Source organism: Haliotis cracherodii, unplaced genomic scaffold (genome assembly GCF_022045235.1).
Source record: "Haliotis cracherodii isolate W230 unplaced genomic scaffold, xgHalCrac1.p SCAF_3, whole genome shotgun sequence".
In the NCBI taxonomy this organism is placed as follows: domain Eukaryota; kingdom Metazoa; phylum Mollusca; class Gastropoda; order Lepetellida; family Haliotidae; genus Haliotis; species Haliotis cracherodii.
Genome location: NW_027266286.1, coordinates 799084 through 871172, shown reverse-complemented (window position 1 = coordinate 871172; position 72089 = coordinate 799084). Strand labels below are relative to the sequence as shown.

Below are 72089 nucleotides of genomic sequence, written 5' to 3'. Positions count from 1 at the left end.
AATATCTGTGTTCCTGGGTTTTACATGGGTAACATCTATGACCTGTGTGACTCTGTGCTGAATCCCACAATATAAGATAGCTACGCGATAAATCACAAAGAACAATGAAGAACGAAGAACGTGCTTTATTTCACTATAAAATATTTTTTTCTGCCATGACGTCATTTCTGGAGAATGGAACATGCGCTTGCAACTTGATGACGTCACATATTGGACGGCGATATTTTCTGAAGTGTCCAGTGAGTTGTTCCCCATAGATGTTGCTGGGCAACGTAGAAAAACGCAAGTGATTATTGTGAGAATATGCTGGAAAAACCCACCTGTGCATAGATAAACTTGTCCGACATTGCCCAGGTAGCATTCTATTGAGGAAGTCAACATTATTAAAATAGAGGTAAATAATTTTAAAGCTTGTATATTTCATCAGCATCATCCTGTCCATAATGTTGACATAATGTTGAAATAAACGTCTCGTGTTCCTCGTTTATTGTACAATAAAACAACGAGCCCCTCATGGTTTGTTCTCCCTGCAGTGGTTTATTCTATTTATTATCCACTCGTCGTCTACATTCTTATTTCGCTCAATCTTGTACAAGGGGAATAGGCTTGGCTAAGTTGGATTCAAACAATTCAAACAGTGGCTGCTATTCTTTTTATTATCGATGTAGTATTCTCGCGTGTGTGCCGCATTTCCACGCTTAGGTCATACACCAACAGCTGTGGCGTCGTGACGCCATGAGTTCTGTGATGTGTTTAGTTCTATGACGTGATGAGTTCTGTGACGTGATGAGTTCTGTGACGTGATGAGTTCTGTGACGTGATGGGTTTTGTGACGTGATGAGTTTTGTGACGTGATGAGTTCTGTGACGGGATGAGTTCTATGACGTGATGGGTTTTGTGGCGTGATAAGTTCCAGCCGGTAAAGATGTCTGGCTTGACGTATGTTTTGAAGGGTTCTTTAGCTTCAGAGTACATGACAATGTGATTGTTATAGTTAAGGACTACTCTCATTAACACAGATATGACAATGTCAATAATAATATCAATTCTAGAAACGGCACTAAATACAACGTCTAAACCTGGACATAGACACGTGACAGTGGAGAGCTATCAGTGGCGATTAATTCAGATGCATGTGTTGACAAGACTGCATTTCAACACAATGCAATAGACATGTGCTTCGAAGTAACAGCAACGAAAAGTTACAACTCAAAAGAGGTTGGATGGTAAAGAATAGAAGAAGCTAAAAAAATATTTCAAACACTCTCCTAATGATTCTGCCAAAGGCACATCTTAATTCTAAATAGAATATTCTTTTATACAAAGATAACCTCAAAAAACAAAACAATTTCCTGAACAATTTTGCAGGTACGGATGTTTCACGACCACGCAACAAAAATCAGTTCTTTTTTATTATCTCAATTTTTATATTCAATTTTGAAGAAAAAAAAGAATTGCCGCAGGGCACGAAGCATTAATATTTCCTTTGCTTTGTGAAATAGCATCTCGGCCACTGGTTCCATGTGATTCCTGTCACAGTCTGCAGTAGAATGTCTCGTGCAGCTGGCTTTAATTAGCTGCCATCGGCGCTGTCGCAATCTGGTGCCATGATCAAACGGTAGCGTCCAGTGTTTAAGTACAGGCCGACAAATTAGTTCTTTAGAATGAGCCACAATTCATGAAAAGGAGGAATCATTTGAGGTTAAATCTTTCAAAGATCAAAATTCTTTGGCATGGCTTTATGTGTCTATCTGATCATTTCAATGGCACTTGTGTGTCTACTCGCAGGAGGATCATTTCAATGGCACTTGTGCCTACTCGCAGGAGGATCATTTCAATGGCACTTGTGTGCCTACTCGCAGGAGGATCATTTCAATGGCACTTGTGTGCCTACTCGCAGGAGGATCATTTCAATGGCACGTGTGTGTCTACTCGCAGGAGGATCATTTCAATGGCACTTGTGTGTCTACTCGCAGGAGGATCATTTCAATGGCACTTGTGCCTACTCGCAGGAGGATCATTTCAATGGCACTTGTGTGTCTACTCGCAGGAGGATATTTTCAATGGCACTTGTGTGCCTACTCGCAGGAGGATCATTTCAATGGCACTTGTGTGCCTACTCGCAGGAGGATCATTTCAATAGCACTTGTGCCTACTCGCAGGAGGATCATTTCAATGGCACTTGTGTGTCTACTCGCAGGAGGATCATTTCAATGGCACTTGTGTGCCTACTCGCAGGAGGATCATTTCAATGGCACTTGCGCCTACTCGCAGGATGATCATTTCAATGGCACTTGTGTGCCTACTCGCAGGAGGATCATTTCAATGGCACTTGTGTGTCTACTCGCAGGAGGATCTTTTCAATGGCACTTGTGCCTACTCGCAGGAGGATCATTTCAATGGCACTTGTGTGTCTACTCGCAGGAGGATCATTTCAATGGCACTTGTGTGCCTACTCGCAGGAGGATCATTTCAATGGCACTTGTGCCTACTCGCAGGAGGATCATTTCAATGGCACTTGTGTGTCTACTCGCAGGAGGATCATTTCAATGGCACTTGTGTGCCTACTCGCAGGAGGATCTTTTCAATGGCACTTGTGCCTACTCGCAGGAGGATCATTTCAATGGCACTTGTGTGTCTACTCGCAGGAGGATCATTTCAATGGCACTTGTGTGCCTACTCGCAGGAGGATCATTTCAATGGCACTTGTGCCTACTCGCAGGAGGATCATTTCAATGGCACTTGTGTGCCTACTCGCAGGAGGATCATTTCAATGGCACTTGTGTGCCTACTCGCAGGAGGATCATTTCAATGGCACTTGTGTGCCTACTCGCAGGAGGATCATTTCAATGGCACTTGTGCCTACTCGCAGGATGATCATTTCAATGGCACTTGTGTGCCTACTCGCAGGAGGATCATTTCAATGGCACTTGTGTGTCTACTCGCAGGAGGATCATTTCAATGGCACTTGTGTGTCTACTCGCAGGAGGATCATTTCAATGGCACTTGTGTGCCTACTCGCAGGAGGATCATTTCAATGGCACTTGTGTGCCTACTCGCAGGAGGATCATTTCAATAGCACTTGTGTGCCTACTCGCAGGAGGATCATTTCAATGGCACTTGTGTGCCTACTCGCAGGAGGATCATTTCAATGGCACTTGTGTGCCTACTCGCAGGAGGATCATTTCAATGGCACTTGTGTGCCTACTCGCAGGAGGATCATTTCAATGGCACTTGTGTGTCTACTCGCAGGATGATCATGTCTTTGTTAGATCCAATTAAGCTCTAAAATTCTCGTTCCTGCAGCACGACGTCTAGTTCAGATCTCGTTGCCATCACCATTAGGCCATACCTCAAGACAGGGGACAGCAGCCAGCTGATGATGATTAGACATCCTTCCCCTTGACCTCTAAATGTGTCCTTGCAGCTGCGTCCACTTCACACTGCTGTGACACAAAGACATAAACAGACACAGGACAGGGCCCTTTGGCATACAACATCACTCATTTAACCATATTAACATTCATGTTAGTATTCAAACACTATAAGAAATATAAGAAAAAGCTTTCCAATATAGTGAATTCATATCAACCTTGAAACTGTCATACACAATCAATTATACTTCCATACTGGCATACAAAATCCACAACACCTTCATGCTGACATACATAATCCATTACACCTCCATTGTGTCATATATAATCCATTACACCTCCACACTGTCGTATAATCCATTACACCTCCATTGTGTCATATATAATCCATTACACCTCCATACTGTCGTATAATCCATTACACCTCCATTGTGTTATATATAATCCATTACACCTCCACACTGTCGTATAATCCATTACACCTCCATTGTGTCATATATAATCCATTACACCTCCATACTGTCGTATAATCCATTACACCTCCATTGTGTCATATATAATCCATTACACCTCCACACTGTCGTATAATCCATTACACCTCCATTGTGTCATATATAATCCATTACACCTCCATACTGTCGTATAATCCATTACACCTCCATTGTGTCATATATAATCCATTACACCTCCACACTGTCGTACATAATCCATTACACCCCCATACTGTCGTACATAATCCATTACACCTCCATACTGTCGTACATAATCCATTACACCTCCATACTGTCGTACATAATCCATTACACCTCCATACTGTCGTACATAATCCATTACACCCCCATACTGTCGTACATAATCCATTACACCCCCATACTGTCGTACATAATCCATTACACCTCCATACTGTCGTACATAATCCATTACACCTCCATACTGTCGTACATAATCCATTACACCTCCATACTATCGTACATAATTCATACACCTCCATACTGTCGTACACAATCCATTACACCTCCATACTGTCGTACACAATCCATTACAGCTCCATACTGTCGTACACAATCCATTACACCTCCATACTGTCGTACATAATCGATTACACCTCCATACTGTCGTACATAATCCATTACACATCCATACTGTCGTACATAATCCGTTACACTTCTATACTGTCATATTATTCCTGCTGACCTTGAATCAATCAATATGTATTGAGTAACCTTGAATCATGACATAGCTGTGCTGTATGTAAGTCATAATTGCCTTGCTTCAGTGGTGTGTCTGGTATATATTAGCATCACATTAAACATGCCTGGTTTGACAAGTTTCTTTCGGACAGTCTCCACTGTGTGCCAGCTGATAGTTCTGAGCGACACATTCATATATATATATATATATATATATATATATATATATATATATCTGTGTGTGTGTGTGTGTGTGTGTGTGTGTGTGTGTGTGTGTGTGTGTGTGTGTGTGTGTGTGTGTATGAACCATTTCAGAGCAATGGCTTTTGTTGCAAATGTTGGCTCAACTATTCATATTCTAGCATTGGCAGCATGGAAGACCCGTCCTTTTACGGATGTCCAAACACTGGGCTAGAAACGGGATCTGCGTGGTTAAAGAATGGCTGGTTGACGGGTCTGGTGTTTACTTTCCGTCCATGTCTAGACTCAGTAATAAGCAGCCTGTGTGGTTGTGAGTCTGTGTCCTCGTGTAATGGGAGCAGCCAGTCATTGTGAGAGAGTCGACTAAATCATTAGTACAGAGTGTGCAGACAATTTAAGTGTTGTTTGACTTTAAACACTTGCCGAGATCGAAATTGAGAGCAATAAACATATATACTTTCAAGCAACCTTGTTGATCATTGTCCACAATTTGAAGCACTTGTATTCTAAGTAATGCCGGACTGAGCGTTATTGAAGGACTGATACAAACTTACTACCACGTTCTACCTTTCCTATATTATAGAGGCAGTACATTAGGAGTGGTTATTGTGATTTGAAACCCCTTAATGTTGCTTCAACATTAATTCAGCTTTTATCTCACTACAGCTTATAACAACCACATCCAACTGAAATGAAAACATGTATGTGAAGACCTTGGGGAAAAGTGTGTGTGGGTGTGCGTGTGAGTGTGTGAGTGCGCGTGTGTGTGTGAGTGCGTGTGTGTGTGAGTACTTGCGTGCATGAGTGTGTGTGTTTGTGCGTGAGTGTCAGACATCACTGACAGTCATCATAAAACAATTGGGCTTGTCGTAAATAATACATCATTGACAAAATATACAAAACAAAAATGTTAGCAGGATCAGATAATTTTTTCAGCTTTCAAATCAACCAAATGACATGTGATTACAGGATTGGAGATACACAGACACAAACACTTAGCTCTGTGCATAATGAAACACTCCGTACATTGTCATCAGAAGTGTGGAGCTTGTACTGATATTGATTTCCCTTTAGAGAAAGTACATAATGGCACAAAGGTCACCAGTTCCTCAGAGAAAACAACCTTTCACACAGGAAACACCTTCTTCCCTGCAGCAGCAACATTCACACGCGTTACTAAGCGACTCAGCTTGATGTCCCGCCGCATCGGCCCGTGGTACAGTCTCATCAGGACGTGTCAGCTTCAAGTGGGAGGGAAGCCTGAAGTAATGGAAGTCTTAGACGTTTACCACTTTGGTGAAACCCACGGCCACGGGTATCGTGCTGACAAATCCAGAAACATAATCAGCATGAAACCCTGTTCGCAGATGAATGTGAAGAACAAGTCAGTTAATGTTGGTAAATAAGTCTGGAGCAGGCACATCAGTGACAGAGAGCATGATGCACTCAAATAAGGTACGACAGCCATTACACCAAACATCAGGAACAGGGGGCGTAATCTCACCCATGACCCCACAGGGCCCGTGAAGATCCGGGATAGAATAGGTCTTCATAAATCCATGCTTGCCGTAAAAGGCGACTATGCTTGTCAGGCTTGCTGACTAGGTTGATGTATGTCATCGTATCCCAATTGCGTGGATCGATGCGCATGATATAAATCACTGGATTGTCTGGTCCAGACTCGATTATTTACAGACCGCCGCCATATTGCTGGAATATTGCTGAGTGCGGCGTAAAACAACAATCAAACAAACAAACATTACAAGACAGCTGATCTGGGATTGGTTGGGTCGTACAATTAATGGCATCAATAACTAACTCAAAAGTATTGCCATTGTAAAATTACCCATTGTAACATTACACTAGAAATAAAACAGAAATCTTAAAAACAAGAAACAGTTCGTAACTCCTGTTCAAAGTCCCCAAATCAACCAATCCCACCCCCACCCCTACCCTCACTCCCCCTCTTTAAATTGAGCAGCTGTGTCAGGCTTCTCCGGTAGAAGTGTGGCTCAGGTGCCTGGCAGAAATATGGATTGATTTTAGTTTCTCTGCTGTAATCTTGTATTACCAGCTGATGAAGTTTCACTTCAAAGTTCTTTACAGTTCCAACCTTCTTATCGCCATCAAACACATGCAACGAAACATCATTCAATAAGAAACTAACAAACAAGATAAGAGGCTTAGAGGGTTGTTGAGTGAGCAAATCCTTTAAAGACACACACTAACAAGATAAATTTGTCATTTAGGACAAAAATACCAGCTAAGCTATGTGTAAACATGGGACTAAGAAAAATCTTGGCGAGGACCACGCCGTGAGATGATGTCAGGGCTGTGGAGCCTGTAAGCTACAGATTGGATTCTATTTCCAAGTGGAATGTCTCCTGACAATAGCAGTGACTCCTTGCTCATCACAGAACATCAGTTCCACATTTTGATGACTAAGTAGGGTGTATGGACAAGGTAGGCCTGGTGAATAGTTATTTGCACGTGGCATTTCCGAGATATTCCATTTGATTGATGTCTGTGTGCATTTCGCCTAAGGAAGTCAGACATTAAATACACATACTCAACCTTTTACCAAAATATATATTGATTTTTGCTGACTTTACAGCATGAAATGAAAGTCATTTTTGTCTTTTCACAATAACGCGTTTTTCGCAGAAAGCCCCGAGGCTACTGTTGCCCTGATATGGCTCCATAAAGTACATCCCATTCTGAAATTAATCTCAAATTCTTCCTTGCTGATAACTTCAATATAGTGTCAATATAAGCAACGATACAAGGCCTTATTCTTTTTTCGATTAGACAAGTTTTAGCCTAAAATATATAAAAAATCAGCTTCCAGATTAGTACTGCTACTAATACGAAGGTGCCACCATCACGGGAGTACGAATCCGATACCATACTGAAAGAATATTGATGGTTTACTTGCTAGATTACAGATGTTTATACGGTGAGTGAGTGAGTGAGTGAGTGAGTTAAGATTTAACGTCACATCGGCAGTATTTCAGCCATATCGTGACGAGAGATGTTTATACGGATTCTTCACCTTTTCTAATGAACATCGGAAGTAAAATCCAATGTGTTTCGTTTACAAAGATTTGAATTGAAAAAGAGATGAACAAAAATCTTAAGTCAAAAATAATTTCATTTTTCGTAAAGCAACTGACAATAAAAGGCCAAATATGTCTCCGTAATAATATCACAAAATATCACAGAATCGTTAATCTCTGTTGTATATAATTCATTCAAAGCTCAAACCTAAGTTTCAAATTACAAAAGTGTACAGTACATTGAGTCTATTATGATCTAAAATAATGTAGGCTATTACATAACTGAACGAGAATGTCTCCTTGACCTTCACAGGGTCGATATTAGCAGGTGGTCAGTCGACATGCGCTTTCCTGAACTGTTATCTCCACAATATCCCCCGACTGCGTTCAAGCCATGTATAAGATTGCAGACTCTAGTATGGAGATTGTTTTGGGTGATTTCTTGGGTGTAAAATAATCCCGAGAATATTCCTCTACTTTGTGACTGGCGGTGTCCCCAGGACATTGATACCACGTTAACTGGTAATTGAAGCAGTAACGTCTTGGATAATATGGTTATGGTCCATCACAACACTGGCAGGCACCTCCTGTCGACAGGAGGGACGGCATATTTATCTACTAGGTATTATAACACTTACAGACATCTGCTGAGAACACAAGGGACAGGATATACACTTAACAACAAGTAGGGGATCATGAAATATAAATGTTAATACCAAGTATTAGAACAAAGATAAGTGTTCACAACAAACATCCAAAGAAGGACGTTTATGTCTGTAAAACTTACCACCAAAACACATCCTATAGTTTGCAGGTACCGCAGGCAGAAGCGCCACACACGTGCGTTGGGTGTTATTCCTGAGTTTGACACTTCCAAGGAAGGTTGATTTCTCTCTGTGGACTCTTATTTCTGTCAGTCGTATTAATTCTGATTATACAGTTGTGATTTACTTGATTTTATTCATTGTTTGTGTATGACGTAGCGATGCGGCGTCTGTAATGAAAGTAGCGTCTATGGACTATTGTCATGCTTGTAGTGGGCAGAAGTCAGCGTGCAGTGGCCGTTACATTCAATGTTTCACAGAGTGTGATTAGCAGACTATGGTACAGGTACAAAAAAACCCCCAAAATATTGAGGAGAGACCCCGTTCAGGGCGTCTCAGGTCAACGACAAGAATACAGGATTGATCCGTAATCAGGCTCAACGGAATCGAGCTCAAACGTGGTGAATCAAATTGCTGCAAACTTTCATCAGGCTCATGGAGTACGAGTTACGGGTTAGACGATTAGAAATCGTCTCACGTGGAGCTCATATCTATGCTCGACGGCCACGTGTTTTGCCGCCACTTACAAGTCGTCGTATTGCAGACAGACGTCAATGATGCAGACAGACGTCAATGATGCAGACAGACGTCAATGATGCACACAACATCGAACCTGGGGTAATCGTCGCTAGTCACGTGTCATGTTTTCAGATGACTCCCGATTCGCTTTGCGTGGTCGTGTCTGGCGACGACGAAATGAACGTCATATTAATGTAAACCTCATGACATATATGATGGTGGATCAGTTATGGTGTGGGGTGGCATCACTATGACTGACCGAGCCCCACTCCATGTTGAGCATGGACGAGGCACTGGACTGTACTATCGGGACAACGCACGCACACCTTTGATGTCCCGTTTGCGAGGCGTGTGGGTCCATGTCGACCGCCAGCACCATATCAATACATTGCTATAGGCAGTAATGACTCCAGGCCTTATCTTCATTGAACACGTCTTGGGTTGGTTGGTTGGTTGGTTTGTTGTTTAACGCCGCACTCACCAATATTCCAGCTATATGACTGCGGTCTGTAAATAATCGAGTCTGGACCAGACAATGCAGTGATTTATATCATGAGCATCGATCCACGCAATTGGGGTCGATGACATGCATCAACCAAGTCAGCGAGCCTGACCAACCGATCCCGTTAGTCGCCTTTCACGACAAGCATAGTCACCTTTTACGGCAAGCAGGGGTTGCTGAAGACCTATTCTACCCCCGAATCTTCACGGGTAAACACGTCTTGGGCATGGTAGTGAGACGTGTGCATCAACGTCGTAGGCAGCAGACTACGTTGGCCTAACTTGCCCAGGAACTTCATGAGGAGTGGGACATACACAGTATACCTCGTCGAGTGAATGAATGTTTGACAAATCGTGTACTACTGCCAGCTCGCCAACTCTGAAATTTTTCATCCCACCACTATAGTCCTTCAAGATCGTTGGCGGTCACATAATCTACAGTCATATATATAGCACTGACGACATATATATTTACTAGTTCCATAGCACTGACGACATATATATTTACTAGTTCCCATAGCACTGACGACATATATATATATATATATATATATATATATATATATATATATATATATATATATATATATATATATATATATATATATATATACCAGTTCCCATAGCACTGACGACATATATATTTACTAGTTCCATAGCACTGACGACATATATATTTACTAGTTCCCATAGCACTGACGACATATATATATATATATATATATATATATATATATATATATATATATATATATATATATATATATATATATACCAGTTCCCATAGCACTGACGACATATATATTTACTAGTTCCCATAGCACTGACGACATATATATTTACTAGTTCCATAGCACTGACGACATATCTATTTACTAGTTCTCATAGCACTGACGACCACTGACTGACGACATATATATATATGCCAGTTCCCATAGCACTGACGACATATATATTTACTAGTTCCCATAGCACTGACGACATATATATATATATATATATATATATATATATATATATATATATATATATATATATATATATATATATATATATATATATATATATATATATATATACCTGTTCCCATAGCACTGACGACATATATATTTACTAGTTCTCATAGCACTGACGACCACTGACTGACGACATATATATTTACTTGTTCCCATAGCACTGACTGACGACATATATATTTACCAGTTCTCATATCACCGACGACATCTTTATTTACTAGTTCCCACTAGCTGACGACCACTGACTGAAGACATATATATGTACTAGTTCCCACTAGCTGACGACCACTGACTGAAGACATATACATTTACAAACTAATACTTCTCAGCTGTTTTTGCCAGCCATATCACAATGGGGGACACAGCTTACCCTTGTGGAGAACTCCTGCCACTACGAGCCAATCACCACTCCTGTTCCAAGGGGAGCAATGACTAAAGGCGGAATGTTTTGCCCGCCGATGAGCAGACACACAACTTAACTCTGGCCACACAACCCCTGACTGTTTGTGTAATGTTAAGGGTGTCCCCGGGCTTGTGGGGCCTCCAGCGTCTTGTCGGTGCTGGCAGTCAGAGTGAGCTTCAATTAAGAAATCGGGGATGATAGGGCAGCCTGATAGTTAAGTCTTTCGCTGGTCACGCTAAGGACCCATGTCCGATTCTCTGGAATACGCAAAGACTAAATGTTGTGCTCTCTGTGGTGACATTGCTGGATTGTGTCCAAAAGCTACGTAAACTAAACTCACTCAAATCAATTCAGATTTCCATCAACTGGTAGTTTATAATATTTATAATATAAAATATCCAATATGAAACCCAAATTAAAAAACAACTTATTATATATAAAAAACACAGACATGGATCCTTAATCCTTGGTGAGAGTTTCTGGTGCTATTCTACTGATGACTGTCATGCTGAGACAGAATACCTGAAACGTCAGACTCCTGCTGTAATGATATACTTACATAAACACACAGTGGATGACATAGTTGTATTCTAACTAATAATCAACATCGGTCACTTACAGAGCAAGAAGACACGCTTAACTGTCAATAATCACGCTGTATGAGGAGCAGTCTGAATCTGGACCAGATAAACCAGTGATTGATATTGTGAGCAACGATCCACGCCGTCGGGGAATGACAAAAAGCAATAAACCTGGTCACCTCGCCTGGTCACCTCGTCTGGTCACCTCGCCTGGTCACCCCGCCTGGTCACCTCGCCTGGTCACCCAACCTGACAACCCGCTCTACTTAGCCGCTACTTATGACCAGCACAGGTCGCTGAGGGCAGATTGCAATCCAGGAATCTCTACCGGTGTTTTGTTCACTGCACCATGAACGTATAGTACTGCTTCAATCCACATACCACAGTGAGCGACGTCTATACACAGAACGATTAATATTCATAAGCTAACGGTTCAGGGGTTGAATAGAAAACAGACACACAGCAGAATAAGGCAAAGCTTTAATCATCGCTGATGTCGCTGGTCCATTCATATAACTTTCACAGCTATCGTGTCCTTTACGCCAAATGGAATCTGTTTCGCCGGATAATCTAGACAATTTTACATCACAATATTTTTAATAATAATACAATAACAACGGTTTGCCAGGCCAGCACATGAAGGTGGTGGTGGTGGTGGTGGTGCCCTAGAGCTCCTTGCCCGACCTCAGCTAGCCTCAGTGTCAGAAAGGTCGCCTGTGTCTAAATCAACCTGGACCAACACATATACGGCCAAGGTCACATATACACATGCACAAACGTTAAGCGCCACCATATTTATAGTCTCTTGATTTCACGTGTGGGAATCAGAAATACGAAATATGATGATATATGACTGAATTAGGCTTCCATAGTTTCATGAACCCAAATTTGTCCAGATACCACAAGGAAAGCGTGCTTTACGTGTTGCTGCAGTTCCCCTACCCTATAAAAAGTAAAATTCAAATTTCAGACACGTGGTTGCATTTTGCTCCTGTGTGAGATTCCCCTTCCAATAAAGGTTGAAAATCAGCCATGTTGAGAAGAAAGTTAACGAACGCTGAAAGATGGCAAGTGATAGACATGAAAAATGCTGGCATGTCATGCAGGGCCATTGCAAGAATGGGTCGTCATCACAGTGTTATCACTCGTTTGATTGTCAAACATGGTCAAACCAATGATGTCAATGACAGGCATAGGTCGTGTAGGCCAAGAAAGACCTCTAACAGAGAGGATAGACGTCTTTTCAGGATAGTCAGACGAAATCCATTTGCCACTTCAACAGATTTAAGACTGCAGTGGATTACCCATCAGAGACTCTCGACGATGACCGTAAGGCGTCGCCTCAGAGCGGCTGGTTATAACGCCAGAAGACCAGTGAAACGTCCTCAACTGACTGAGAGGCACATGCGGAATCGTCTGATATGGTTTCGTGCCCGTAGTCGATGGAACTTGGCCTACTGGAGAAGGATCCATTGGTCTGACGAGTGTCGAATGCTGCTACGAACTGTTGATGGTCGAATACGTCTTTCGAGGCAACGTAACACTCGTTTTGCACCAAGGAACATCCAGAAGACCTTAGCATGTGGCGGGGGGGGGTCTGTCATGATATGGGGTCGTGTTTCCTTCGGCTGCAAACTTCCGCTGGTGACAATTCGTGGAAACCTGAATGGCCAACATTACCAAGATGCCTCCCAGTGGTAGTCCCTCATTTTGACAACCATCCTCTTCAGACAAGACCTGTTTACATGGACGACAATGCTAGACCACACGGATCTCGGGCAGTTTTGGCTTATTTGCCTCAAGAAGCTATTGCCACTCTTCCTTGGCCGGCCTGTAGTCCGGACCTTAATCCAATTGAGCATCTCTGGGACATTCTTGGCCGGAAAATCAGACATCGTGATCCCCCAGTTCAAAATCTCGCTGGACCTGAAGCCGCACTTCATGAAGAATGGATCCGTTTGCCTCAGAGAAGCATCCAACGACTTGTAATGGGTATAAGGCGAAGTGTTGAAGCTGTGGTCAATGTCCGTGGATCATACACACGTTACTGACGTTTCTGTCTTGCAATAGACTCTGCACTCCCTAAGGTGTCTATGTGACACCTGATATGGTCTGCTGATATCATGAAAGTTACATGACAAAAAAAGTTTTTCAATGTTTTCTAATCCTTCAATTTCTGGTCTTCGGAAAATTCCTTTCTGCTCATATTCTTTTTGAACACAGGATAAACTTGCTTTGGGACAACTTTTGCATCACATGAGGTTTACATATACGGCTTATAACAATCGTACATCTCGTTATAATAGTCATCATTAAGTGCCAAAAGTAACAGCTCACAAATATGGTGGGTGGCACTTGTGTGCATGTATAAAACCTTCACAAACATGTAATGCCAGTGTTGCCAAACGTCTGAAGGAAGGCTGACCGTAATAAATAACAAAGTAAGGTCATTAATTACAAGTAAGTGATTGATGAGTAACCGTCGCGTGGTAGGAGTATTGCTGTGTGGCATCAGCCAACATTCTGCAATGGTGCGGGTGGTGCAATGGTATCGGAGGTGCAATGGTGCGGGTGGTGCAATGGTGCGGGTGGTGCAATGGTTTTGGGGGTACAATGGTGCGGGTGGTGCAATGGTGTGGAGGTGCAATGGTGCGAATGGTGCGGGTGGTGCAATGGTGTGAGGGTACAGTGGTGCGGGTGGTGCAATGGTGTGAGGGTACAATGGTGCGGGTGGTGCGGGTGGTGCAATGGTGTGGGGGTACAATGGTGCGAATGGTGCGGGTGGTGCCATGGTGTGAGGGTACAATGGTGTGGGGGTACAATGGTGCGAATGGTGCGGGTGGTGCAATGGTGTGGGTGGTGCAATGGTGTGGGGGTACAATGGTGCGAATGGTGCGGGTGGTGCAATGGTGTGGGTGGTGCAATGGTGTGGGGGTGCTATGGTGCGGGTGGTGCAATGGTGTGGGGTGCAATGGTGTGGGGTACAATGGTGCGGGTGGTGCAATGGGGTGGGTTGCAATGGTGCGGGTGGTGCAATGGTGTGGGTTGTTCAATGGTGTGGGGGTGCAATGGTGCGGATGGTGCAATGGTGTCGGAGGTGCAATGGTGCGGGTGGTGCAATGGTGCGGGTGGTGCAATGGTGCGGGTGGTGCAATGGTGCGGGTGGTGCAATGGTTTTGGGGGTACAATGGTGCGGGTGGTGCAATGGTGCGGGTTGTGCAATGGTGTGGAGGTGCAATGGTGCGAATGGTGCGGGTGGTGCAATGGTGTGGGGGTACAATGGTGCGGGGGGTACAATGGTGCGGGTGGTGCAGTGGTGCGGGTGGTGCAATGGTGTGAGGGTACAATGGTGTGGGGGTACAATGGTGCGAATGGTGCGGGTGGTGCAATGGTGTGGGTGGTGCAATGTTGTGGGGGTGCTATGGTGCGGGTGGTGAAATGGTGTGGGGTGCAATGGTGTGGGGGTACAATGGTGCGGGTGGTGCAATGCGGTGGGTTCCAATGGTGCGGGTGGTGCAATGGTGTGGGTTGTTCAATGGTGTGGGGGTGCAATGGTGCGGATGGTGCAATGGTGTGGGGGTACAAAGGTGTGGGTGGTGCAATGGTGTGGGTGGTGCAATGGTGTGGGTGGTGCAATGGTGTGGGTTGTACAATGGTGTGGGGGTACAATGGTGCGGGTGGTGCAATGGTGCGGGTGGTGCAATGGTGCGGGTGGTGCAATGGTGTGGGGGTGCAATGGTGCAAGGGTGCAATGGTGTGGGGGTGCAATGGTGCGGGTGGTGCAATCGTGCAATGGTGTGGGGGTGCAATGGTGCGGGTGGTGCAATGGTGCGGGCGGTGCAATGTGCAATGGTGTGGGGGTGCAATGGTGCGGGTGGTGCAATGGTTGCGGGTGGTGCAATGGTGTGGGGGTGCAATGGTGCGGGTGGTGCAATGGTGCGGGCGGTGCAATGTGCAATGGTGTGGGGGTGCAATGGTGCGGGTGGTGCAATGGTTGCAGGTGGTGCAATGGTGCGGGGGTGCAATGGTGTGGGTGGTGCAATGGTTGCAGGTGGTGCAATGGTGCGGGTGGTGCAATGGTGTGGGTGGTGCAATGGTTGCGGGTGGTGCAATGGTGTGGGTGGTGCAATGGTGTGGGTGGCGGTCGCTGTCGGTAGGGCAGGACATGATGGCCCTTTACATCTCGTATCATCACTGATTTTCTGTGATCCATTCATATACTTTTCACCGCGAATAATCAAGACTGGTTGTTCTGTGGCGTTGACATTATATATTACATTGTTGACATTAAGAGTGAGTCAGTTACTTTCTCGGACTGTTTTTAACAGTATTCCAGTCATGTCACACCGTGTCACCGTTATTGTGGGAGGAAAGCCCGAGATGCGGGTCTCAGACGTTTACCACTTCGGTGAAAACCACGAGCACGGATATGGTGCTGACAAACCAAGAAATATAATAGGGGCGAATCGGGTTTCGAACCCACAATCAGAGGTTTTTGGCGTGCCAAGGGACGCAGCTCTGCACAGCGAATCGCGGTGCCTTAGACGACTGGGCCACCCGTGCACCCTGCCATTAAGATGAGCAATTGAGTTAATCAACTGTTTGAAGTTACGAGTTACAGATTTCAAATCGATATCATGATACAAATATCAACAACATATTACACTGTGTGATAAACACACCTACAGATACAATAATATTCATCATAATTATAACTAACATAGTTCCAGACAGCTGACTGAAGCCAGTGCGTATAAATATTAAAGTAGCCACCACGTTTCAAAAGTGATCAAAACCTAAAAAGGCAGCTACTCTATCTCTGTTAACTTTCACTGACATCCCAATGAAGATGTAGCATCTGATACTGATGGAAAGATAACACTTTACAACCAAAATTCTCCGTCTGACAGGGCCATGTTGTCATGTGGGCTGCCATCTTCTGATGACATACGCGAAGCAATATATGGCGATTACAATTACCAAATGTTGATGCTCTCGTTTTGAAAATGCAATTTCCTGTTGGAATATCTCAATCAATCAAAGGGGTACAGAACGAATGTACAAAGTCAAAATCGGTTTGGAGTAATTGAACGCTGACCTGAAGTTGACAAGACCACAGATTAATCACGATGTCGACCTCGAAGTTATGAGGGCCAAACAAAGTGGCGGTGAAAAGAGAGAGTGAGTGAGTATGGTTTTACGCCGCATTTAGCAATATTCCAGCAATATCACGACGGGGGACACTAGAAATGGGCTTCACACATTGAACCCATGTCGGGAGTTGCGTCCCTTAGTAACCCGCGATTTTGGGTTCGATCCCCGGTTCACCCGATTATAATTCAAGGTTTGTCAGCACAATACCCGTGTTCGTGGGTTTCACCATATTAACCTTAGGTTCCATGTCAACCTTCTAAGATTCAATGTCAACTGTTGAAACCCATTTAACAGAACAAAGCTACTGGCTGACAGAATGAGCACGTCGTATAGGGTGGACAACGTCTAACAGTAATGATGGGGAAGCTGTACAACAGCATACCGCGAACAGGACATATATCAACACCATGCAAACTTGGTGTCATCATACAGATTTACAAGGGTGGAAACAAACCCCCAAAATGACCCCGAAAATCACAGGGCTATAACCCTTCTTCCTGTGATACGTAAGCTATTTGAAAAGCTGGTTCATAAGAAGTATATCAAATGGATCCATATGGACAACATCAGTCTACAAAATTCTCAGCAGCAAGGTTCCAACATGGAACAGGATTCAATCTCACAGAGTCCGAAAATCACAACCGTGTGTGTAGTGCATTCCAGGACAGCAGACGAGCATTTGAAGCTGTTGGGCTTCTTGTATTGTTCTTTATGCAAAATACCATTGGAATCTGTGAACTTACGTGGCGACTACTTGTCAATGCAAACAGTAATCTTACTGGTGTTACCGCAGTAAATGGCGTACAATCCAAAGTCATACACTGGTGGCAGACAAGGGGGCGTCCTCTCCGTTTTCTACACCTAGTGTACATAGCTGAAACTTCTAAACCTCTTAGACTCGTCAAACCTTGGAATCGACATTACAAATATCAACACTGGAAAACTCAGCTGATGATGTCACTCTGCTAGCATAGTCTTCCAAATCTTTTGACATTGTGACAATGTATACAGAGAATGGAGAAAATTAATAATAAACCCTTCCAAGTGTAAAATTACATATATTGACCAGTATCCGCTCACTCGCCAGATGTGTCATGGTGTATAACAGGTGAGGCGACATAACCTGGTGTATCACAGGTGAGACGACATAACCTGGTGTATAACAGGTGAGACGACAAAACCTGGTGTACAACAGGCGGGACGACATAACATGGTGTATCACAGGTGAGACGACATAACCTGGTGTATTACAGGTGAGACGGCATAACCTTGTGTATAACAGGTGAGACGACATAACCTGGTGTATGACAGGTGAGACGACATAACCTGGTGTATGACAGGTGAGACGACATAACATGGTGTATCACAGTGAGACGACATAACCTGGTGTATAACAGGTGAGACGACATAACCTGGTGTATAACAGGTGAGACGACATAACATGGTGTATAACTGATACATCAAGCACTACCTACTTGGGCATCAAGGTCAACAGGAATCTAACAGCGGCAGATTCAGTAGCACCGATGGGTATAGGTATGAAACCATAGGGAGTTAACAACCCTCTTATCTCAGCGAGGACAGTGTTACCTTGTTTGCCATTAGGTTGCAAGCTGTGGACACAAATAACACAAACCGATATTCAAATACTCTCCAGTGGCGGTCGGGTAGCCTAGTGGTTAAAGCGTTCGCTCTTCATGCCGAAGACCCGCTTTCGATTCCCGACAAGGGTACAATGTGTGAAGCTCATGTCTGGTGTCACCTGCCGTGCTATTGCTAAACGCAGCGTAAAATCCAAGTCACTCACTCACTCTTATGAACACAAACCACTCACTCACTCTTAGGAACACTTAAATCAGTTTGGGACAACGTTATGTCATCTCCCGCTGGTGATCCACTGGACTTTCCACAGAGTTGGAGCTCTTGTGCAATATATGCTTGGCAGATCCATCAACACTGAACAACCATTTTATGAAACGTGTGTGACTTCCATACTATATGTGCAAGTTTTGAGATATAATTTCAGCTTCATAATGACGGGTCTTTCAAAGGAGATGTTGAATACGTATAAACTTGAGCAATGTTTTGTTTGTTTGTAGTTAAACGCCGCACTCACCAATATTCCAGCTATATGACTGCAATCTGTGAATAATCGAGTCTGGACCAGACAATCCAGTGATTGACATCATGAACATCGTTCCGGGCAATTTGGATACAATGACATGCATCCACCAAGTCAGCGAGCCTGACCACCCGATCCCGTTAGTCGCCTTTTACGACAAGCATGGGTTGCTGAAGATCAATTCTATCCCGGATCTTCTCGGGTTAAAGTAGCAGCTTCCATATGGTTGCAATGATGGTTGTGTTGGAGACTAGACAGACATTCAGACATCACCTCATAACGGATGGAATCATCCCCCAAAAGCTTCATGTCTCAAGGCGCCGAGGTTTTAGAGATGGGGAGAAGGACCTTCAGATATGACAAACATGTCACAGGTGGAATCATCCATGTAGATTCAGAGTCAGAGATGAGGAAACATTTATTGAGGACGATGCACAACAAAATAAGCTTCATACTTGAGTGTCAATCAGGTGAGCTAAACTTTCCTTGTGACATCATGAGACTTCCATGCACTGGGAGACGGGAGTCTTACTTAGAATTACCAACATTCCAACACTAAACAACTTTCAGCTTCACATCTAACGAAGTACAAGAAATAATTTGCATCAAACTTTATTTCAGTAAAGTACAAAAAAACAATAAACAATCGAAATGAGAACCCCACTTGAAGGGTATAAAATAATCAATATTTTAAAACAGGGATAAAATATATTATCCTAAAAAGGGGACAAATTGATCAGAAAACATTGTTCAACAACTCAAGCTACAATCTACTTTTTCAAAGCCAGAATGAAATTTAATGGGAAAATGAAATGCTCGCTAAACCTAAAGGAATTATTTATAAAATTTGCATTTAAAATCCGTATTCAGAAATATAATCTGTTTAAAAGAGCCTATCAAAGACTTCTTTAAAAGAAACACAAATTCATGAAACCTCCATCAATACCTCTCCTATATCTCCTCCAGTGTTTTCACTGCGACTCAGCACTGGAACTGTGTTGATGTCAGCGCGTGTCCTGCAGAGGGCGAGCAAAGACACTTTCTACACGGGAAAGGCAGAATCAATATTTTAAATACATGGGCACTCTTGTTACACGACTGTGTCTCCCTGCCTTTCTAACTCCAATTAACTCTCTGCTCCATGAACAATTCCAAGACTTGGTCAGGTGCCTCTCTCAATCTTGTAGATCTAAGAGATTCCACTCTATGAATAATGATATTGTCTGACGGTCACGACCATCAGGGGCAACTGTTTTTGAATCTTGAAACCAATTTAGGTATTTATGCACTGTTGTGTGCGTACCTAGAGCTGATCACGAAAGTGTGTTTGGGGATGGTAAATATCCTGTATTAGGAATAAACATTGTATTTGGGGAGATTTGGCGATCTAAATACATATCCCGTTTATTCCTAATACGGAATATTTGATCATCTCCAAACACACTTGCTTGATAACCTCTTTATCATATGTCATTCTTCAATTCTGTGCTCGACAAATCTCTTCTCATCTCTCGAAACCATTACCTGGAATGTGAGCATTATTATATATTACGTCAGTAGTAAAGTGATGTGTCAGTCGGACAGCCGATATAGTTCCAACAGAACCCTGTTTCCTGGGCCCGCTTGCACACCGCGTGCTGAGATTGCTTTTTGTAAGTAGGCCCCTGGACAGTTGCATAACTACATATGCACAAATTGTTTCTACTTTCACAGCAATCCATCGGTCTGTCCGTGAGAGTAACTTCTCCTTTTCAAACGGAATCTACTCTAATCCTTTTGTCTTTGAGACATCTGTCTGCCTGTCCTGTGATAGCGTTACGAAGTGCAATCAGATGTACATACAGCGACAAAGTAAAACAAGGTAACAATTCGGAAATATGTAGACCAAATCCAACTGGTTTAATGGGGTGAAAAGGTTCCAAGCTGCAGATGTCTACAAGCACAGATATGTATCCTGCCAGGCTAATGTCGTCGCTAAATTGTTTCGCAATTTATATCTAAACTTGTCTAAACTTGTATAATGTCTTATCTACGTCACAGTTAGACACTGATTTTCAGTAGCGTAGACTATTTCTTTTATAATGATAGCAATTATCCCCGATTCCCGATTATAATTCTGACTCGGTCGCTGAATGACAAGGACGACGCCTTGTTAGTTTGGAAACAGTGAAAATAGTCCCTATATGACCTTTGATATTTGCATATCTATCCCCATATAACTCCAACTGATATCGTATTTATCTTTTGGCTTTATCCTGCCGAGACACCGACCTATTATATGATAAAAGGTTTTGCTGGCTTGTTCTAAAAGAAATATATACTCAGTACTGATTCACCTCCTGCCATTGGCATCTGTGAAGAATAGGTCCTCGGTATCCCATGCTTGTCTCCCGGTGGGGATTCCAGGGCAGAATAGGTCCACGGTATCCCATGCTTGTCTCCCTGTGGGGATTCCAGGGCAGAATAGGTCCTCGGTATCCCATGCTTGTCTCCCTGTGGGGATTCCAGGGCAGAATAGGTCCTCGGTTTCCCATGCTTGTCTCCCTGTGGGGATTCCAGGGAACAATTATTTAGGTCCCCATGCCATATACTATACTTGTCTCTCTGTGGGGATTCCAGGGAACAATTATTTAGGTCCCCATGCCATATACTATACTTGTCTCTCTGTGGGGATTCCAGGGAACAATTATTTAGGTCCCCATGCCATATACTATACTTGTCTCTCTGTGGGGATTCCAGGGAACAATTATTTAGGTCCCTATGCAGTATCCCATACTTGTCTCCCTGTGGGAATTCCAGAGCAGAATAGGTCCCCGGTATCCCATACTTGTCTCTCTGTGGGGATTCCATGCTTGTCTCCCTGTGGGGATTCCAGGGAACAATTATTTAGGTCCCCATGCTTGTCTTTTGTTATAGTATTGGATTCTTAGCGCTTCTCACTGGGCCTGGGATGAGTCCAAATTAACAACCCGGGTATCCCCCAACACCCACCCCGTCTCAAGAGATAGGTCCAAATGTCTGATTGGGAATAGTTTGACCTGGCAAAATATATTTAGATACTCAGAATCAGAGGGAATGTGTGGACAGTCAGAATCAGAAAGAAATGTGAATATTAGTGGCTTGTAGTGTAACCATGGAGTTCTACATAATTTTGCCACTGAATGATATATCACGTGATTAACCACAGGTCCGGGTAGTCCTGTGTGTACCTGGGTACAACTCAGTACCCAACCGACCTGAGTACCCGAGTTACCCGTCCCAGCCCTACTTTTCACATATATATGTATGCATGCAACTCATTATTTATTGAGTAATGGTATAAACTGGGTCAATGTGATATATTTTGAAGATGTTCCACAACTACTCAACTACCATGAAGCTAAGTACAATGTTAGTTTAGATTGTAGGTGTTCTGTGATTCAGGTGGTTTATAAATCTCAGGGACAATTACCAGCTGTCCCAGTTCCTGGATAACAAAACGTATTTGTTTTATATTCAATTTTTTCAATTTCTTTATTCAACGTACTGAGGAGGCCACATGCCTATAGTACAATCATGATTACAGAAGCAATTGGTACAATCATATAATTTCCAAACTTGATTTTCTTTGTATAAAAGCATGATATATGTACATAGAAAGATTTCTTATGGTTTCAATGTTGCTAGTGGTCAGTAATAGTTTAAACTTAAATGTACAATGGTTTATATGAAAATATTGTTTATATTGAATAGTTCAAGGTCACCAGGATCGAACACTACAAATCCTGGTCCAGGTAAGCTACATGAACAGTAGATGACAAAGCAATTACTTGTAACTGTCCTACAAAAGAAATTCAAACTTAACTCTGGGTGCACTACATGCGGCACCATGGTCTTGTCAGTGATTAATGGTTAGCTCTTGAAAAAACAAACTTTGTTGCACCAAAAAAAAACGTGGAAAAAAATGTTAGACAATACTGTTGCTTCTAATTTGTGATGGATGACAGGATTCTGTCCTGGGGGCATCCAAAAAAAATACCATGAATTTTTCACTCAAATGTAATGGGGAGTAAGTGGCTCTGACATACAATGTTTTTTATACCCTGAGCCAGCTGATGGTTTCTTGGCGGTCATTGCAGAGAGTATTTATTAGAGGGTATTCATTACAGAGGGTATTCATTACAGAGGGTATTCATTACAGCGGGTATTCATTACAGAGGGTATACATGACAGCGGGTATACATTACAGCGGGTATTCATTACAGAGGGTATTCATTACAGCGGGTATTCATTACAGAGGGTATTCATTACAGAGGGTATTCATTAAATAGGGTATACATTACAGCGGGTATTCATTACAGAGGGTATACATTACAGAGGGTATTCATTACAGCGGGTATTCATTACAGAGGGTATTCATTACAGCGGGTATTCATTACATAGGGTATTCATTACAGCGGGTATTCATTACATAGGGTATTCATTACAGCGGGTATTCATTCGGAGGGTATTCATTACAGCGGGTATTCATTACAGCGGGTATTCATTCGGAGGGTATTCATTACAGCGGGTATTCATTACAGAGGGTATTCATTACAGCGGGTATTCATTACAGAGGGTATTCATTACAGCGGGTATTCATTACAGCGGGTATTCATTACAGCGGGTATTCATTACAGAGGGTATTCATTACAGCGGGTATTCATTACAGAGGGTATTCATTACAGCGGGTATTCATTACAGAGGGTATTCATTGGAGCGGCTATTCATTCAGAGGGTATTCATTACAGAGACAAATCATTACAAATATTATTTAGTTTTTGAGGTGGTTGTACATGATCCTGTGCGCAGTGCACAGGTCACAGGTCACAAATCAGGTGAAGTTGAGCAACATTGGTCCCGGAGAGTCCTTGGATGGGTGATTCTAGAGCTTTGGTCCTGCCCCACACTGAAGCCCTGATAGGACGTGATGTCTCCTTAGCCCTGCCCCACACTGAAGCCCTGATAGGACGTGGTGTCTCCTTAGCCCTGCCCAACACTGAAGCCCTGATAGGACGTGATGTCTCCTTAGCCCTGCCCCACACTGAAGCCCTGATAGGACGTGGTGTCTCCTTAGCCCTGCCCAACACTGAAGCCCTGATAGGACGTGATGTCTTCTTAGCCCTGCCCCACACTGAAGCCCTGATAGGACGTGATGTCTTCTTAGCCCTGCCCAACACTGAAGCCCTGATATGACGTGATGTCTCCTTAGCCCTGCCCCACACTGAAGCCCTGATATGACGTGATGTCTCCTTAGCCCTGCCCAACACTGAAGCCCTGATAGGACGTGATGTCTCCTTAGCCCTGCCCCACACTGAAGCCCTGATAGGACGTGGTGTCTCCTTAGCCCTGCCCCACACTGAAGCCCTGATAGGACGCGGTGTCTCCTTAGCCCTGCCCAACACTGAAACCCTGATAGGATGTGGTGTCTCCATAGCCTAGCAGTGCTTGGGTTGTATACTCCCTAAGGAGTTGAGAAAGAAAATTGAGTTCACACTGATCCATTAACTGGGTTGATAATGGTGATACAGCTTTGAACATGCATCAACGGGTGATCTATAGCATTGTAAATATACATTTATATTTATTACAGAAGTTATTCATTACAAAGGTTATTCAGAACCATGTTGACCCGTGAAGACCCGGGGAAGAATAGGTCTTCAGTAACCCATGCTTACCGTGAAAAGTGACTGTTTGTCATAAGAGGCGACTTACTGGACAGTGTTCTAAATAGGGTCCAAGTTTAATTTCTGAAATAAATTTTCCATATGTTCTAAGTTTGTTTCTTGAACTTAACGACCCGTCAAGATCCGTGTAGAATATGTCTTCAACATCCCCTGCTTGTCGTAAAAGGCGACTATGCTTGTCGTAAGAGGTGACTCGGGATTGGATGGTCAGGTTCGCTGACTTGGTTGATGCATGTCATCGATCCCAATTGTGTGGATAGATGCTCATGATGTCAGTCACTGGATTTTCAGGTCCAGACTAGATTATTCATAGACCGCTGTCATAAAGCTGGAATATTGCTGAGTGCGGCGTTAAACAACAAACAAACCAAATTAATAACAGAAGTAGCCATATGTCTAGAGTCATTTCAAATCCTATCTCTTGTAACTTGTGCCCCTAGAGCAACGGTCCTACAGATACATCCCAGTCCTTCAGTATGTGGAGCATCAATGTTTGGATTTCATTGGGTGCAGCCTGCTGTGCTCAAGTGTTTAGTGTTTATGTATCAATATGTCAGGGCTGAAAGTAGGAAATTAAACATATTATCTCTGTAGTCTCATACAAATGTCATTTCCTTCCCTTTCCCTGAGGTCATATCTCCTGTAGCTTGACCAGTATAGTGCAGTCTGGTTCAGTGTGTGTGTACGTGGAATTACCACTGATCACGTTCCCCCAGGTCCTGACACAAGGACCCACACTTCTACACGTTCGAGGCTTAATTAATGAACGCAATCCCCCTGGACCTGAGGGGTGACAGTGATTAAACTGAGGCTCTCAATGTAGTGAGTGAGTGAGTGAGTGAGTGAGTGAGTTGGGTTTAACGCCGCTTTTAACAGTATTCCAGTTATATCACGGCGTGTCAGCGTAATGTGGCAGGAAAGCCCGAAGTGATGCAGGTTTCCGACATTAACAACTTCGATGAAACCAACAAGCATGGGTATGGTGCTGACAAACCTAGAAACATAATCTGGGCAAACCAGGATTTGAAACCACAATCATAACTCTTGAAGGAAACCCTTTCTTCACAAATTGAAGCAGGATGATGTTTGAAAACACATCGTAAATCCCGACAGTCCTGTAGGAACATGGGTGCATGTGGCTCCCATAAGGCCTGTAGGAACGGGAGCCACATGCACCCATGTTCCTACAGACCTGAAGGGAGCCACATGCACCCATGTTCCTACAGGCCTGACGGGAGCCACATACACCCATGTTCCTACAGGCCTGACGGGAGCCACATGCACCCATGTTCCTACAGGCCTGACGAGAGCCACATGCACCCATGTTCCTTCAGGCCTGACAGGAGCCACATACACCCATGTTCCTTCAGGCCTGATGGGAGCCACATGCACCCATGTTCCTACAGGCCTGACGGGAGCCACATACACCCATGTTCCTTCAGGCCTGATGGGAGCCACATGCACCCATGTTCCTTCAGGCCTGACGGGAGCCACATGCACCCATGTTCCTTCAGGCCTGACGGGAGCCACATGCACCCATGTTCCTTCAGGCCTGACGGGAGCCACATGCAACCATGTTCCTTCAGGCCTGACGGGAGCCACATGCACCCATGTTCCTTCAGGCCTGACAGGAGCCACATGCACCCATGTTCCTTCAGGCCCAACTGGAGCCACATGCACCCATGTTCCTACAGGCCTATCTGGAGCCACATGCACCCATGTTCCTTCAGGCCTGACGGGAGCCACATGCAACCATGTTCCTTCAGGCCTGACGGGAGCCACATACACCCATGTTCCTTCAGGCCTGACAGGAGCCACATGCACCCATGTTCCTTCAGGCCCAACTGGAGCCACATGCACCCATGTTCCCACAGGCCTATCTGGAGCCACATGCACCCATGTTCCTACAGGCCTGACGGGAGCCACATGCACCTATGTTCCTACAGGCCTAAATGGAGCCACATGCACTCATGTACCTACAGGCCTAACTGGAGCCACATGCACCCATGTTCCTACAGGCCTAACTGGAGCCACATGCACCCATGTTCCTACAGGCCTGATGCGAGCCACATGCACCCATATTCCTACAGGCTTGATGGGAGCATGTAAGAACATGGGTGCATGTGGCTCCCGTCAGGCTGTAGGAACATGGGTGCAGGGGGTGCTTGGTGGCCCCACTATTGTCACCGTAGAGTATTTCATATGAGTTACATGTAGCAGAATGTAAACATTGTGTATTTTAACTTACATGTTTTAAACTTAGGTAAATAATTGAGTTGAGTCTGGTAGTAGCTCCTTAAACTAACCTGAGCACTCTCTGCTAATCCTTAGGTAAAGTACGGGGTATAGTTATGTAAGGTCTTTAGTGATCTGGTCCAGCCACAGCTTGGCCAGTGATTGCCTATCCTATTGTTTCTGTAGCATGTGACCAGGTTTTTAGATTTAAACACCACAATATTTCTCTTCTCTGGTCTCTACGTTACAACTCTGCATGATACACAGCACTGCACTGATTGGGGCATAAGAGGCACATAACATATAGAGCAATACTGTTGGATTTGACGTGATGAGCCTGCGTCCCTGAGACGAGGCAAATATTATCCGTATCCATATTGTGGTGGGATCTCCAAATACAAGATATCCTTGTGATGGTTTGGGACCCATGGATATATTGGCTCAGGATAAGCCTCCACCCCAGCTGTGAAACTCCATCCTTGATAACATCACTCACTGGCTTGTCTCATCCTGGTTATTTACAGTTGATATTGATGAAGTAATTCAGATAATAAATGTCGTGAATTAAATGTGAATCTCTTCCTAGAAAGATGTAGAAACATGAATATGACAAAAGAAACTAAAGACGATTTTGTCTGTCAGTCAGTCAATAGTCTACCTCCATTGTAGCTGGCTATGGTGCACCCTATTGTGCTGGCCTATCTTAACGAATGTGTTCTACATAGAATCTGTTGAATGAAATGTCCGATCATTACGTCATATCCTTAACTCAAGTGAGTCCAATTTGCCTTATTTTACACGTGCTTTGACAGCAAGCCATGTCATACTTTAGCTTTCTCCGCGAAGCAAGTTGTGTTCCAGATACCCTGTCATGCTTAACATGTCTTCAAACCACTCGCTCGTGTTGACATGATTTTGCACATGAAAATCTTTAACGGTAACTGCCTCGGGAATTGGCATACACTGGAGAATGTCTCCCTCAAACAGTCAGGAAGTGCATCTTCTCTAGTCTGGGTTGTTCCACATCAGTAGGTCACAGAACATCAGGACATGTCTTGTCACTGATAGCAGCGGACATTCTCTCCTTAGCTTTGTCATCAGTTAACCAGTGTCGGTCTTCAGGCTTGACTCCGACTTGTGACCGGTGACTGTCAGGGTGTGTTCAGATGGGACTTGTGACCGGTGACTGTCAGGGTGTGTTCAGATGGGACTTGTGACCGGTGACTGTCAGGGTGTGTTCAGATGGGACTTGTGACCCGTGACTGTCAGGGTGTGTTCAGATGGGACTTGTGACCGGTGACTGTCAGGGTGTGTTCAGATGGGACTTGTGACCGGTGACTGTCAGGGTGTGTTCAGATGGGACTTGTGACCGGTGACTGTCAGGGTGTGTTCAGATGGGACTTGTGTCCGGTGACTGTCAGGGTGTGCTCAGATGGGACTTGTGCATTGTCAAGAACCTGTACTGTGGTAGCACGTAGCGAGTGGCTGGTATATGTGGTAGATAGACCAACCTTCAGACTGAGAGTTGATATCATGAATCCAATTTGATTATGCCCGAGAGCGATGGCGTTGTAGTACACCCCATTCTCGGCCTCAGTGTTTGGCTGTTGAGAAAGCTTCACACAGTCCTTGTTCAAGGGATGCACATATTTAACGTCCGTTTCACAGGACATCAAGGGTTGTAAACAATCGACAGAGCTTGTATCTTTATTGTATGATCTAGGGTTAAAAAAACAATTCTTAAAACTTGATACAGACGTTTTAAAACTAATAAAACAAGGAATACCGTTTTTCTCGTTGATTCTTCCACTATCATGGTGCTCATCATCTTGGGTGATTTTTTGTGCATTCATCCATACAGATGTAGACACATGTGGCTATCAGCATCCGTGGTGAGAGGTAGATCCTCACCTTCAGTCCTGTGAGGTTTTCTCCCCCCCCCCCCCCCCCCCCCCCTTGTCCCAAAGTGCAGCATGACATCGATGAATACCTGCATGAGAGTCGAAATATTCAGATTTTACTCTATTGGAAATTTCCTTTGCAATTTTTTCACTGTGCCATAAAGTCAATTTATTCATACAAACATATTGATAGAAGACAACCAATAGGAGTGGAAAAACAAAGCTAAAAAACTCAAGTTATTGGGTAAGAAAATGATTTGGAAATTATCAAAGTAATTATTTCCTAAATCCTATTATAGATCTAAATCGTGTTATGAAAGTGTAGGACTGTCGGTGCTAAATACGTAGTCATGGAGTTCCGTTATGTCAGCATCGGCTGGAGGAGGGTAGTGCTTGATCTCGGTTCTTTTGTTCTTTTGCAATTGCTTTGAAAGATTTCGATAATTCCTTGAATCCACTTCCTTAGATTATATCTATATCTTGTCCTGTCTTGAATGTTCAAGGAGTGGTTGAATATGAGGAACTTTCTTGAAATTGCCTTCCTGGGTTCTGGCTTCAAATAGAATTTTGCCAGCATTCTGTCCAATACATTGATTGAAAAGTTTCAAACTGAATGGAGTTTCCATTCTGAGCTAAATACTCCCGAAATACCTTTACCGCTGTTGAAGTAAATAGTTTGGTATTTCTTCGCATCTACATTGTCCAATATAACACCATGTTTCTCGACACACAGATCAGCGAATGTTATGTTTACTCTTGGACGCAGACACCATGTTTACGTTGTTAGGATGCTGGGGTTTGCGAGAAGACATATAAGCCATGATCATACATAGTGAACTCATGCAGAGTTGAACTAGTGTCAGTGACTCTAAATGCCACACCCTTTCCTCTATCTATGGAACTCATACTGGTTCAATGCTTATTCTGTCTGGTAAACCAGGAGGACAGGATTATAATGAATATATTAATAGACATTACAAAATGTGTGTTATCACATATAGAGGGCTTGTATCATCTTCCTGAGACAAGGGAGTAAACTGGCTATAAAAGTCCCTTGCCGAACTAGGCTGGGATTTCCAGGCTCGCTTGTTGCGTCACCGGTGGCTTTTATGAATTATGTCCTTTCAATGTTCCTCCTATTCACCAATCAGATTCCATCTCTCATATCATTTGCATTTACTTCAAACAAAACAGCGGCGCCCAGTCAAAGACGATCTGCTTGATAATCAAGATCTGTATTGTAATAAAACAGGTCTTACTCCGCGAAGTGCATCAAATCACTTGAGCACTTTGATTAAAAACATGAAAGAATTGGCAAAATATCTGTTGACGCCTAGTTAGCGATAACATACTTTGAAATCCTGCAGTCGATGTAATCTGCACCCTGAAATCCATGTTGTTTACGAACTGGATGTGAAGTTGGTTACACGATCTTGATTGGACTATGCTTTGACTCGTTAGTCCAACTAAAATGCAACACCATAATTGCAGCCTAGTTTGGAAAGTGTGGGAACTGGACTATTATAGTCAGTTAACTCCCTTGCCTCAGGAAGATGGGTTTGTATGAACCTTGGTCCTTCTACCAACTTGACCAAGTTTAGTGATTTGCCCCCAAAAACATTGTTTGAGTATAATGTGGGACATTTTAAACAAGGTAATACCATTTAAAGAAAATGGTATATTATTTAAAGATAATGGTATATTGTTTAAATACAATGGTATATTGCTTAAAGACAATGGTATATTGTTTAAAGACAATGGTATATTGTTTAAAGACAATGGTATATTGTATAAAGACAATGGTATATTGTTTAAAGACAATGGTATATTGTTTAAAGACAATGGTATATTGCTTAAAGACAATGGTATATTGTTTAAAGACAATGGTATATTGTTTAAAGACAATGGTATATTGTATAAAGACAATGGTATATTGCTTAAAGACAATGGTATATTGTTTAAAGACAATGGTATTTTGTTTAAAGACAATGGTATATTGTTTAAAGACAATGGTATATTGTTTAAAGACAATGGTATATTGCTGAAAGACAATGGTTTGGCACAAAAATTATAGCATTAAGACGTAACCGATGCGACATGAGGCTGACTGACACTGAGAGATGTACTCTGTCAAGGTAGACTGGAGATAAATCTACTGTCATTGATCTGTGGCAAGGACCACAGCCATTAGGATACTCAAAACAGAGAAGATTAACACGTAATTAACATTACTGTGACTTGGCCTCAGACCCTGATCGACATCTGCCCATTCAGACCCAAGTTTATTGATATTTATGTGCACTCGAGCCATTAAACTTCTATATTTGATTTCCACATGTTATTTATGGAACAAAAACTAGAAAACATGCTCCAGGGACTTAGTTGATGGGTTTTCAAAAATAGGGTACGTGGCCCTTGACGGCAGGAGAATTTGTGTCAGCCACTTCTTCAAAAAAACACAATTCTTGTCTGTAAAGAAAGGAGTTGAACTATTGTATATTCCCCACCAGAAAATCAAACGCTCAGTCCCTAAGTCACAATCATTTTACTAATTAAGCCGGTATACAACAACAGTTTACTACAGACTGTTTGACCCTTCTGGACAACTGAGTCAGAGAGATAGTGGATAATGGGTGTCAGGGCCATATTAACCCTTTGGTGTAACCCATAAGCCCAGCAGCACAGGTACCAGGACTGTATTCAAGTCAGGGATTACATGAGCCCAGCAGCACAGGTACCAGGACTGTATTCAAGTCAGGGATTACATGAGCCCAGCAGCACAGGTACCAGGACTGTATTCAAGTCAGGGATTACATGAGCCCAGCAGCACAGGTACCAGGACTGTATTCAAGTCAGGGATTACTTGAGCCCAGCAGCACAGGTATCAGGAATGTATTCAAGTCAGGGATTACATGAGCCCAGCAGCACAGGTGTCAGGATTGAATTCAAGTCAGGGATTACATGAGCCCAGCAGCACAGGTAACAGGACTGTATTCAAGTCAGGGATTACATGAGCCCAGCAGCACAGGTGTCAGGATTGAATTCAAGTCAGCGATTACATGAGCCCAGCAGCACAGGTACCAGGTCTGTATTCAAGTCAGGGATTACATGACATGTCACACCACATGATAACTTGATATCTACTGCTTGTATAGCCTTCGTTGTGGCAGTGTGTGAGAGAGTGACATCTCACACCACATGATAACTTGATATCTACTGCTTGTATAGCCTTCGTTGTGGCAGTGTGTGAGAGAGTGACATCTCACACCACATAACTTGATATCTACTGCTTGTATAGCCTTCGTTGTGGCAGTGTGTAAGAGAGTGACATCTCACACCACATGATAACTTGATATCTACTGCTTGTATAGCCTGTAGCCTTCGTTGTGGCAGTGTGTGAGAGAGTGACATCTCACACCACATGATAACTTGATATCTACTGCTTGTATAGCCTTTGTTGTGGCAGTGTGTAAGAGAGTGACATCTCACACCACATGATAACTTGATATCTACTGCTTGTATAGCCTGTAGCCTTCGTTGTGGCAGTGTGTAAGAGAGTGACATCTCACACCACATGATAACTTGATATCTACTGCTTGTATAGCCTGTAGCCTTCGTTGTGGCAGTGTGTGAGAGAGTGACATCTCACACCACATGATTACACTTCATAGAGTTTAGCAAATTATCAAACCTGCTTACGCCTGCATTACAAAACATTGATGCCAAGTCAAAATATCTGTAGTTGACACTACACTACTGACAGTTTCAACCCTTGCAGTGTTTGGCACTGGTCCTGTAGCCCTTACAAAACTACCCAATAGTAAAGGTATCATAAGGACTAGTAGAAATTTGCCACTTTTAAGTGTTTTGCTATATGTTATCATTATAAAGACAAGTGGACTAAAACTGTTAGCTGCTACGGCTGTCTTGGTACTGAGAATTTTTTTCAAAGGCAAAGTTTCTTTAATCTTGATGACTTGTGACATTTCCTGGCAACAGAGAAATCAGAAGAACTCACCTGAAAACGTGTAATGTGACTACTGGTGCCATTAGACCTCAATACAAACTCTTTATTTTTCAGGATCAGTTCATTTCTCTCTTGCTTTCCTTCTGATTTCTTGTGCACTTCAGCTGGATGATGAAATACAGTAAATAAAAGAAGAAGAAATGATACCTGGAGTGAAATAACCTGACACCATAATTACGTTCCTTCTGACTCAACGTCGCTGGAGTTTTTGTAGTGAGATCGTGATCAGTAAGAAAACACACAAGGAAAAGAACTCTTATCTAGCCAACAGCTAACACGTTGTACAACTATCATGATATAACATTTATACTAAGTTTTCCTATAATAATTAGATACACATCAAGTGCTTTTTATGAGTTATCATGGTGTAATATGTATACATAATTTCATATAATTATAGTTTAGCAAGTAATACTTATCATCAGGTAAAATGCACATATAAAATATCAATAGTTTCAGTTATACCTTTTTAGATAGATGCTAGCCTAAGGTAACGGGAGCGCATCTCCTAGACATACTATTCAATAAGACAAGAATCATGTCTACATAGTTTAATAGATTTGAAGCTTTTAGATAAATGCTAGCCTAAGGTATCAAGATCCCATCTACCAGACAAAAGATATGTCTACTTAGTCTTTTAGATTGCCTTGAACTATTTTATTTAAGTAAATCTGTCATCACCTATATTAGAATAACATTCAGCAATTACTTCAATTTAGACTCATTAAGGATTAGCCCCCATACAAGCTCGTCTATAGTGATACCATAATCTCTTTCCAAGAACCCAGTAAATATGTCAACAAGATTAGTGCCAACAGGATTAACAGAATTAAGTATTCACCTCTGTCTAGCCATTCATATGGCATAGGGCACAACCCATCGTGTATCAACCAATCATATTCCTTTTTATTGTTCTAATTTTTGTTAAATACATACTGAAGCAAAATGTTAGGCAGAATGGGTTTGTCACTCTAACCAAGCAGATCTCTCTCCCACAGCCCAGAGGGTTGTACCGACTCTCTGTGACACCCTCAGCTATAGTTAAGATATTGCTCATTGTTAATTGTTATGGTAAATAAAATTGTGATTAAATCTCCTGTGACTCCGACTCTTTGCTGACTAATTCCTCCAAGAAAACCAGCACGCCATTTGGAAGGTTTTGTTCAACCGAACAGAACCATGATAATTCCATAATACAAACACAGGAAAATGGTAACTTTGTCACCTGATGCAGTAAATCTTTGTTTATTAGTTGGCTTTATCCCAGGTGAGATTCTGATACATCAATTCACCACACATCCCTACGTTTTGTATGCGTATACAAGATGAGGAAGCTCATTGTTGCACTTTTAATAAAAAAAGGGATAATACTTGCTGAGACATAGACTTTTGAACTTATTACAGAGCTACATATAAGCAGCATATTTGCGTAAATTTCCCACCCAAAATATTCAAAACCCAATTACTTTCAATTAACTTGTGTAGAGAAATGCATGCATAAAATAAAAAACTGAAATGTTTAAAAACAGCTTGGGTAAATACCCAATGAAGCTTTTTCAGCATGCATACAAAGGAGCTATTTCCAAAACAGAATTACGGGCTAATTTACTTTCCGAGTCAAGCCTATATATTTAGAACAGTTATATACATCTAAAACATTATTTCATTCTTTTTAAATCTTAAAATGTTCACTAATTTTGGAAAAAACACAACAGAGTGATGAATAAATGAGTGAAAAAATATTGGTTACTCGATGAAAAATGTAATAACCAAACTGAAATAGAAACCCTAGAGTAAAAACTCAATTGCTCTAAAGGTTATCTGGAGCTCTGCTAATTATCACGCTATGAGTAATTTAAAAACTTTTGGAAGATTTTGTTTTTAAAAAAATCGACTCCTTCCTGAGACAGACAACAGGATGGGAAGACAGACCAACCCGACGCTGTTTCTGATGCTGATACACTAGTTCCTGCTCCAGGCAAAACCAGCTGTTCCAGGTTATTCCGTTTCAAGCAAAACAATCTGTCTGAGTGCCTTTGCAAGACTATTATACTCTATATTAGATATGTTCCTATCTAGATTGTGCCCAAATAAAACCATAAATAGTGTAGCTTCTCTCCCCAAGCTGGCAGTTAATCTGTTGTTATACTTGCCTCAGCAAGGGATGTCATGAATAAAGGATGTTTCTGTCTACCATTGGTATAATACGTCCTAATGACTGCAGCCCTAGTGGAGAGGTACACCACCCATCATTCCGCCTCCCAGGCCTGATGCAGCAGCAGGGGGTGTAGGGCTAGGATGGGTAACTCGGGTTGGGCTACTCGGGTTGGCTGGGTACTGAGGAGGACCCGGGTACCCACAGGACTACCCGGACCCATTGTTAGTCACGTGATATATTGTTAAATGACAAAAATGATCTAGAACTATATGGTTATACAACAAGTCACTAATGTTCACACTTATTTCTGACTATATATATATATATATATGTGCACCCATTCCTTCTGACTTTTATATGTTTGAATAAAAATAAAACTTCAGTCAGCTTCAGTGTATGCATTCAGTGTTTTATATAAAAACTGTATCTAAATACATTTTGTACAGGGCTTAGGTCAAACTATTCCCAATTGGACATTTTGTACCCATCTCTTGAGACCGACAGCATGTACCCGGGTAGGGTCGGGTAATAGAGGGGTGGGTACCCGGGTAGTAAATTTGGACTCGTCCCAACCCTAATGGGTGTATCGATGTGAAACGCAAGGCACAACATCCCACAACACCCCCTGGCCCGAACACACCTTCAATGAAAGGGAAACATAATGTCATCCTTTTATCATAACAAAAAATTTGAACTTCTAGGTTTTAGTGATTTTTTTCATGACAAGAAGAAAGCTGCTATTTGTAACCTTGTAAGGCAATTTACAAAACCTGAAGCACGAGGAGATATGGATGTTCAGACTGTATCTCGCTATGTTGTGGGTAGCAGTGACAAGAATACAAATACAGTTTGTGACTGCCCCTTCCTGTGGACCAGTAGTTCATGTGCCTGCCCGCCCCTGTGGACCGGTAGTTCAAGTTCCTTTTAAATCGTTGTTGATGAAGAAAACATTGTGATACTGTAAACAGGGAATTTTTGGCGACCGTTTTATTATTGCGAGTTTTGCGAACGAGACTCAATCGCAAAAATTAAAAACGTAAAAATAAGTATAAATAACACATACATACTTTATTCATTGCAACACGTCATGAAATGTTGAAATCATCAACCAGAACTACAAGTTACTCAATAAGTTAAAAACACAAATGAATGCAGAATGGTCACACATTACATCACAAATGACAGTGTCAACAGACCAGTTAGTGTCACTGTTACCTCACAGTAATCCTGCCTTCTTCCAATCTCGCTTAATTGCGTCAGTGTCCTTTGCAATTTTGTCCACACATGACATGACACTGAGTTGAGTCAATTATCGTATTTGTTAATTGGTCGCAATCTCTTCCGGTCAACTTTCCGGCCAACTCAGAAAAACTAGCTTCGGAGAGAAGCGGTCTATCGTTTGGTACGCGAGGGGTCATCTCAACACGGCAACTCGCAAAAATATCTCGTCGCAGTATTGTCTTTGGCGTGGTATTCGCAATATTTTAACGGCGCAGAAATAAAGCTGTTTACAGTATTCATAAAAGAACATTTTTCAAACAAAGTCAGCTTGTCTTTTATCATCAGGGTTTCCCCTTGTCTATTTCTAGGTTAAATATCCCTTTGTAGCAACTTCATCTCGAAATATTAAAAAAAAGGGAGAAAATTGTGACTGAAGTTTGTGTGAATGACGTACAGATCTAACTATGAGTTTCTTCAGAGACGTCTTTTTTGCACTGAACATGATCTTGAAAGAATTAAAACTAAATAATTTTCATAGGCTTTTTTATTTGCTGAAAGTTGGGACTGCAAAAATTAGTGGGGACTGGTAATTTTTAGAGTTGCCAGTCCACAAGGACAGGCAGTTTCAAAAGCCAACAGAAACACTGAAATAGAAGTTATCACACGAGTGTGTTTGGGAATGGTAAATATTTGGAATAAACATTGTATAAAGCGAGATTTGGGGTGCAAATTACATAGTGTTTATTCCTCATACAGGATATTTACCATCCCCAAACACACTCGCTTGATAACCTCTTTATCATATGTCTTTCTTCAATTATGTGGTCGAAAAATCTGCTCCCATCTCTCACAAACATTCCCCAAACATGGGGATGTGCGCATTAATATATATTACGTCAGAAGGTAAGTGATGTGTCAGCCGACAACAGCTGGAACCTGTTTCTTATACAGTGGCGTAACTACATATAGGCAAAACAATAATTGCCTACACAAACTGTTTCTACTTGCCTTTCCGTCTGTCCGTGAGAGTAACCTCTTTTTCAAAGGGAAGCTACTCTAACCCTAGTCTATGAGACTTCACGTCTGTCTGCCTGTCCTGTGATAGAGTTATGAAGTGCAATCAGATGTACATACAACGACAAAATGAAACAAGGTAACACTTCGGACATGTGTCGACCAAATCCAACTGGTTTAATTGGGTGAAAAGGTTCCAAGCAGCAGACGCCTACAAGCACAGATATGGAAACTGATCCTGCTAGTCTAATGTCGTCGCTAAATTCACAGCTACACAGATTTCCAGTAGACTATTCATTTGATAATGATTGCAATTATCCCAGTAGTTTCTCCAGATTCCCGATGGTAACTTCTAACTCAATGTTGTTATATATACTGAACAACAATAGTTCTTGTGACACTGAATAAGATTTAATGCAAAGTTATGTTTTTTACCCAATCTGAAACAATTTCGGTTTGCAACAGATAAAAGACTCCTGTAAATGTTCGAATGGTTTTACTTGCCATACTGACTTCAGAAAATGCGTGATTTCATAAAAAATACATGAACATGCCAAAATGTCAATTTACAAATCAATAGCGTGTGTGTGCACCTATGGTTGCAATGCAAGCAACACATCTTTGTCTCATGGAATGGACTAGGCATTGCACAAAGTCCTGTGGGATATCTGTCCATATCTGCTGGAGCATGTTTCGAAGTTCCTTGAGTGTCTGTGGAACACGTGGTTGACGTCGAAGGCGCCGATCCATCTCATCCCACATGTGCTCGATTGGTGAGAGATCAGCGGAGCGAGGCGGCCAGGGGATGACATTCACGTTGTTTTCTAGTGAATGTCGAACAAGTCAAGCAATTTGAGCAAATTATGAGGCCGGGCGTTGTCATGTTGAAAGGTAATGCCTGGGCCATGATGACGCAAAAACGGTAGAACAACAGGGCCGATGATCTCGTCGTGGTAGCGCTGTCCATTGAGATTTCTCTCTACCACTATCAAACGGGTCCTCTGTCTTGCTGTAATCCCACCTCATACCATAACGTTACCCACCCCGAACCGATCTTCTTCCATGAGACAATGATTGACGTAACGTTCACCTCGATGTCGGTACACTCGAATCCGTCCATCGCTGTGGCTGAGATGAAAACGAGACTCGTCAGTGAATAGAACTTGTCCCCACTGCATGGCTGTCCAGCGTAAACGCTGTCTGCACCACTGTAGACGTGCTTGAAGGTGGTTTCCTGTCAAAATGGGACGTCTGGCGGTTCTTCTGGCGACAATCCCTGCACATCTGATGCGACGACGTACGGTTTGTAACAATATTCGTCGAAGGCCTGGGATGCTTCTTGCAGTCACTGTTGCTGGATGGAATTGATTTCGTAGGTGTGTTGTTTTAATATTTGTTACGCGTGCCCTGCCACTCCGAGGATGGTCTCTGACTGCATTCGTCTGCTACCAACGTTGCCATAAACCCCAAATGGTGTTTCTGTGGACGTTAAATTGTCTTGCAACATCACGTTGACTCGATCTTGCATTTCATAATGTTGAATAATTGCGTAATTTTGTTGTTTTTCTGAGTGGTTGTTTGTCAACTTTTGCATGGAATGCATGCTTTTCTGTAGCAGACTTGATTCCATACATGTACTACAATATTGAAAACCAAACTTTACTTGTTTGAAAAATACACTAAAATATTGGTGTCACAGGAACTTTTGTTGTTGAGTATACTTATATACACAATCTTACATTGACAGTGTTGTTATATACATATATACACAATCTTACAGTGTTGTTATATACTTATACACAGTCTTAAAGTGTTGTTATATACTTATACACAGTCTTAAAGTGTTATATACATATATACATATATACACAATTTTACAGTGTTGTTAAATACTTATACACAGCCTTACAATATTGTTATATACATATACACAGCCTAACAGTGTTGTTATATACACATATACACTCTTACAGTGTTGTTAAATACTTATACACAGCCTTACAATATTGTTATATACATATACACAGCCTCACATTGTTGTTATATACTTATACACAGCCTGACATTGTTGTTATATACTTATACACAGCCTTATCGCGTTGTTATATACATATATACACAATCTTACAGTGTTGTTATAAACATATATACACAATCTTACAGCGTTGTTATATACATATATACACAATCTTACAATGTTGTTATATACTTATACACATCCTTACAGTGTTGTTATATACTTACACACAATCTTACAGTGTTGTTATAAACATATATACACCATCTTACAGTGTTTTTATATACTTAGACACAGCCTGACAGTGTTGTTACATACTTATACACATCCTTACAGTGTTGTTATATACTTACATACACAATCTTACAATGTTGTTATATACTTATACACAGCCTGACAGTGTTGTTACATACTTATACAAAGCCTGACAGTGTTGTTACATACTTATACACAGCCTTACAGTATTGTTATATACTTATACACAGCCTGACAGTGTTGTTACATACTTATACAAAGCCTGACAGTGTTGTTACATACTTATACAAAGCCTGACAGTGTTGTTACATACTTATACAAAGCCTGACAGTGTTGTTACATACTTATACACAGCCTGACAGTGTTGTTATATACTTATACACAGCCTTATCGCGTTGTTATATACATATATACACAATCTTACAGTGTTGTTATAAACATATATACACAATCTTACAGCGTTGTTATATACATATATACACACTCTTACAATGTTGTTATATACTTATACACATCCTTACAGTGTTGTTATATACTTACACACAATCTTACAGTGTTGTTATAAACATATATACACCATCTTACAGTGTTTTTATATACTTAGACACAGCCTGACAGTGTTGTTACATACTTATACACATCCTTACAGTGTTGTTATATACTTACATACACAATCTTACAATGTTGTTATATACTTATACACAGCCTGACAGTGTTGTTACATACTTATACAAAGCCTGACAGTGTTGTTACATACTTATACACAGCCTTACAGTATTGTTATATACTTATACACAGCCTGACAGTGTTGTTACATACTTATACAAAGCCTGACAGTGTTGTTACATACTTATACAAAGCCTGACAGTGTTGTTACATACTTATACAAAGCCTGACAGTGTTGTTACATACTTATACACAGCCTGACAGTGTTGTTACATACTTATACACAGCCTGACAGTGTTGTTACATACTTATACAAAGCCTGACAGTGTTGTTACATACTTATACACAGCCTTACAGTGTTGTTATATATACTACTCAAAAGAAGTTAAGGAACACCTGATTCTTTCATATTACTATGGTTAATATCTCAGATTATGACATATTAACTGTAGTAATATGAAAGAATTGTTTGTTCCTTAACTTCTTTTGAGTAGTATACATATATACACAATCTTACAGTGTTGTTATATACATATATACACAATCTTACAATGTTGTTATATACTTATACACAATCTTACAGTGTTGTTATATACATATATACTCTTACAGTGTTGTTACATACTTATACACAGCCTGACAGTGTTGTTATATACTTATACACAGCCTTACAGTGTTGTTATATACTTATATACACAATCTTACAATGCTGTTATATACTTATACACAGCCAGACAGTGTTGTTACATACTTATACAAAGCCTGACCGTGTTGTTACATACTTATACACAGCCTGACAGTGTTGTTAAATACTTATTCACAGCCTGACAGTGTTGTTATATACATATATACACAATCGTACAGTGTTGTTATATACATATATACACAATCTTACAGTGTTGTTATATACTTATACACAATCTTACAGTGTTGTTATATACATATATACTCTTATAGTGTTTTTATATACTTATACACAGCCTGACAGTGTTGTTATATACTTATACACAGCCTGACAGTGTTGTTCAATACTTATACACAGCCTCACAGTGTTGTTATATACTTATATATACACAATCTTACAGTGTTGTTATATACATATATACACAATCTTACAGTGTTGTTATATACATATATACACAATCGTACAGTGTTGTTATATACATATATACACAATCGTACAGTGTTGTTATATACATATATACACAATCTTACAATGGTGTTATATACTTATACACAATCTTACAGTGTTGTTATATACATATACACAATCTTACAGTGTTGTTGTATACTTATACACAGCCTGACATTGTTGTTATATACTTATACACAGCCTGACATTGTTGTTATATACTTATACACAGCCTGACATTGTTGTTACATACTTATACACAGCCTGACATTGTTGTTATATACTTATACACAGCCTTACAGTGTTGTTATATAGTTATATACACAATCTCACAGTGTTGTTATATACATATATACACAATCTTACATTGTTGTTATTTACATATATACACAATCTTACAGTGTTGTTATATACTTATACACAGCCTTACAATGTTGTTATATACATATACACAGCCTTACAGTGTTGTTATATACTTATACACAGCCTGACATTGTTGTTATATACTTATACACAGCCTTACAGTGTTGTTATATACATATATACACAATCTCACAGTGTTGTTATATACATATATACACAATCTTACATTGTTGTTATTTACATATATACACAATCTTACAGTGTTGTTATATACTTATACACAGCCTTACAACGTTGTTATATACATATATACAGCCTTACAGTGTTGTTATATACTTATACACAGCCTTACAATGTTGTTATATACATATATACAGCCTTACAGTGTTGTTATATACATATATACACAATCTTACAGTGTTGTTATATACTTATACACATCCTTACAATGTTGTTATATACATATATACAGCCTTACAGTGTTGTTATATACATATATACACAATCTTACAGTGTTGTTATATACATACATACACAATCTTACAGTGTTGTTATAAACTTATATCCAGCCTTACAGTGACAGTAGCTGCGTAACCTTGTAACTTTCCTCCACCAGGCTGACTGAGCCTACGAGGAGTGAGTGAGTGAGTGTGTGAGTTGGGCTTAACGCCACTTTTAACAGTATTCCAGTTATATCACGGCTTGTCAGCTTAATGTGGGAGGAAAGCCTGGAGTGTCGAACCGGGATTTGAGCCCACAATCATAGGGACACAACTCTGCACAGTGAATCGCAGCGCCTTAGGCGACTGGGCCACCCTGGCCCCCTGAGCCTCCGAAGATCTGTCCAAATTGTATGTTTGTTTGTTTCTTTGAAGCTTTAATGCCACACTCAGTCATATTCCAGCTATATGACAGCAGTCTGTAAATAATTTAGTCTTGACCAGACAATCCAATGATTGAAATCATGAGCATAGATCCACGCAATTGAAATACAATGACATGCATCAACCAAGTCAGCGAGCCAGACCACCCGACCCTGATAGTCGCCTTTTACAACAAACATAGTTGCTTTTTACTGCAAGAATGGTTTCTATCACGGATCTTATGGGTATCCAAGTTGTATGATCAGAGCCAGTTCACAAGGGTGTCTCTATTGCTTCGTATGTTGTTGTTTTCGTTCAACGCCACACTCAGCAATATTCCAGCTGTATATGATGATCGTCTGATAATAACTTGAGTCTGGACCAGACAATCCAATGATTGATGCTATCAGCAAAGTCACACATTGGGTACAATGATGCTGTTAACCATGTCAACGAGCCTGATCCCCCGATTCCCTCAGGACCAATTATAATCCAGAATCCCCACAGGGTCAAAGTGGTGAGATCACAGAGCAAATGCATGGCTCCATCCATACATCCTTTATAAGTGAGTTCTGTGTAAAGTGAGCTGGAAGCGGCTTCACAAGCGAGGCTCCACTTCATGACATGCCACGATTGTGTGTTCTGGAGGGAGCTTAGATGTTGCTAGGTCTTACCGTATTTTCTTGAGTATAGAGCACACTTTTTTCCCAAAAGACACAGCTGTGTAGAAGGGGGTGCGCATTCTCATGACCCGTTCATTTGGCGGACTTCGCTGAAGGGGTATGGTGTAATTTTTTTCTCCGTATAATATTAAAATTTCTTTTTTTTCCAAAATATTGAACCCGCTAGAGGGGGGTTCTCATTATACACGGGTGCGCACTATACTCAAGAAAATACGGTAATGCATAGCCAGATCCAGAGGGGGGTGTCCGCGCCCCCACCCCTTTGAAAGCCAAATGTAGTATATTGCAGGTAGTAAAATTATATGAGTGAGGATTTTGATATTTTGGACCTGTCACTTTTCAAAATGCCGGATCTGTCCTTGTAATGAACTTGTCTTCATCGATCACAGAGATGTCTCGACTGAATAATTAGATGCACCCAATCCTGGAACTCTTTCATCACTGTCAAGGTAAATCTTTATCATTTGACAATCAGGGACCATGTTGAAATTAAAAACAACTGATATGAGTGAACATGCTGAAAATAAGTTTTAGAAATTCTGGCACCATGCTGACAGGAGGTAAGAAGAATGGACTTGTCACAATTAAACCTGGGCCTCATTGAGAGTAAAAACTACCCAGAGGGCTCCTCAACATGCTGGTTTGGGAAGGTAGTCTGCACAGTGGTGGTCTGCACAGCAGAACAGTAGTAGTCAGCATAGTGGTGGTCTGCACAGTAGAACAGTAGTGGTCTGCACAATAGAACAGTAGTGGTCAGCACAGTGGTGGTCTGCACAGTGATGGTCTGCACAGCAGAACAGTAGTGGTCAGAACAGTGGTGGTCTGCACAGTAGAACAGTAGTGGTCTGCACAGCAGAACAGTAGTGGTCAGCACAGTGGTGGTCTGCACAGTAGAACAGTAGTGGTCTGCACAGAAGTGGTCAGCACAGTGGTGGTCTGCACAGTGGTGGTCTGCACAGCAGAACAGTAGTGGTCTGCAAAGTGGTGGTCTGCACAGTAGAACAGTAGTGGTCTGCACAGTAGAACAGTAGTGGTTTGCACAGTGGTGGTGGTCTGCACAGTAGAACAGTAGTGGTCTGCACAGCAGAACATTAGTGGTCTGCACAGTGGTGGTCTGCACAGTAGAACAGTAGTGGTCTGCACAGTAGTCGTCAGCACAGTGGTGGTCTGCACATTAGTGGCCTGCACAGTGGTGGTCTGCACATTAGTGGTGGTCTGGACAGTGGTGGTCTGAACAGTGGTGGTCTGCACATTAGTGGCCTGCACAGTGGTGGTCTGCACATTAGTGGTGGTCTGGACAGTAGTGGTCTGCACAGTGGTGGTCTGCACCGTCGTGGTCTGCACAGTGGTGGTCTGCACAGTAGTGGTCTGCACAGAAGTGGTCTGCACAGTAGTGGTCTGCACAGTGGTGGTCTGCACAGTGGTGATCTGCACAGTGGTGGTCTGCACAGTGGTGGTCTGCACATTGGTGGTCTGCACAGTGGTGGTCTGCACAGTGGTGGTCTGCACCGTCGTGGTCTGCACAGTGGTGGTCTGCACAGTAGTGGTCTGCACAGAAGTGGTCTGAACAGTAGTGGTCTGCACAGTAGTGGTCTGCACAGTGGTGGTCTGCACAGTGGTGATCTGCACAGTGGTGGTCTGCACAGTGGTGGTCTGCACATTAGTGGTCTGCACATTAGTGGTCTGCACAGTGGTGGTTTGCACAGGGGTGGTCTGCACAGTGGTGGTCTGCACAGTGGTGGTCAATAGGTGAGATATAACAGGGTTTAACGTATATTCCACTTACATAATATTTATGTGACGCAAATGCACATGCATGTATGGCTGCATGTGTATGTAACTGTTTTATAGTGCCAGCCCACTGAGATACCATGCTGCAGTTTTTCAGGGATACCCCAGTCACATACAGTATACTGACTCCGAGGCTGCCAGTCTTTGTTTTATCTCCTTAATATCCTGAGCACCTGGCAGGGTATCAATAAGTACCATTTTAATGGCTTTTGATATGACAAGGTTGTGGATCAAACCACAGACCTTTGGCTCTCCTGGCAAACACTCTATCCACTGTACTAGCGGATTGCTGGACAATAAGCATGGTCTACACACTCAGTGCTCAAACAGACAATTGAAACAAAGGCTTCTTCCAGGCGAGTCCTGTATCAAGACTTGGCAAACCTACGGCTCCCATTCTCTCAAAAACAAGGCATTGTCAAAAACAGTTATGGATCATATCCACAGGAACTGAAATAAAAAGAAGAGAGGCATTTGAAATTTTATTGCTGACAGAATAACTTCTTCATGATATCTCTCATCTCCGGATTCCCCTGAACTATACAACAAAGCTATGAGAATTAATAAATCATAAGCCATCCCTGAAGATGATGCTTCCTGTTTCAGATGTTGGGTGATGCTGACAATGATTAAGGGACAGAATATTTATGATTGAACTGTACATGAGAGCCCTGGTTTTATTGCATCATTCATCATAATGGCGGCTCCCATCCTCCAGCGCTGGTGTTCTCCCTGCTACATTACCCAGTCACAGATCCTGGTAACACACTCATAATTATCTTCAATAAAGACACAACAAATTAAGAATAACTCTTTCTCTATATTGGTTTCATAAGTGAGTGAGAGGTTTTTCATTTTAAGTTTCTCTTTAAATAATTGAAGGGCAGTGAGGGTGTCTCCAAGTAAAGCCCTCTGGTGTACCCCACTGTGATATTGCTGGAATATTGCTGAAAGAGGTGCAAATCCCAAGAATTTATTGCATCCTGAAGGAAAAGGACTCTGACAGGTCATCACAAATGTCAAACATGGTACATTCAGCAAGACAAATCACAAATCTCAAACATGGTACATTCAGCAAGACAGATCACACATGTGAAACATTGTACATTCAGCAAGACAGATCATAGATTTAAAACATGGTACATTCAGCAAGACAGATCATAGATGTCAAACATGGTACATTCAGCAAGACAGATCACAAATGTCAAACATTGTACACTCAGCAAGACCGATCACACATGTCAAACATGGTACATTCAGCAAGACAGATCACAAATGTCAAACATTGTACACTCAGCAAGACAGATCACAGATGTCAAACATTGTACATTCAGCAAGACAGATCACACATGTGAAACATTGTACATTCAGCAAGACAGATCATAGATTTAAAACATGGTACATTCAGCAAGACAGATCATAGATGTCAAACATGGTACATTCAGCAAGACAGATCACAAATGTCAAACATTGTACACTCAGCAAGACCGATCACACATGTCAAACATGGTACATTCAGCAAGACAGATCACAAATGTCAAACATTGTACACTCAGCAAGACAGATCACAGATGTCAAACATTGTACATTCAGCAAGACAGATCATAGATGTCAAACATGGTACATTCAGCAAGACAGATCATAGATTTAAAACATAGTACATTCAGCAAGACAGATCACATATGTCAAACATTGTACATTCAGCAAGACAGATCATAGATGTCAAACATGGTACATTCAGCAAGACAGATCATAGATGTCAAACATTGTACATTCAGCAAGACATATCATAGATTTAAAACATGGTATATGTCGCAAGACGGATCACATGTCAAACATAGTACATTCAGCAAGACAGATCATAGATTTAAAACATTGTACATTCAGCAAAACAGATCACAGATGTCAAACATGGTACATTCAGCAAGACAGATCACAAATGTCAAACATTGTACATTCAGCAAGACAGATCATAGATGTCAAACATGGTACATTCAGCAAGACAGATCATAGATTTAAAACATAGTACATTCAGCAAGACAGATCACATATGTCAAACATTGTACATTCAGCAAGACAGATCATAGATGTCAAACATGGTACATTCAGCAAGACAGATCATAGATGTCAAACATGGTACATTCAGCAAGATAGATCACAAATGTCAAACATTGTACATTCAGCAAAACAGATCATAGATGTCAAACATGGTACATTCAGCAAAACAGATCACAAATGTCAAACATGGTACATTCAGCAAGACAGATCATAGATGTCAAACATGGTACATTCAGCAAGACAGACCATAGATGTCAAACATGGTACATGTCGCAAAACAGATCACAGATGTCAAACATGGTACATTCAGCAAGACAGATCACAGATGTCAAACATGGTACATTCAGCAAGACAGATCACAGATGTCAAACATGGTACATTCAGCAAGACAAATCATAGAATGATGTCAATTATTGGTACATCCTGCTAGACAGAGGGTTATGAAGTGCAGAGAAAGGGTATGATCAATATCATAAACCCTACCCTTTTATCAGAGTAAAGTGGTGCATTCCAATGATGATACAGTTTCTTTTATTTATGATGTTTAATTATTCACCATCCCTGGTAGCTGTATTAGCAACATGTCTGCATAATGGTGTAGTGCCAGACTCGGAGCACCAAATGTTTCCAGCAAAGGCTAAAGGTACAACACATTAAACATTAATTCCACTCAGTATCAAATGGCTGGCCCATGACCTCTGTAGTGGAATAGCACCAAGGCTGGTCCGCCTCATGTCGATGATCATCCTTCTTTATTTGCATAAAAACTAAAAAGGGCAGTAAACAGATCCAGACACACAATGTTTCCAGTTCCAATCTTACAAATCAACACGTTCTACAATATACAAATTTGCACACTCCACTAATTTTCCTTGTAGGTAGACGTCTTCTCGCAAACCCAGCGAACCTTTTCTCATTCCTCACTGCCACAATGTACATAGATCACGGTAGAGTTGTCAAAACTGACACGGGGGCTCCACAGGAAGACAGTAGACTTAATATTACTCCCAAGCTAATAAAGGGAGCAGTTTGGAACATCGTCGCTAATTAAAGCTGACCTATGAGGACAAGGTGTGGGATATACTATCTGTTCAAGAGAAGTCACGTCCTGAACTGTCTTCATCAATAATTGATTTTACAATTGGTTAACATTGTAAACGTGGAGCAAAGGAATTGAAACTGGCAGATTGGTGTCCAAGTTCTGCAGACAGAGGGGTGATTACCATTTAAGTCTGGCTGTTTTTAGAGGAGGCAAGACTTGTCTTGTCATTCAATGAAGTCATGGTCTTTCTTCAACCTCATCATTTTTTTCATGGCTAACCATCTTGATTTTTATTTTTTGGTACCTTACCAATTGTTCCAAACAAAGAACTGAAAAATATTGTATAAAAAGTGTTAATGAGTGACTGAGTGAGTATATGAATACTGCTTTGAACTGTACTTGAATTATTACCTCTCAGCTCAATGAGGAATGAAAGTGACACACATCTAATACTTAAATCACATGTTCGGTAAACATGGGAATTACACCCACAACCAGTGCATCCCAGCAGGTAAGGGACATAACTCTGCAGGTATGGTCCCTAAGACCACAGGGAAATTCCTGCCTCATTTTACAAGTGATGAATCTAATGTTCTGTTTGTTTGTTTGTAAAACATCGCACTCAGCAATATTCCAGCTGTATGACCACTTAATAATCAAGTCAGGGCCAAACAATCAAGTGATTTACCGTATTCGTTGCAATAAGCGCCCACGGCGATATTTGCTAATATATTGGCTAGTGACAATCCCCTTCCGACTGAACAATGTACACACGACTTATTTATTCGTGTATAGTATGCACTCATGTGTTATATATGTCTTAATTAAAACCAATTAAATTCTTGAAAAAAATATCTATTGTATATAAACATTTCAGGCTGTCAGCATAAACCACGAAATTTAAGGTCTTTGAACTCTGTTTTTTTTCTCACCTGAATAATATTCTAATAAGAGCCCCCTATTTCCAATTTAGAGAGCGCCCTCGGCGCTTATTACGTCAAATTCGGTATATCATGATTGTTGATCCATGCAATTGCGATCAATGAAATGCATCAACCAAGTCAGCGAGCCTGACCACCCGATCCCCTTAGTCGCCTTTTACGACAAGCATAGATATGGATGTGGTACAGTTGGGTCCTGGTTAGAACAGGTCCCTGGGACATGGGACATGGATGTGGTACTGTTGGGTCCTGGTTAGAACAGGTCCCTGGGACAAGATACATGGATGTGGTACTGTTGGGCCCTGGTGAGAACAGGTCCCTGGGACAAGATACATGGAAGTGGTACTGTTGGGTTCTGGTTAGAACAGGTCCCTGGGACAAGACACATGAATGTGGTACTGTTGGGTCCTGGTGAGAACAGGTCCCTGGGACATGGGACATGGATGTGGTACTGTTGGGTCCTGGTGAGAACTTGTCCCTGGGACAAGAGATATGGATGTGGTACAGTTGGGTCCATGTGAGAACTTGTCCCTGGGACAAGAGACATTGATGTGGTACTGTTGGGTCCAGGTGAGAACAGGTCCCTGGGACATGGAACAGGGATGTGGTACTGTTGGGTCCAGGTTGTAACTTGTCCCTGGGACAAGATACATGGATGTGGTACTGTTGGGTCCTGGTTAGAACTTGTCCCTGGGACATGGGACATGGATGTGGTACTGTTGGGTCCAGGTTATAACTGGTCCCTGGGACAAGAGTTGGTTTGGTTGGTTTGTTGTTTAACGCCGCACTCACCAATATTCCAGCTATATGACTGCAGTCTGTGAATAATCGAGTCTGGACCAGACAATCCAGTGATTAATATCATGGGCATCAATCCACACAATTGGGATCGATGACATGCATCACCCAAGTCAGCGAGCCTGACCTCCCGATCCCGTTAGTCACCTTTTACAACAAGCATAGTCACCTTTTACGGCAAGTATGGGTTGCTGAAGACCTATTCTACCACAGCGTCTTCACGGGCCCTGGGACAAGAGACATGCCATGAATGTGGTACTGTAGGGCCCAGGTTATAACTGGTCCCTGGGACAAGAGACATGAATGTGGTACTGTTGGGACAAGGTTAGAACAGGTTCCCAGGATCAGAATCTGATACAATTTTCACATTTTTACACAGATGTCACAGTGTGACACAGACACCTGTTTCTTGAAATATTTCCTATATTTGATTTATTTGTATAGTATACTGTAATTCATGTTTGCGTTTTGTAAAATGTCATCTTCCTAAGGCAAGAGAGTTAACTACACAATACTACTGGACTATAAAAGTCCAGTTTCCACCCTTGCCGAACTTGGCTGGAATTACTGGGCTCGATCGAAGCGCCACCTGTGGCTATTACCAGTTATGTCCCTTCTAAGCCTCTCCTATGGACCAATCAGATTCCACCTCTTGTATCACTTGCGTTTGCTTTACACAAAATGGTGGCACCCAGTCAAGACAATCTGATTGATAATCAAGACCTATATTGGGATAAAACGGGTCTTAAATCATGAAATGCATCAAATCACGTCAGCACCTTGATTAAAAACATGAAAAGATTTGGAAAATATCTGCTGACGAGTTGGTGGTGCACATGTTTTGCAAATCCTGCAATCGACCGAAATCTGCACGACAGTTTACGAACCAGATTTCGATTGGACTATGTATGCATAGACTCGTTAGTCCAGCCAAAATGTAACTCCATAATACCAGCGTAGTTCGGCTAGGGTGGAAGGGCCTCGGGAAGATGGTCAAATGTAAAATCTGACTTGTCCATCAAGTAGGGCCCATCTCACTGTTTGTATGCTCAGTGACATCTAATGTATCTCTGCACCTGTTGAATGAACCATTGTGTGTATGTGTATATGTCTACGTGTCATACGTGAAAATCATTCAGTTCTTGCAACAGGGACTCTATAAATACTAAGTATTAAAAAAAAGTTGATTTTTACTCTGTTCATAGTGGTGTGGCGACTATTGGGATCAGGTGGTCAGGCTTGCTGACTTGGTGGATGCATGTCATCGTATCCAAATTGTGTGGATCGATGATCATGATGTCAATCACTGGATTGCCTGGTCCAGACTCGATTATTTACAGACTGCCGTCATATAACAGGCCTCAATGTTGCGACTAAATTGGTCGCCCTGGCGATCTAGTTTTGTATTTGGCGACTGGTATTTTCATGTCAGTCGCCAACTGGCTGATTGTCTTTAATTAAGTTTGGCGATTAAATATCTCTTGTCATAAGATCGTTTTTAATATAAGTGTGGTAACTTCAGAGAAAAAAAATCGATATTAGCACATAATAACATTGACTAGATCACTGCTAGGCCATGTGTACTGTTTTCGCTTTCGATATGAAGATCCATACCTGGAATGAAGGAAGCGCTTTTCGTCATTAAGTAATGCACTAACAATGTTAAGAGTTTAGTACCCACGCATGCGCTGTACGACATCCGCCCACGAAGTAATTGTAATTAATAATAAGTAGAATAATTTGTGTGTGTGTGTGTGGCGTGGGGGGTTTGTGAGTGAGTGTGTGTAGACAAAAGTCAAAATACATCTCGACATCATTGTCTGATCTTCATCAATCTTTACCTTATCACAGATGTCCATAACGTAACTAGATTGACAACCCACGTTGACAATATACGTACGTTGACAACCCATGTAGACAATATGGCTCAATGTTAATATAACCCACATCGATAAAATGGCTAAATGTTAACAATATCACCCACATTGGCAATATGGCTCAATGTTGATATAATCCATGTCTATAATATGTTAACACAATGACAGATATTGTCACAGATATGAAATAAAATAAAATTCCCACCTGAGAAAAGAACCACCACCACCAACAACTAAACAATGTCCTTGTGATTAGGCTAAATATGGTAATAATAGTGAAAATAGTTTTTAACGAATTCTTTTAAACTGCTGACCTCACATTGCCAGTGAGAGTAAGAGATGTCTGAAATAACATTCCCTGGCATGGTGTCACACAACTCTAACAAGGAAAATACGGAAATAAAAACGATTGAATCATGTCATATGTAGTTCTATTCAATAAACAAAATTAAAGTGCATGAATGTGTTCTGTACAGTGCTTGAATGTGTTCCTTAAAGTCAGGTGAGATAAAATGGGGTTAAACGTTGTGTCCAACATTGCTGCACTTAATCAGCAGTGTGCATGCACGGGTGTGTGTGTGGCTGTTTGTACTAGTCTGGACTAATGCCGATGTTTTAGTGCCCCTTAATGATGAGCGCAAGGCAGGGTAACAACAAGTACCGTCTTTTGGTATGATGCAGTCTGTTCCTCTAAGTGTTCTGTACAGTTCATGACTGTGTTCTGTACAGTGCATGAATGTGTTCCATACAGTGCATGAATGTGTTCTGTACAGTGCATGAATATGTTCATACAGTGCATGAATGTGTTTTGTACAGTGCATGAATGTGTTTTGTACAGTGCATGAATGTGTTCCATACAGTGCATAAATGTGTTCCATACAGTGCATAAATGTGTTCTGTACAGTGCATAAATGTGTTCTGTACAGTGCATGCATGTGTTCTGTACAGTGCATGGATGTGTTCATACAGTGCATGAATGTGTTCTGTACATTGCTTGAATGTGTTCTGTACAGTGCATAAATGTGTTCCGTACAGTGCATAAATGTGTTCTGTACAGTGCATGAATGTGTTCTGTACAGTGCATGCATGTGTTCTGTACAGTGCATGGATATGTTCATACAGTGCATGAATGTGTTTTGTACATTGCTTGAATGTGTTCTGTACAGTGCATAAATGTGTTCTGTACAGTCCATGAACCTTTCCAAACCACATGTTCAGTGCCTGATGCCCTGAGGATTGCCATGCTTCATGCTAACTGATGGCTCTGTTCATTTTATAACCTCTACAAAAAAAAGCTGCCCATAACTTACTGAAGTAGAAACATTCTTCGATTTTACCGACGGCTTGCCCCATAAGAATCCCCATTCTTGAAGTGGCTCCACTGAGGACTGGGGGAAACTCTCACTCTGAGTCACTGAACAGCCGAAACCCAACACAGCTGACTAAACCGTACAAACCGAGACAAATTAATATCACTCATTTTTAAGGAAATGCATAAAAAGAACACAAAAGAAACTAATATGCCCTTTTCATAGCCATTTTCATCTCTTAATTGGATAAAAAAGGTTTTGAATTCAAAGTTCCCAAAATTGTTCCTGGTGTTGCTGGAAAAGACAGGGTTGTGAGGTTGATGAAGGATATATAATATTATTTGTATAAACATTTTTTTTTAAATCAATCTTTTAAAAGTATAATTGGTGAGTTGAAAAATAGAAATTGTGTCTCTTTAAAAGAATAAAACAGATCAGGGCCTTCCCACATTAATTTTTTTTCAATATTTTACATTTCTGAAATCCTATAAGAGATAATGAAAAGATAGAAACAGTCCTCAGAATTTTAATTTCTTACATTTTGTACTGGCGAATTTATAAACAATAAACAAATAAAATGATCCAATTTGGCTGAATTAATTGTAGAATTGCTTGAAAACAGTCTAAGTGGCGAGACACTTTGGCCATTGTTTACAAATGATGAATCCTGCACCTTTTCCCCTCAAAATTTTTTTTTTTCATCTATTAATCATCTAAACTGGCTTCCACAGTAGATATCACTTGGGTGACCATTGTGACATCACAATCAAATGACATTACTAATCTCCCTGAGTTTGAAGCAGGTGGATGCACTTTTTACATGTTTTACACTGGTAATAACTGGTTACAAACTGCACAATAAATAGAATAACACCCTCTTGTCTTTTGATACATTTGCCTTGAAATATACTTGCACAGTCTTAGCAAAATCATGGTCTAAAATATTTCATCTGCATAAAATGCCCCCCACCCATCCTCTATCTTTAGGTCACTCTCATCACTCCAGGGTTGCAACATAGCAGATGTGACATAATATTTTACTTATTTAAATAATCTATGTTATTATTGTTAAACTTGGCAAGACACAAGACACGCTGGTGACATGACACAGAGGTCAGAGGGCAGGACTCGGTCAGCCCGTGTGGAGGATGTGTGTGCCGACTTTATATCACTGTGTATACTTTAAGTTGTCTTTTTGGTCGGGGGTTATGCTCAAAGTAAAGTTTGTCTGTGCTACTCTGACCTCTACCTCCACACCTATCCATTTATCTTTGTACAATTAAAGCACAATAACATCAATTACTTTGTATCACAAACTAATCTGACATTCCATGTATTGTCAAATACACACTTATCATGTTTAGTCTTTAGAGATACAAGAAATCATTAAATGTCTGACAAAACCCGCCTGATCCTCATTAACAAGACATCCCACCCTCCTAATGCACATCAGGTCAATCCATGTGTGTGTGATCACTTTGTCAATAAGGTTGTGTAGAGGCTCGCTGGTATTTCTCCACATGTATCTGCTGTGTGTTCCTACTGACAACAAGGGCACAGTGATCAGCAAGGATATAAAGTCTGTATCGCACCGATGACAATGATCAAGGATATAAACAAGTATATATCACCCACATTACAGTGATCAAGAATATAAACAGTGTATCACCAACATTAAAATGATCAATGATATAAACAGTGTTTCATCTACATTACATTATGATCAATGATATAAACACTGATTCAACCTCATTAAAAATGATCAAGGATATAAACACTGATTCAACCTCATTAAAATGATCAAGGATATAAACACTGATTCAACCTCATTAAAATGATCAAGGATATAAACACTGATTCAACCTCATTAAAATGATCAAGGATATAAACACTGATTCAACCTCATTAAAATGATCAAGGATATCAACACTGATTCAACCTCATTAAAATGATCAAGGATATTAACACTGTATGTGTATCACCAGAGAACATATCTATTATATGGTCTCTGGTATCACCCACATTACATTGTGATCAAGGATATAAAAACTGTGTCACCCACATGACAATGATCAAGGACATAAACACAGTATATACTCTCTGACAACTGGAACAAGGAGTGACTAATTATAGATGAGGCGATTCTAGAACTCACTCATGACAATGAGGAGAGACGGACTGCTGGAGTCTGGTGAATGAGCGAGTGAAGAAACAGAGAAACAGTTTGAACGACTGAAGGCTGGCGCTCGGAGCTGGAGGAATCAGGGCCTAGAACTGATTGAAGGGAACAGAGTGGTGATTGCTGCCATTGATGCGATTTGAACCGCAGATGTGTCCCGATCAGCACATGACTAAAGAAACATGGAAGCAGTAATCATGATGGCTAATCAATAGCAGACGGCAGAAGACGAAGCAGTCCCCATCCCTGACTCAGGCTCCGTCTCCCTCCCGCCATGGACTCTGCTTCATCCTCCATGCCAGCCATGCCTGATAGTGAGCGGTCTAAGAATGGCAGAATGTATTGAACTGTTGCCGAGCCGCGATGGCAGACGGACATACATTATGAGGATAAGCCATGATGCTTCAAGTGAGTCGTGATCCGTGATGCATGTTATTGTTCGGATACCATGTGTGTTTGTGCCGAAGTGTACAGAAGACTATCCTGACTGGCTGACTGCCTGGTTCTGCTTGAGTGAACGCAGTGAGCGAGCCATATTGTGTGCACTGCCTTCTAAACAACTCACTGAATTAGCAGATTGTGGTTTGGGTTTACTTGCCACTGTACCTAATGTGTCACTTGCATATCTTGTGACAGTGGCTATACAGATCAATGAATATTTGTTGGTAATCTTGTTCTGAGGATGGGGAGATCGTGTGGATGTCCAGTTCCATTCATACATCAAGCAGTGCCGCGTCTTGTGCAGGAGACAATGGAACAGCCTGGGCAACACAGCACTGACAAGCATGGGAACAAAAGCCAGTCTCCCCAACACAATTAGGCAGTGAGAATTAAACAGGGCCTGCATGATCAGTGACGATGTTGTGTACACTGTTTCTATAGAAGCTGTCACTGCCGCCGATGCTGTCATGCTGCTGCTGTGTCGGGGGTCAGCCGTCATCCGTTGTGAGTGGGGGAACTGGCAGCCTCTGTTGTGCCACAACCCAATCTGATCATCATGTCATGAATTTAGGATTCTGGAGTTGTGTGTGACGGACAGTTCCACGGTGCTGGTGTACATTGAGTCATTATCTCTGTGGTGTCAACTTGAATCCCAGCAATAGCAGGATCTGTTACCCCTACACGGCGATGCTGGCAATCAGTGGTGAACACGTACAGTCAGCTGATCGCCACTAGGATGCAGAAATCTATAACAGTGATGCAGGAACACTGATGGCAGTACCACCATCAACTCAACAAGAGGTAAGTGCTGCCTTCTAGGTTTTTTGTTTGTTTGTTGTTTAATGCCGCAATATTCCAGCTATATGACGACAGTCTAAGTAACTGAATCTGGACAAGACAATCCAGTGATTGACATCATGAACATCGATCCACACAACTGGGATCGTAACATGCATCAACCAAGTCAGCGAGTCTGACCACCCGGTCCTGTTAGTCGCCTCTTAGGAAAAGCATAGTCGCCTTTTACGGCAAGCATGGGTTTCTGAAGATCAATTCTACCCCGGATCTTCACGGGCCCTATATATTTTCAAAATGTAATATTTACTATATTTAGTTCTAACTTGGTCTGATACTTCCTGGGCTTGCATTACCGGTACCTTACCACATATCAGGAAGCTAAATCTCACTGCATACAACTATTAAAGAAACTTAAATTAACCAGTGATGCGAGCTGAACATGATGTGGATGACAGCAGCCACTCACAAGTTGGGCACAGGACCATGGAGAATTTCAGGCAAAATTGTTGCAACTTGAGCATCTCGATACACATCTGTGGTATCCTGACTTATTCTGCAATATGTATCAATACCTGAAGTAAGCGAGACATGGCACCCAGGAACCTACATATTGTTAAGCATACAGACATAAGCATGGAAGTCAAGCAGCCCTCACCTCAGCCTAATGTTACAGGTTTAATATCTAGTGTCCCTAGACGCATAGTTTGTTTGTTGTTTCAAGACGCACTCAGTAATATTTCAGCTGCATGTCAGTGGTCTGTAACTAATCAAGTCTGGACCAGACAATCCAGTGACTGACATCATAAGCATTGATCTATGCAATTGGGATACGATGACATGCATCAACCAGGTCAGCGAGCCTGACCACCCGATCCCGTTAGTCGCCTCTTACAACAAGCACAGTCATCTTTTACGGCAAGCATGTGTTGCTGAAGGCCTATTCTACCCCGGATCTTTATGGGTACCCCAGACTTGGAGACTTGGTACAACATGTGCAGTCATGAAGGACCTATGGAACCCTTTGGGGTTGGAAAACGGTTACATATTATGCAAGACTTTACTGTTAAAGGGGATAATGGGTTATGTAAAGTATGATTTATTTTCGAATTATAATTTGCAGTTTGCAGTAGCCGATTCTGCTAAAAACATGTTCTGAAAGGACCCTCAGAAGTGAGTGTTATGAACGCTGTCCCAAGTGTATCCATCACTCACAGAGGGCACAGACGACATACAGCACATCACCGTGCAGTGTAGTAAATGTGCTGTCTGAGTATGCATGTCTTGTAATACTTCACTTCAAGCTACAACAACAGGTTCACTTTTCTTTCTATGACAAATATGCTGTTAGCATATTCTAATAGAAAAATCATTTATAAACAAAATAATCTTTTTGTTACGTAAAAAGTGATTCCTTTTTCCTTCAGAGAGCTGCAACATACTGCAATGACTGTGTAGAAATTATTCCTGGCTGTGTATGTTTGGCGTCACCTTCATTTTCAGAGATGAATTCCTGTCTAGATTTATTCTGATGTATCAATATTCAGATGACTTCTATGTAGCAAATTCCTCTTTGTCAAAGAATTGGAGAAGAACAATTAAAACTAAAATAAATTATCTTGCCCCTTTAAATATAACACACATGACATAACTCCCAGTCATATAACACTCCGATTACCAGGAAGTTGTCCTGACACTGACAGTGAGAAGCTGGCCTACACTGAACACAACACTACACCCTCGGGGTAGATTAGGCCTCCACCAAAAAACATGCTTGTCTCCCCTGTGAAGATCCAGGTAAGAATTGGCCTCCAGCAATCCATGCTTGTCTCCCCCGTGAAGATCCAGTTAAGAATTGGCCTCAACCAATACATGCTTGTCTCCCCCGTGAAGATCCAGCTTAAGTATTGCTCAAGTGTGACGTTAAACAACAAACAAACAATGATATCAGGCTATAATCCCCTGCCTGCAGCCAACATCCTGACTATGTGGCCAAATGGGAGGTGTGCTAGTCAGATCTGTAGTGTGAGTGAGTGAGTGAGTGAGTGAGTGAGTGAGTGAGTGAGTGAGTGAGTGAGTGAGTCAGTGAGCGAGCGAGCGGGGTTAATTTCATGTAGTTGTTTCCTACTATAAACATTGGTACCTTATTCTACCTAGACTCCCCATGGTGTTGTCATCCAATCAGTGGGTAAATATGTTGTGGTGTCATTTCCCGTGCAGCTTCATCTGTGATGTACTTTGTGATGAGCCGCATGACTGCCGACAACAAGTATCTAATCTGCTGCTAGTGATCATCAATCACTGTAAGGTTCTCAGGCACAGTGGGGAACTGTCAGTCAGGCAACTATTAATATCAATCAATAGATCAAGAAAATGTCATGATTACTAACGAGAACCTTGACTTACCTTTGAAAAAAACCCAAAATCACTCGTATGAGCAATGACCTCAGTTGAACTGTGTTTCTTATGATCTGTGAGATGAAACCACGAGAAAGTTCACTGGATAACAAACTGCGGGTAGGTTGCTTTAAAATCACCTTTCTTTTATTGGTCACTAACAAATAATTTGTCTTCTTAATCTATTTTAAAGACATATTTCACAGCCGGGAGAACAGGTCTCCCTGAAGTATCTTATTGTAGCCTTGCCCAATATCGATGGAATGTCGACAGAAGTGGAAATATTTGTTAAACGATTGCTGCAGTAACTCTAGCCAGGGCTGACCCGGATAGGAGATTTAGGGAAAGTGAAAAGCCCAACACAGACCCAATAATCAAACTGCATCCACGTACAGAGGAGGGTCTAGACTACAGCGTGTAGACACGGAATAACCAAGGTAGATTGGATTAAGTGCTGCCACATTGGGCTCTCTGTGGACGGTGTTGCAGCAGGGTGTACAGCGTTTATATGTCGCTGTTTTTTATGTTGATAGGATACATCTCTTTGAAAGTGATAAGGATGATAGTATGATGCGTTTACATTTCAGACATATTGAATAGAAAGTATATTTCTAACACAGGTGTGGTGTGAACTGGGCACAATAATGTCCTGAAGAGTACTTCTGTGTTGTCATGGTGTCCATGTGGGAGGAAACTGCCACAAGTCACAGATATTAACACTTTGTGAAGCCAACGAGCAGGGTAATGGTGACAGCATGATAATGTAGTTTAATATGGCAATAGTAGATCCTGGCACAGATAAGGGAGACAACTATTGTACAGTCGAATACAGTACTGAATGAGTGAGTGAGTGAGTGAGTGAGTGAGTGAGTGAGTGAGTGAGTGAGTCCATCCATCCCCAAACCCCAGTGTTAGTCAGCTGTTCCAAGCAAGGGGTGCTGCCCCCCCCCCCCCCCCCAACTACCTCAGGTAGGATGCTGAAGGAAGTCATTCTATTAATTCCCCACTGGACAGATCCTGTCAGAAAATGCCAACCAATGCAAAAGAATACAAGACTCTGTGCATTCCAAATTTAAAGCACCTCCGACTAAATAAACACTAATCCATCCATTTCTGTAAGTTCAAACATCACTGATGGTTCAAGCCCACACCAATCAATATATTTTCTCCATGACATCTTGTTAACTGTTACATTAATATTTGATAAGTAATGATCTTTAGCCTCATGAATAAAAAACAGCTCCGATCAATAAATGAGTGTATGGAGTTTCACACAGCTTCTCCAGTGTGATACCTGCAGTACCTGACACTGTGGAAGGCTGATTGTCAGCCCCGAGCCCCGAGCCCCGCCCCCCGTCCCCCGACCCCCATCCCCTCTACCCAACATGGAGATAAAAACATAAATCATTGGTTCTCCAACAATCTTCAGATATTTGCTTTTATAATTGTGTCAAGATCAGGGCCTCATTTCACAAAGCAATCGTAGCACTAAGATGATTGTAACTTGCACAATTTAACACAGACAATCAAAGTGCCACGATGGCTTTGTGTCGCAGGGTCCAAGTTCATATCAGAAAGCAAATTTCTTATGTTTTCATCTTAACATCTGACAAAGTGAATTATTATATTCACTCCACCTTGTGCTTGTCGCAGGTAATGTGATGGTCATATGATGGTAATATGACGGTAACATGATGGTAACATGATGGTAAAATATATGATGGTTATATGATGGTAATATGACAGTAATATGATGGTAATATGACAGTTATATGATGGTAATATGACAGTTATAAGATGGTAATATGACAGTTATATGACAGCAATATGATGGTAAAATATATGATGGAAATATGATAGTAATATGATGGTAATATTACGGTATTATGATGGTAATACCATGGTAAGATGATGGTAATACCATGGTAATATGACTGTAAAATTTAATATGGCAGTAATATGATGGTTATATGATGGTAAGGTTTGAAGCAAGATGTTATTTTCATCCTGCACTTGGTGAACTCATCAGTGTAAACAGTCCAACTACAACAGGCTACAATAAAGTAGGAATCTAAGTTTGAAGTTAGTGAATAGTTTACATCAATATTCAGTGTGTACAGATTCCATTGCACACGATACGTATTGATGAACTTTTATTCACCATTAATATGCAATATTCATGTCATGTATTTTATGGTGGACCTACATTTCATGGATATCCTCAAACACAGACTGTTTTATCCAGTGCACCTGCCTTGTGTTCAGTTAATCAATTAATCTTTTGTTGGGATTATTAATATTCATACTGTATCATATATAATATTGGGGACTAGTATTTTGCCCGGGATAAATATAAGAAGCAATACAGAACTGGCAGGATGCAATTAGAGTCTGAAACACAAACGGTATGTAGAACATACTGACTTCTACCCATTCCTGCATACTCAGCTGTTTTCCTGTAGATGTCTTGTTTGTTTGTTGTTTAATCCCGCATTCAGCAATATGCCAGCAATATGACAGTGCTCTGTATATAATTTAGTCTGGACAAGACAATCCAGTGATTGACATCATGAGCATCAATCCACGCAATTGGGATACAATAACATGCATCAACTAAGTCATCGAGTCTGCCCACCCGATCCCGTAAGTCGCCTCTTACGACAAGCATCTTCACGGGTCTCCTGGAGATGTCACAATGTGGCCTGACGGGGCAGCTCCACCACAGCAGCTGCAGCATGTTATCTGGTCTCATATCTCCTCACTGATGTTAAGGCAGGTTATACCATAGACTAGATTTTATATCCTCATAACGTCTCACTGATGTTGAAACAAGGTTATATTATCATATCTCCTTGCTGATGACAAGACAGGGTTTATATTCTCACATCTCACTGATGACAAGGCAGGGTTTATATTCTCACATCTCACTGATGACAAGGCAGGGTTTATATTCTCACATCTCACTGATGACAAGGCAGGGTTTAAATTCTCACATCTCACTGATGACAAGGCAGGGTTTATATTCTTGCATCTCACTGATGACAAGGCAGGGTTCATATACTCACATTTCACTGATGTTAAAGCATGGTTTATATTATGTCTCCTCACTGATGCTAAGGCAGGTTATACCATAGACTAGGGTTTATATTCTCGTAACGTCTCACTGATGTTGAGGCAGGTTATACCATAGACTAGGGTTTATATTCTTGTAACGTCTCACTGATGCTAAGGCAGGTTATACCATAGACTAGGGTTTATATTCTCGTAACGTCTCACTGATGTTGAGGCAGGTTATACCATAGACTAGGGTTTATATTCTTGTAACGTCTCACTGATGTTGAGGCAGGTTATACCATAGACTAGGGTTTATAGTCTCGTAACGTCTCACTGATGCTGAGGCAGGTTATACCATAGACTAGGGTTTATAGTCTCGTAACGTCTCACTGATGCTGAGGCAGGTTATACCATAGACTAGGGTTTATAGTCTCGTAACGTCTCACTGATGCTGAGGCAGGTTATACCATAGACTAGGGTTTATAGTCTCGTAACGTCTCACTGATGCTGAGGCAATGTCTGCAGACTGCCGTTGTATGGCAGGAGTACTGCTGTGTGGTGACAGGCAACAACCCCATACTTTGTCACTGTGCAGGTGGTGGGTGCCATCGAGGGGTAGGACATGCTTGCTCTTTTCACACATGGCATCAAATATTTTCAGTGATCCATTCATATAATTGTCACCACTATTTTGCCTTTTACACCCAGTGGAATCTATTTTGGCAGATAATTGAGACCAGTTATTCTCTAGTGTTGACATTTTATATTTCCTTGACATTACAGTTAATGATCTCACAATGTCTGTGACAGTCATTTGACCACCGACCCTTGAGACGAATGAGGCAATGATTGTCATATCGTATATATATATGTATATATATATTCCAGGTATTTTCCATCTGATTCCTTCCTAACATGTCCACACACATTTACACCATGAGGAACTACACATACCTGTTGACATTTATCTCCACTGAACAAGCCAATCTCTTCAAACGCCTTCAAGTGTATTTGCAACAAATGTCAAACTTAAAGCTCACATGAGACAAGCTTTTTATTTCATGATTCTTCCATGAATTATACTACAAATGGAACACTCTACACATTGTAGCTTTATTCAAGCAACACCCTTCAGAGCTCATGTGTCAAAAGTAGAAAGGAAAAAAAAAATGTATTAAGTGCAATAATTTGGGTGTGACATCCACAATGTTCTGTGACATTGTTAAGTGACAAGTGAAGTCAGCCATTACTTGTGTTTGTGGATAAACTCCACTGCAATACTGATACCGAATACAATGGAGCTCTACAAGTGTCAGATTTACTCAGTTGATCTGAGAGAGGAGCAGAGGCCATATATATGTACGTGAGACAGTTAGCTTCCTTGTTAGTAATGCTACCTTGCTGTAGCAGCTATAGTCCTCATATACAGCAGGGATTAGAACGCAAGTCCCCACATATATATCTGGGGTGGGAAACTCACCTCGGTCTGCTGGGGACATTGTTTCATCGGCTGTACAAACCAGCTGCCTCTCATGAAATATGAATATGCATATCTCAATGAACATAACTTCTCCTTTTGAAAACTGAAGCAATTTGTTTACTTGTGAAGTGAACATACACGCTGATGGTTAATTCAGCCCCGGGAACACCCAGGTCGGGAACCTGATGTTGGGAACACCGAGGCCATGGCTTCTGGGTTTGCTGTGACTGCATAGTAGGCACTCCCATCTCTCACTTGAAACAATGTATTTGTAGGAAGAAATACAATGTTTGGATGTCCCTTGTTTATAGCATTTACTATGTAAACTATTGGATGTATTTTTAGTCACAAAATGAAAATGAAATCACTGTGAAACAGTCAAAAGTCACAGCGGTATAACACACTGCTCAGCAGAAACAGATCTGGAATTTCCGTGGTCGTTATGCAAATGAGCTATGTGAAAACAAGCATTAGCATAACTAGCCCCCTACAGTCTCAAGTGAAATGAACAAATCAAGAGACATCCACATGGGAAGTTGGACGACAATGCGTGGAGCCAGTCCCTGCTCTGATTGGTGCAGCCTCAATTGTCTGCTCCGGCGCTGGTGACATGGGGACCACACCATATAAAGTTAATGAAGAAGGAGTCCCTCCCTCTAAGTGGAGCGATGTCTTCAGCAGCATGTGACGCTGATGTAGGTAATTGTGCTGTCCTAATATTGACAGGCTTCTTCCTGTACACGGCTGCTTGAGAATTATACCAGTGTACATTATTAATGAAGGAAATTTCAAGCCTGCTCCTGCCATCATATTCTCATAATCCCCAACCATGAGCGATCATCCAGTTGTTTGTGAGCTCCTAAACTCGATGGACTGATGCTAATGATAGAGAGTCCATGTTAAGTCCAGGTTGCGGAGCTTGACGAGGAAGAGAGTATTGTGTTTTAACGGTGGGGGATTTCAAGACTAAAACGGGGGGAGGAAAGACCTGTGAGGCCTGTAGTGACAGCAGCTTCATCAATGTAAGTGAGCTTACTATTTCTCACATAGATGACGGATGAATTGCTACATTATACCAACCACTGATTAGGAAATAACTGTTACTGTTAAAATAATGCTTTTTGTTGAACTTTCATAAATTGGACAAATTTTCTGTGACAACTTCACAGATATACTGTGAACGACTGTGAAATTATGAACTGAGAGAGAAGACAAGTATTTGAAAAACAAAAAACAAAATGGTAAGTGCGTCAACATGCACCTCATGCCACATGCATTTCAGGATTTATGTCGTATCTCTGCCTGAAGCTGACAATTTCTAACAGGCTGTGACAGACAAACTTGAAGTGGACTTAAACAAGCAGAAAGCCTTCAACACAGGCATGTCTGGTTTATAGCCCTTATCAAGGCAGTAAACGTGCTACAATTTACTGTAATACAGAGACTGGGCCACACGCGCTGAGAGGGAGAGGGAGGGACAGTTCTGTCTGCCTCCTCCGACACAGCTCTGCCAACTTGGACAGTTGGAACACCTGTCTGTAGCCAATGTGGTCGGCAGCTAGGAGGTGGTTGTAGGGAATACCGGGAGGCCAGAGTCGGATGTAGTCACACTGTCTACACGGAGTAACGGAGTACACCTCCTGAAGGTAGGGAGGACTCTATGCCTCTTTGAAATTTTTCCATTAATAGGAACAGAGAGATTTGATTTTTTTTAATTCATATTCTCATTAACCAAGTCTGTAAAGTATTTGTTTGTTTCTTTTCTTTTGAAAAAATGCATGTAAAAGTTTACATACTTTTTCATGAAAAATTTCAAAACATATCTAAAAAATATTTTCTGCCACTATTTTCAAATATTTAAAAGTGTATAGAGTATACAGTTTCAGTTGCAATTAAGCACCTGATCGATCTATTACCACATTAATAAATAACTCCTTTTGACAATGAGAGAATGAATCCTAACCTGAAAGTAACAGCAATGAAATATTAATTTCTGTATTTGGTTGTGTCAGTGCAATTCAATCTAGTGTGGAACTGTGAAAAAAACAACAACAGATTATAAATAGTTCCTGTATTGTACTGAAACAAAATAAAATCTATTTCCATATGCAACTAATTCAGACAGAAGTGATTTGCCAAGCACAATTAGAATGAACATAACTCAGTTAAATATTAATACTGGCCAAATGGCAGAATCAATAGAAGTGAAACTATATCACATTGGTAGCGGCATCCTGTTGTCCCCCTACTCCAGCCCACTCCGCGGTTGTCAACATACCCAGCGTGTCTTCCTATAGCACCAGAACCTCAACAGAGAATCATATTACACTGAGACAGAGGGAACCTGTATGGGGTGGAGGGACAGAGTGAGGGGGCACCTGTATGGGGTGGAGGGACAGAGTGAGGGGGCACCTGTATGGGGTGGAGGGACAGAGTGAGGGGGGCACCTGTATGGGGTGGAGGGACAGAGTGAGGGGGCACCTGTTTGGGGTGGAGGGACAGAGTGAGGGGGCACCTGTATGGGGTGGAGGGACAGAGTGAGGGGGCACCTGTATGGGGTGGAGGGACAGAGTGAGGGGGCACCTGTATGGGGTGGAGGGACAGAGTGAGGGGGCACCTGTATGGGGTGGAGGGACAGAGTGAGGGGGCACCTGTATGGGATGGAGGGACAGAGTGAGGGGGCACCTGTATGGGGTGGAGGGACAGAGTGAGGGGGCACCTGTATGGGGTGGAGGAACAGAGTGAGGGGGCACCTGTATGGGGTGGAGGGACAGAGTGAGGGGGCACCTGTATGGGGTGGAGGGACAGAGTGAGGGGGCACCTGTTTGGGGTGGAGGGACAGAGTGAGGGGGCACCTGTTTGGGGTGGAGGGACAGAGTGAGTGGGCACCTGTTTGGGGTGGAGGGACAGAGTGAGGGGGCACCTGTATGGGTGGAGGGACAGAGTGCGGGGGCACCTGTATGGGGTGGAGGGACAGAGTGAGGGGGAACCTGTTTGGGATGGAGGGACAGAGTGAGGGGGGCACCTGTATGGGATGGAGAGACAGAGTGAGGGGGCACCTGTTTGGGGTGGAGGGACAGAGTGAGAGTGAGGGGGCACCTGTTTGGGATGGAGGGACAGAGTGAGGGGGCACCTGTTTGGGATGGAGAGACAGAGTGAGGGGGCACCTGTTTGGGGTGGAGGGACAGAGTGAGAGTGAGGGGGCACCTGTTTGGGATGGAGGGACAGAGTGAGAGTGAGGGGGCACCTGTTTGGGGTGGAGGTAGAGAGTGAGAGTTAGGGGGCACCTGTTTGGGATGGAGGGACAGATTGAGGGGGCACCTGTTTGGAATGGAGGGACAGAGTGAGGGGGCACCTGTTTGGGATGGAGGGACAGAGTGAGAGTGAGGGGGCACCTGTTGGGGATGGAGGGACAGAATGAGGGGGAACCTGTTTAGGATGGAGGGACAGAGTGAGGGGGAAACTGTTTAGGATGGAGGGACAGAGTGAGGGAGAACCTGTTTAGGATGGAGGGACAGAGTGAGGGGCACCTGTGTTTGGGGTGGAGGGACAGAATAAGAGTGAGGGGGAACCTGTTTGGGGTAGAGGGTCAGTGAGAGTGAGGTGGAACCTGTTTGGGATGGAGGTAGAGAGTGAGAATGCGGGGGCACCTGTTTGGGGTGGAGGGACAGAGTGAAAGTGAGGGGGCACCTGTTTGGGGTGGAGGGACAGAGTGAGAGTGAGGGGGCACCTGTTTGGGGTGGAGGGACAGAGTGAGGGGGAAACTGTTTGGGGTGAACGTAGAGAGTGAGAGGGGTCACCTGTATGGGATGGAGGGACAGAGTGAGGGCGCACCTGTGTTTGGGATGGAGGGACAGAATGAGGGGGCACCTGTTAGGGATGGAGGGACAGAGTGAGGGGGCACCTGTTTGGGATGGAGGGACAGAGTGAGGGGGCACCTGTGTTTGGGGTGGAGGGACAGAGTGAGGGGGCACCTTTGTTTGGGATAGAGGGACAGAGTGAGGGGTCACCTGTGTTTGGGGTGGAGGGACAGAATAAGAGTGAGGGGGAACCTGTTTGGGGTGGAGGGTCAGTGAGAGTGAGGTGGAACCTGTTTGGGATGGAGGTAGAGAGTGAGAGTGCGGGGGCCCCTGTTTGGGGTGGAGGGACAGAGTGAGAGTGAGGGGAACCTGTTTGGGGTGGAGGGACAGAGTGAGAGTGAGGGGGCACCTGTTTTGGGTGGAGGTAGAGAGTGAGAGTGAGGGGGCACCTGTTTGGGATGGAGAGACAGAGTGAGAGTGCGGGGGCACCTGTTTGGGATGGAGGTAGAGAGTGAGAGTGAGGGGGCACCTGTTTTGGGTGGAGGTAGAGAGTGAGAGTGCGGGGGCACCTGTTTGGGATGGAGAGACAGAGTGAGAGTGCGGGGGCACCTGTTTGGGATGGAGGTAGAGAGTGAGAGTGAGGGGGCACCTGTTTGGGATGGAGAGACAGAGTGAGAGTGCGGGGGCACCTGTTTGGGATGGAGGTAGAGAGTGAGAGTGAGGGGGAACCTGTTTGGGATGGAGGGACAGAGTGAGAGTGAGGGGGCACCTGTTTGGGATGGAGGTAGAGAGTGAGAGTGAGGGGGAATCTGTTTGGGATGGAGGGACAGAGTGAGAGTGCGGGGGCACCTGTTTGGGGTGGAGGGACAGAGTGAGAGTGCGGGGGCACCTGTTTGGGGTGGAGGGACAGAGTGAGAGTGGGGGGCACCTGTTTGGGATGGAGGGACAGAGTGAGGGGGCACCTGTTTGGGATGGAGGGACAGAGTGAGAGTGAGGGCGCACCTGTTTGGGGTGGAGGGACAGAATGAGAGTGCGGGGGCACCTGTTTGGGGTGGAGGGACAGAGTGAGAGTGAGGGGGCACCTGTTTGGGATGGAGGGACAGAGTGAGAGTGAGGGGGCACCTGTTTGGGATGGAGGGACAGAGTGAGAGTGCGGGGGCACCTTTTTTGGGTGGAGGTAGAGAGTGAGAGTGAGGGGGCATCTGTTTGGGATGGAGGGACAGATTGAGGGGGCACCTGTTTGGGGTGGAGGGACAGATTGAGGGGGCATCTGTTTGGGATGGAGGGACAGAGTGAGGGGGCATCTGTTTGGGATGGAGGGACAGATTGAGGGGGCACCTGTTTGGGGTGGAGGGACAGAGTGAGGGGGCACCTGTTTGGGATGGAGGGACAGATTGAGGGGGCACCTGTATGGGGTGGAGGGACAGATTGAGGGGGCACCTGTTTGGGGTGGAGGGACAGAGTGAGGGGGCACCTGTTTGGGGTGGAGGGACAGATTGAGGGGGCACCTGTTTGGGGTGGAGAGACAGAGTGAGAGTGCGGGGGCACCTGTTTGGGATGGAGGTAGAGAGTGAGAGTGAGGGGGAACCTGTTTGGGATGGAGGGACAGAGTGAGAGTGAGGGGGCACCTGTTTGGGATGGAGGTAGAGAGTGAGAGTGAGGGGGAATCTGTTTGGGATGGAGGGACAGAGTGAGAGTGAGGGGAAACCTGTTTGGGATGGAGGGACAGAGTGAGAGTGCGGGGGCACCTGTTTGGGGTGGAGGGACAGAGTGAGAGTGAGGGGGAACCTGTTTGGGGTGGAGGGACAGAGTGAGAGTGCGGGGGCACCTGTTTGGGGTGGAGGGACAGAGTGAGAGTGCAGGGGCACCTGTTTGGGATGGAGGGACAGAGTGAGAGTGAGGGGGCACCTGTTTGGGGTGGAGGAACAGAGTGAGAGTGTGGGGGCACCTGTTTGGGGTGGAGGGACAGATTGAGGGGGCACCTGTTTGGGGTGGAGGGTCAGAGTGAGAGTAAGGGGCACATGTTTCAGGGGCAATTGAGGAGTGGCAGTGTAAATGAGGGGATGGAAGTTAATGGTAATTATGTTTTTCATGTATTGCATCAGTGTCTTCAATCAGTAAAATATAACTTACTTTATGAAACTTCCATTCCAACATGTTACCTTGTAATGACCGTGCTGTACATACCTGGCAATGGAGGCTCTCTGTGACTACATGGAACCTTTACATTTGCAATCTCATATTACATCGGCCTCAGCCAACACCAGGTAAGGCGTATAACAAACACACATACAAATACCAATGTCTGTTCACATATATTGACTGATACTCTTTTATGTCAGGGTGGGATCAATTTAGATTAACATCAAATCGTCTTGGCAACTGAGTAATTCTCACTCACATTGCACACTCACTCACTCACTCACAGTGGGGTCCGCCCAATAATGTCTCTAGGTTTGTCAGCACCCATGCTTGTAGCCTTTTATTCACAAGATGGAATCATCTGTTGACTGTGTTCCTAATCAGATGGCAGTCACAAGTCAGTTACTGAACAATAACATTCAAACAAAGAAAAATGCTTAAGTGCAGCTGGCAAATTGCTGCAGCAGCAATTATGGGAACAGCTCTGTGAAGGATACTGTTGACTGTACTAAATGAGGTGAAGTAATTGGAGGAATTTACTTCTAACTGACTGAGCAGCCTATTTCTGTAACAACAGTGCATGAATACTTGTCTCTGTGGCAACATCTTTTCATTAGCCTCAGGATACTTAACTTGCTTTCTACATATCATGGCAGAACCAATAGAAATAATATACTCCCTATGATTCTCATGAGACCAGATGTTTGTTTGTTTGTTGTTTAATGCCGCACTGAGCAATATTCCAGCTAAATGATGGCATTTTGTTAATAATCGAGTCTGGACCAGACAATCCAGTGATGGACATTAAGAACATCAATCTACACAATTGGGATACGATGACATGCATCAACCAAGTCAGCGAGCCTGACCACCCGATCCCATTAGTCGCCTTACGACAAGGATGGGTTGCTGAAGACCTATTCTACCCCCCGATATTCACGGGTCCATAAGGCTGGTAATTTTAGGTTTGCAGAATTTCTGTCACCTGTGAACTTTTCATCTGTGTGCGCAACTGCATCCCATTCTGTACCTCATCATCTGAGCTCATTGTTACATACATGGCTATATCCTGCCATGATGAGAGTTTGTTTGCCTCCCACATCCGAGCATGAAGAAAGTGTCAGGATATCATTAATTACGTTGTCGTAATATTTTTAGATATCAAAACACTTCATTCATTACAGAAACCTGTGGCAATATCACTTTCAACCACATGTGTTCCAAGCCACATTTATAGCCAGTGGCTGGTGGGGTGTAACCATCAACTCGGAGACTTGCCACACATGGTGGTCAGCCACAAGTTACTTGAACAAGAAGTAGTTTCCTTGAATTATTTCTTAACCACGACCTTGACCATCATAAAGAACATCACATTCCAAACATTCTCATACATATTGTTATAATAAATCAGTGTAAAGTTACAAAGAATGTTGGTTTATTGAATGTATTGTTCACTCTGCTAGATTCTGTTTTCGTTATGAAGATACACTGATGATGCAGATTCCCAGACAACTGATATTATAAACTGATGATGCAGATTCCAGGACAACTGATATTATAAACTGATGATGCAGATTTCCAGACAACTGATATTATAGACTGATGATGCAGATTTACAGACAACTGATATTATAAACTGATGATGTAGATTCCCAGACAACTGATATTATAAACTGATGATGCAGATTTCCAGACAACTGATATTATAGACTGATGATGCAGATTTCCAGACAACTGATATTATAGACTGATGATGCAGATTCCCAGACAACTGATATTATAAACTGATGATGCAGATTTCCAGACAACTGATATCATAAACTGATGATGTAGATTCCCAGACAACTGATATTATAAACTGATGATTTGTGAATACAACTGGTGACCCCAGTATCCAGTGTCAATAACAGCCTTCAGGTGAGGAGGAGGAGTTACATCCCCTAGCTGTGCCAGGATCTGCTAGCAGTGGGTTTGAATCCCAGATTGAACCTATTTTTATCAGCATGCCCATAACTCCTTGTTATAACTCAAACTGTTGCTAGTCGCCTCTTTCAACAAGCATGGGTTGCTGAAGATCAATTCTAACCCGGATCTTCACAGGTATCAAAATGGAAATATTCTCAAGAACCTAACCTAACCATCATAAAACAAAGTCCACACCGACACTACACACTGCTTCCTCATACAGATTATTGTGCCCGACAAAAGGTTATACACTTTTTAGGTGCTTTTGAAACTAGGAGGAAGAAGACATTAGGAAGGGTTACATAATAACAGATCAGGCCATTTCACCGACACACAAACATAAATATCTCCTGAGGAAAGATTAAATAAATCTATATGCTAATTCAGAGTTCGAGGACAGTTATTACAAGTCATATTTCAGAATATCACTGTGTCAGTGCATTGAAAAACAGAGTTTTAAATAGATTTATCTTGACAGAGGAAGGCATATTCCTACATGAGACACACACACAATCATGCATTCAGTGAATATTACTTCCCCAAATGCTGTGAGATAGCGGCCTGGCTGTTTGGCCGAGGGCTCTGTGACTCAATACACTTTACTTTGGAACTGTATAGCCATGGGTGTGTGAGCAAGTAACAGCTGATGGCATCAGTAGCTACAGTGAGTGAGTCAGTCTAATGTCACTCTGAACAGTATTTTAGGTATTTCAGTGTGTGAGCTTGATGTGGGATGAATACCTGCAGTTATGTAGGTCTTAGACATTTCCACTTAAGCAAAACCCATGCGTAGTCTCATAAAAATGTTAAGTTTGTAGCTCATCCTGATTTAACAAGA

General features: G+C 42.3%; 2 protein-coding genes across 2 annotated transcripts; one reads left to right on the top strand and one right to left on the bottom strand.

The window, feature by feature from the left end:
• The first annotated feature begins 14278 nt into the window (after nt 1-14278).
• Nucleotides 14279-15004, top strand: LOC139474083 (uncharacterized). Its single transcript, XM_071256947.1, has one exon. It carries the CDS (start codon nt 14279-14281, stop codon nt 15002-15004), a length of 726 nt encoding a protein of 241 aa, XP_071113048.1.
• Nucleotides 15005-26046: 11042 nt separating this feature from the next.
• Nucleotides 26047-45369, bottom strand: LOC139474081 (integumentary mucin A.1-like). The gene is made up of 4 exons (XM_071256945.1): nt 45361-45369; nt 44340-44909; nt 28393-28485; nt 26047-26310 (listed from the first exon to the last, which is right to left on the bottom strand). Exons 1-4 carry the CDS (start codon nt 45367-45369, stop codon nt 26047-26049), a joined length of 936 nt encoding a protein of 311 aa, XP_071113046.1.
• Between the last annotated feature and the right edge of the window lie 26720 nt (nt 45370-72089).

Bases quoted from the DNA above. Each gene is read 5' to 3' on its own strand.
- LOC139474083 (XM_071256947.1), top strand. From the start codon at position 14,279: ATGGTGCGGGTGGTGCAATGGTGTGGAGGTGCAATGGTGCGAATGGTG.
- LOC139474081 (XM_071256945.1), bottom strand. The intron at 28,486-44,339 runs GTGCTGACGACT...CTTTCTCAACAG, and splicing joins CTAATGTGCAGACCACCACT to CCAAACACTGAGGCCGAGAA. The intron at 26,311-28,392 runs GTTGGTCTATCT...ATGTGGCTCCAG, and splicing joins TATCAACTCTCAGTCTGAAG to TTGGGCCTGAAGGAACATGG.